Below are 72,089 nucleotides of genomic sequence, written 5' to 3'. Positions count from 1 at the left end.
CATGACATTTCAATGGTATAACTGCTATTAATTGTCTGTTTGTTCAACGATTAAAGTCTCACATGATCTGAGTTCAGACTGGAGTCATCCTGCTTGGTTTCTGTCTATTGCAGATTGCTTCCAGTATGAAAGGACAAGAGCAATACGGCTTACTTTACAAAATGTCTTCAAACTAAATGATGATATAATCTACATTCAATAAATTTATACATACCCTACTGTAGAGCAGGGTTTGTTACGGTGGCAGGGCCCGGTATTTATGTAAAACTGAAACCTTTATCTGCACTGGTTCAAGTCCTCTTCCTAAGAATATGTTTATAATCAACATTCTTTCTCAAATTACCCAATTTAATTCACCACAGCATTCCTCATATTAACTAAATGGAAAATCCTAGGCTATATACAAATCCAGAAAGGGCCAACAATCATCAGCCCCCATGGATGATTACAACCCATTGCTGAGGCATTCAAATTACTTATTAAAGAACCACTATGTCCATCAACATCATCAACTTATATATTATTGCCCCAATGCTAGCCTTCTTAACCCTGGCTCTCACAACATGAATTCCTCTTCCCATATCTTATCCACTAATTAATATAAATGTAGGCATATTATTTATATTAACCATATCACACCTAGCCATTTATTCCATCCTCAGATCTGGATGAGCTTTACATTCAAAATACTCACTCACTGGAGCTCTAGGGACAGTAGCACAGACAATCTCATATGAAGTAATGTAGCAGTTATTCTATTCTCATTCTTACTGATAAATGGATCATTTACATTTTCAACAGTAATTATTACACGAGAACACCCATGACTAATTTTCTCCTGAACCCTACCCAGAATTTGATTATGTCTGCAGTAGCAGAAATCCAATGAAGCCCCACTTGATTTAACAGAAGTAGAATCAAAACCTGTATATGTCTTCAATGTAGAAAATGTAGCAGGCCCATTCACCCTGTCCTTCCTAGAGAATATGTCAATTTCCTTATAATAAACATTTCCACAACAATCTATTTTTAGGAGCATTTGGCAATCCCTAGCTGCCAGAATTATAAACAACCCAAGTCATCATTAAAACACATCTAACAATCTTCTATGAATTTGAGCATCCTACCCACAATTTTGATATGATCAATGTATACATCTCTTATAAAAAGTTTTTTTTACTACTAACATTAACCCAATGTATATGAGAGTTTTCACTACCTGTCATCATACCAGGCAACCCACCACAAACTTAAGAAATATGTCTGACAAAAGAGTTACTTTGATGAGTAAATCATAGAGGTTTCAATGCTCTTATTCCTGGAATTTAATTCTTCCTAAGAATTTTATATTCTCCATGCTACCACATTACACCACATGCTATATAGTAAGGTTCTCTAAGTAAGCTTCAGACCCATACCGCCAAAATGTTGTTGCATATCCTTCCTGTACTAATAAACTCTCATTGTTTTTACTATCATTCCAACCATTTTACTATCTGATACTGACCATTATCTCAGGAAATATAATTGTATAACAAGCTCACACTGGTTAATGGTATCCCCATTCTAATAAAAAACACGAACCATAAGCTACAGAAGCATCCAACAAATATTTCCTAAAGCAATCCACCACATCAATACTACTTATACTGGCTATTATCATTAATCTAACATACTCTGGTCAAAGAACACAAAGAATAACAAAAATCTTTAGTCCAGCAGCATCCACCCTTATGACAATAGCCCTTGTCACAAAAATAGGACTTTCCCCACTTCACCTCTGAGTGCCTGAAGTCACACAAGGCATTCCATGAACAGCAGGTCTGATGCTATCAACATGACAAAATTGCACCCCTATCAGTTTTATACCACATGTCACCATCCATCAAGCTAAATATACTATTAATCATAGTGATACTATAAATCATGGCTGGAGGCTGAGGCAGACTTAGCCATACTCACCTGGAAAAAATTACACCCTCCTCATCAATTGCCCATATAGGATGAATAACAGCTATTATAATGTATATTCAGATTATAACAATCCTAAACATACTAATTTATAGCATAACAACACTATCTTCTTCTTACTTATGCCCAGATCATGTACTACAAGAGTATCATTATCACACACATGAGATAAAACACCTCCCATCACAATCCTTTTCCTCACCATTACAGTATCATTAGGACATCATCCATCACTATCAGGGTTTTTACACAAATGAATAATTATCCAAGAGATAACAAAAATGACAACATCATTCTACCAACACTAATAGCCATCATAGCAGTCCTCAACATATATTTCTACTTGCAGCTAACATACTCCACATCACTAACTATATTCTCTTCAAGAAACAACACAAAAACAAAACAAGTTGAACATACAAAGAAATAACCTTCTTATCATTACCAATCATAGTACCCACATGATTACTACACATAACACCCATTCTTTCAGTGCTGGACTAGGAATTTAGGTTAGTTCAGGCCAAGAGCTTTCAAAACCCTAAACAAGTAAAATTTACTTAATTCCTAAAAATAAGGATTGCAAGACTTTATCCTACATCAATTGAATGTAAAGCAAACATTGTAATTAAGCCAAATCTTTACGAGATTGATGAGTTTTAACCCCAGGAAACTTTAGTTAACAGGCAAATCCTCTAGTCAACTGGCTTCAGTCTACTTCTCCTTCATTTGAGAAAGAAAAAAAGGCAGGAAAATCACCAGCAGAATTGAAGCTGCTTCTCTGAAGTTACAATTCAATTTGTTGAGTCACCACAGGGTTTGCCAGAAAGAGGTCTCAATCTCTATCTTTAGATTTACAGTCTAATGCTAACTCAGTCATTTTACCTGTGTTCATACACTGCTGATTATTTTCAACAAATCACAAAGATATCGGCATTTTATATTTACTATTTGGTGCTTGAGCTGGAGTAGCATGCAGCACCTTAAGTATATTAATCCAGGCTGAGCTATGCTAACCTGGAGCGCTACTTGGAGATGCCCAAATCTGTAAGGTAGTCATAACAGTCCCTGCACTTGTAATAATTTTCTTTATAGTTGTACCCATTATGATTGCAGGGTTTGCAAACTGACTTGGGCCACTAATAACTCGGACACCTGAGGTAACATTTCCCCAAATAAATCATATACACTTTTGGTTACTTCCCCCATCATTCTTACTCCTACTCATATCACCAGTAGTAGAAGCTGGTTCTGGTACCAGTGGAACCGTGTATTCAGCTCTAGCCTGCAATCTGGCCCATGCAGGAGCCTCTGTCAACCTAACCATTTTCTTCTTACATTTAGCAGGTGTCTCTTCAATTCTTGGTATTATTACTTTTATTACTATAGTCTTTAATACAAAACCAGCAGTCATATCCCAATACCAAACACCACTATTTGTTTAACCTCCCCCAACTATAGCCATATTACTATAATTACCAATCTCAGTCTGAGCAGCCAGAATTGCCATACTGTTAAGAGATAGAAATCTCAACACTACTTTCTTTGACCCTGCAGGAGGAGACCGAATCCTATAACAACACCTATTTTGATTCTTTGGTCACCCTGAAGTCTGTATTCATGGCCTACCAGGGTTTGTTATAAACTCACATATCATTACATACTATTTAGGACAAAAAATGCCTTTCAACTATTTAGGAATAGTATGGAGTCATGTCTACTGGTTTTTTAGGACTTCTCTTGTGGGCCCATCATATGTTTACCATAGGGATAGCTGTCGACTCAGGAGCATACTTTGCATCAGCTATCGTAATTACTTCTATCCCTACAGGAGTAAAAGTATCTAGCTGATTAACAACTCTTTATTTAATTTTTCTTTTTCTTTTCTTTTTTTTTTTTGTCTGCGTTGGGTCTTGGTTGCTGCACGTGGGCTTTCTCTGCTTGCGATGAGCGGCAACTACTCTTCGTTGCAGTGTGCAGGCTTTGCATTGCAGTGGTTTCTCTTGTTGCAGAGCATGGCCTCTAGGCGCATGGGCTTTAGTAGTTGTGGCTTGTGGGCTCTAGAGGGCAGGCTCAGTAGTTGTGGCGCACGGGCTTTTTGCCCCGCAGCATGTGGAATCTTCCCAGATGAGGGCTCGAACCTGTGTCCCCTGCATTGGCTGGCAAATTCTTAACCACTGCGTCACCAGGGAAGTCCCTGGTTAGCAACTGTTCACGGAGGTAATATTATATGACCTCCCACTACATTATGAGTTTTAGGCTTTAGTTTTTCTTTTTACAGTAGGTGTTTTGACAGGAATCATCTTAGCCAACTCATCCCCAGACATTGTCCTCCAGGATACATACTATGTAGTAACACACTTCTATGACGTAGTGTCCATGGGAGCAGTCTTCACTATTACAGGAGCTTCCTACACTGATTCCCACTATTCTCAGGTTATACTGTTAACTCAGCATGAGCAAAAATTCACTTCACAAGTATATTTGTAGTAGTAAATATGATTTCCTGCAGCACTTTCTTGGCCTCTCAGGGATGTCACTACGTTAGTCTGAGTACCCTGAGGCACTCAGAACATGAAATATGTTGTCTTTAGTCTCATTCATCTCAGTAGCAGCAGTAATGCTAATAATCTTCATACTTTGAAAAGAATTTGTGTCTAAACAAGAAGTCTTAGCAGTGGGAACTGCTACTCCTAACCTAGAATGGTTACACGAATGCCCTCCACCATATCCTATGTTTCAAGATCCTACCTATGTAAATGTAAAATAAGGAAGGACTCAAGTCCTTTTCAACCAGTTTCAAGCCAACACCATGACAATTATGTCTTTCTCAATAAATGAGATAAAAGTAAAAAGTGATGTAGCTTTGTCAAAGTTAAATCATAGGCTAAAATCCTGTATATCACTAAGGCATATCAATTTCATCTAGGCTCTCAAGACACAACATCACCGATTGTGGAAGAACTTTTACATTTTCATCATCACACATTAACAGTGATTTTTAAAATAAGTTGTCTAGTCCTCTATATTATTTCACTAATATTGACATCTAAACTAAATCATATGCATACAATAGATGCACAGGTAGAGAAAATGTGAACAATTTACTAGCCATTATTGTAATCTTAATTGCCCTATCATCATTGTGAATCCTTTACATGATACATGAAATCAATAACCCTTCCCAAACCATAAAAAACTATGGGTCAGTAATGATACTGAAGCTACAAATACACAGATTATGAAGATTTAAATGTTGACTCCTCTGTAATCCCCACATCAGAGCTAAAACCAGGAGGATAATGACTAATAGAAGTCAACAACCGAGTAGTTAGAGATAGTCATTGAATATTAATTTCATCTGAAATTGTTGTACACTCCTGAGCTGTTCCTTCTCAGGCCTAAAAAGAACTGTTATCCCAGGATGCCTAACTTAAAGAATCCTAATACCAACAGAACCAGGCCTATGTTGTGGACAAGAGAGCTCGTTTTCCTGAGTTCAAAGACAGGACAGAGGCATATGGCTGAGATGTGGGGTGAATCTGGAGCCCATGGGGATGCACTCTCCAAGCTCCAGGATAGGAATGGGGCCTCTAGGGTCCCAGGCCACCCACCCCTCCCTCCAGAGCAGCATCTTGGCAACATTCCCTGTCAGTGATGAGGCAGCCCTAGCACTTGTCATGCCCCGATGTTGTGTCCTGTGTGGGCCGCATGCTCTTGGGACCACACCCACACTCTGCAGGTCCACGCTGCAGGGTCCTTCGTGCCTCAGGAGTAGAGACCACACAGCAAGCAGGTCCCTCCCCAAACAGCAGGAGGAGGGAAGGAGAGCAGGAGCACCAGGGGAATCTCACTCAGGCACCCAACAACACCCCAGGGGTACCAGCGGGGACAGTGATGATGCACATGAGGCACAGACCAAGAGATGGGACCAGAGGACCCAAAAGGCAGCTGGTCAGGTCCTGGCTCATGTGCACCCACCCCAGGCACCTTTGTCCCTCATACACCCCCTTCCTCATACACCCTCTGCTTAAATCCAGGTTCCTCAGATGCAAACAGGCAGAGCTTCAGACTGAAAGTCAGCTCTTCCAAAGTGACCCGTCAGCAAACACTGCAGGATTCCACTCCAGTGGGCGCCCTGGAGTCCACAACTCAGGGACTGAAGTGGATATCAGTGCCAGGGGCAGTGGGAGGGAATGGGGAGTGAGACGTTCATGGTTGTGGAATTTTGGTTTCGCAAGATGAAAAGTTCTAGGGATGGTGGTGATGGCTCCACGAGAAAGTGAATAGATCTGGGGCTTCCCTGGTGGTGCAGTGGTTGAGAGTCCGCCTGCCAATGCTGGGGACACGGGTTTGTGCCCCGGCCCGGGAGGATCCCACATGCCGTGGAGTGGCTGGGCCCGTGAGCCGTGGCCGCTGGGCCTGCGTGTCCGGAGCCTGTGCTCTGCAGCGGGAGAGGCCGCAACAGTGGGAGGTCCATGTACCACAAAAAAAAAAAAAAAGAAAAGAAAGTGAATAGATCTGATGCCTCAGAAAAGTGCACTTAAAATGGTGATGATGGTAAAGGGTATGTGACGTGTGTTTTATTTCACTTAAAATAAATTCTTAAAATAATTTCTTGTTAATTGAGATTCCATTTTGACTCCCCTTCATCACAAATGTCGGAGGCCCAGACACAGTCCCCTACTGTAGGGGCCATCACATTACCCTCACAGAGCACGTGGGAGACCATTCTTACGGGGAGGCTAGTCTGTGCTCACCTGACCTCTGTCCAGGGGGACCCAGGCAGTGGTGACCCCCATAGATTAGACATATGATATGATATGTTATTAATATGATACCACCAAGTGTTGTCACTCACCAGAACACAGAGCAGCAACCCACTCAAACATGCCTGACCTCATATGAATGTGACAAGATTAACAGAAGGAAAGGAACCACAGGTTAATCAGGGCAACATCCTTAATGCAGAGGTTGGAAATCTCAAAGAGGACAAGACACACTGCAGACAAAGAGCACATATGTGGTCTCCCCGTACATGTGATCCTGACCCATGCAGATTTGGTGAGACCCACACAGTCCCCGCACCCTATACCTGGGGTCACACATCCACACTCACCAGGGTGACCCACCTCCCCAGACCCTGCACCTAAAGTCACACGTTCTCTCTCACCAGGTGACCCCTCCTACACAGACACCTCCACCTGGGTCACATGTCCACAGTCCCAGGGTGACCTCACCTCCCCAGACTTTGCACCTGGCGTCACACGTCCCCTTGGTCAGGACACCATGGCTCTGCTGGTGGCTCTCCTAATGTGGAAACAAGCTGGGTCCCTTGGACCTCCTGGGATGGGAAAAAGTGTAACATGGGTCTCCTCTCCCCACACTTGTCCCAGAGGAGTCCTCCTCTTCTCACTTTGGTCCTGTGTGATTTTAACTGTTTTTAAAGCTTTCATGCTAGAGTTGAACACATGACCTTGGTGCTGGCAGGCTCTGTCCTTTCTCATCTCACTGACATGTTGAGAAAACTCACAGGACAGCAGGGCTGAAAGCCGAGGGGCAGCTCTGGATGCTTCTGAGTAGGGACGGTAGCCTGGAAGGAGAGCTCAGCAGCAGCCTCAGCTGTTACCCATTGGCCTTGTGCCCGATCTGCGTGCCCTACAATCAATTCACCAGCTAAACCTGCCTCCCTATGCACCATGCATGTGCTGGTAAATTGTAATTATTGGCAGGTAGCCGTCCTGCGGATTCTCCATGAGCCCCAGGGAAGGTGAACCTTGCAGGGATTAAGACTAAGGCCCCGACCATAGCACTGACCCTTCCGAGGACCAGGTAACCATGCTCAGAAGAGCAGCTGTTACCTAGACAAGCCCACCTCAGCTCCAGACCCCAGACATCTAAACACTGACCTTCAGATGCAGGCACGGAGCTTCCCAGTACTGAGGCCAGGCTGGGTTTCTACCCAGGTTCCCATAGTCCTAGCGTACACAGAACATGGTCAGGTCTAAATCTTCTTAGTATAGACAACACATTGTCAGCTCTAAACATAATCATTAGACAGGACATGCAGAGGTCTAAATCTACTGTGTAGACAGAACTTGATCATGTTTAAACTAGCTTAGGGCTGATCTCATAGGAGGTACAGGTCACACACATGGGTCTCTCATCTTTGGACACCCACATCAGGAAACTGAACAAAATCTTTGTCATTAAACATTTCAACAGGCAAAACAGAAATGTTACCAATTTCTCTGGCCACCTGATGGTCAGCATCCACGGGTGAGCCACGAACTTCTTAGAGTGCAGCCCAGTCTGCTGCCAGGACAGACAAGAAGTGGCCTGATTCCAGCCTCTCAGGCTTTCAGAAGGAGGCGGCCACACTGGAAGCCCAGGCAGGACAGTCCTGCATGGTCCGGGCCGGGAGATCCGGTCTGTCCATTCCACTGGCCGATTCCGGGCGGGGCGCTCAGGGCCGCTGAGAGCCCTGCACTCAGTTTCTGCTTCCCTGAAGCATGTGCGTGTGCGTGTGCATGTGCATGTGTGTGTAGAGGGGGCAATGGCTGATGGCTCCCATGGCTCCGGTCCCGGGCACCGCGCTGTCTTTGAGGGGAGGCACTGGGAGAGGTAAGGGCACAGAAGCCATTGGAGAGGAGAACCCACCGTGGAACTCCTTGCATACTGGCTCTCCCCCCCCGGGGGACCGCCTGCCCATCGTGGGCCACATGTCACCCCACAGCCCCCCAACCCCGAGGGCAGGGCGCCTGCTCTTTCAAAACCACAAGGTCTCACATGAAGGAGACCCACTGGGGACTGTCACGTGCCCACTCCTGATGCTGAGTTTGGGAGAATGAACCCCCTTGACTGGGTGATGGGACCCTGTGAGGAAAGAGGTGGCGGCCCCATCCAAGTCGGGGCCTGGCTGAGAGATGGGAACACAGGAGCCAAGTGCAGAGCCTGGAGGCCAGCCCAACAGGAGGGGCACCCCCAGCCTTGGCCAGGCTCTCCAACTGTGACATTGTAGCTTTAGGAGACCTGGGGCAGATGACTGAATGTAATGGGGGTCTAAACTGGACCCTGAATGGGGCTTAAAGAAGGTGTGGAGGATGTTACTGAGACAGTGACAGTCATTGGAAGACAGACTCTGTGTCAGGACATCCTGCTCCATCCATTTAAATCCCTGAGATCTGTGACCTTTACGTGGCTACGCAGGATTGTGAGAGCAGCTGCGTGTGGATATATCTGGGGCACAATTCAGTCTGCAACCAACTTGCAAGTGGTTCCAGAAAACACACAGTGTGCACACAGGCAAACACAGCACATACACAAACATATGCAGGAGCAGAGCACAAATATATTCACACACTAGCATATGAACACACATGCATGCATATGCCCATTCACACACTAACGTGTGCAAGTACACATACCTGTGCACATGCACAGCATATATATGCAAACAGACACATGCACATGCATAGCACACACACAGGGAATAAAGTGAATCCGTAAAATATTAATTCCTGAACACAAGTGAAGCTGACATGTATTTTTCCCTTTTCTTAGCTTTGATGTTTTTCACAATAAAAAGTTTAAGAAAAAAGTTAATGGCAAATGACTTTTGATTCATAGGACTTTCTGACGTTATTCCACAAATATTATGACAGGAGAAATGAATGTAGATATTACATGTGTCCACTAATGGATGAATGGAGAAGAAAAACAAGGTCCATCGATACAAGGGAATGTTATTCAGCCTAAAAGGGAAGGCAATTCTGACACAGGCTGCAGCAGGGATGAACATTGAGAGCATTATGCTCAGTGATGTAAGCTAGACACAAAAAACAAGCAGTGCTTGATCCACTCATACAAGGCCCCTAGAGAAATTGGAAACAGAGACAGAAAGTAGGTTGTTGAGTGCCAGGGGCTGAGGGAGGGACAATGGGGAGTGAGTGTTTAATGGGGACTGTTTCAATTTTGAAAGATGAAAAAGTTCTGGAGGACGATGGCGGTCAGGTTTGCACAACAGTGTGAATTACTTCTGGACCCTGAAATGTGCACTTAAAAATGGTTAAGATAGTAAATTTTATGTTATGTGTATTTGACCACAATTTTTAAAACTTTTTTAAAAACAACAGGAAATAGTCCATGAATACCACAAGATGAAAGAGGGATTAAAACCATAAGAAAAATACTGTGCATACACGTACCAGAATGGCAGACATGAAGACACAGTATCAAATATCAGCAGGACGTGGAGCAGTGGAAAGCCTGGCACGCAGTGGGGGGTGCAACCACTTCTGAAACAATCGGGCCTCAGAGGGCAAAGTCCGTGCACACAGACCCACAGTGCTCCTCCCAGCTGAACACAAACCCCCCAGCACTGCACCAGGACACACGGACATGGACTCTGCAGTCACAGGAGCCAAACCTGAAAGAAACTGAAGGCCATCACAAGCGGATGCAGAAATGAACCATGCACGCTCCTATGAAGGAATATTCCACAGCAATGGAGCACATTTTGTTTAAAGGTAGTAAAACTATAAAAATTATTTTTTTAAAAATTTATATTCACAAGATGAAAGAATCTATAATTCTGGCACCTAAGGATTGTCGAATGCTCCTAAAAATAGATTTCTGTGGAAATGTTTATTATAAAGAAATTGACATATTCTCTAGAAAGGACAGGGTGAATGGGCCTGCTACATTTTCTACATTGAAGACATATACAGGTTTTGATTCTACTTCTGTTAAATCAAGTGGGGCTTCATTGGATTTCTGCTACTGCAGACATAATCAAATTCTGGGTAGGGGTCAGGAAAAAATTAGTCACAGGTGTTTTTCTGTAATAATTACTGTTGAAAGTGTAAATGATCCACTTATCACTAAGACTGAGAATAGAATAACTGCTACATTACTTCATATGAGATTGTCTGTGCTACTGTCCCTAGAGCTCCAGTGAGTGAGTATTTTGAACGTAAAGCTCATCCAGATCTGAGGATGGAATAAATGGCTAGGTGTGATATGGTTAATATAAATAATATGCCTACATTTATATTAATTAGTGGATAAGATATGGGAAGAGGAATTCATGTTGTGAGAGCCAGGGTTAAGAAGGCTAGCATTGGGGCAATAATATATAAGTTGATGATGTTGATGGACATAGTGGTTCTTTAATAAGTAATTTGAATGCCTCAGCAATGGGTTGTAATCATCCATGGGGGCTGATGATTGTTGGCCCTTTCTGGATTTGTATATAGCCTAGGATTTTCCATTTAGTTAATATGAGGAATGCTGTGGTGAATTAAATTGGGTAATTTGAGAAAGAATGTTGATTATAAACATATTCTTAGGAAGAGGACTTGAACCAGTGCAGATAAAGGTTTCAGTTTTACATAAATACCGGGCCCTGCCACCGTAACAAACCCTGCTCTACAGTAGGGTATGTATAAATTTATTGAATGTAGATTATATCATCATTTAGTTTGAAGACATTTTGTAAAGTAAGCCGTATTGCTCTTGTCCTTTCATACTGGAAGCAATCTGCAATAGACAGAAACCAAGCAGGATGACTCCAGTCTGAACTCAGATCATGTGAGACTTTAATCGTTGAACAAACAGACAATTAATAGCAGTTATACCATTGAAATGTCATGATCTAGCATCAAGGTCATAAACCATATTGCCGATATGAACTCCAGAATACAATTACACTGTTATCCCTAGTAAAATGTGTTCCATTGATCAGTGTTTTAGAAGAACAGGTGATAAAGCATTTTGACTAGTTGATCTAAATTTTATTCACTCAGAGGTGGTTTGATTCTCCAAAAAATAAATGGCGCACGGGCTCAAGGCACACTGACTTCAGTAGTTGTGGCACACAGGCTCAGTAGTTGTAGCCGACTGGCTTAGTTGCTCCGTGGCAGGTGGGATCTTCCCGGACTGGGGATCGAACCCATGTCCCCTGCATTGGCAGGCAAATTCTTAACCACTGCATCACCGGGGAAGTCCCAGAACCGCAGCTCCCTTTTAGTATACCTTACGCCCAAAGAATCCATGGAAAATTGTTACAGAAAATAAGACAATAAAATATTGTAAGGACTATAACAGAAGCATATAGTACACAGTTCATATAGACACATCCCAAGCAGTTACAAAGTATATTAAGAGGGAGGCTGCAATTTTAAAAGAATAAGATAAATTATACCCACAAACTCCCAATCTTTCCTGAAACATGGCAATCTGAAACCCAATTGTAGGAAGCAGAAGATTCCAGGAGACATTGTACAAATGAAGGACTCTAAACCCTGTGGTTGGATAAGGAATTCTGGAAGGAAGGTATCCTCACCCAAGGAGAGCAGGTTCCTATACTTCTCTAACATCACATCCCTGTACAATTCCCACTGATATTGGTCCAGGCATTCTCACTCCTCTTGAGAGAAATCTATGGCCACATCCTGGAATGTCAGCAGTCCCTGAAATTAAAAGTACACATGCCATGTGGCCACGGGAAGAGTTCATAATGTGACCCAAGAAGAAAACAGTAAGTTAAGAGAACTGGTTTTAATTTAAAAGAGTGTCTTCAGTTATCCACTAATATATATATATATATATATATATATATATATGTGTGTGTATATATATATATTTATCTTCTTCTATATATATATGTGTGTATATATATATATATATATAATATCTTCTTTATCTATTCATCTGTTGATGTACATTTAGGTTGCTCCCAAGTCCTGGCTAATTTAAATAGTGCTGCTATGAATGTTGGGGTGCGTGTATCCTTTCAAATTAGAGTTTTCCTCTTTTCTGGATTTATGGCCAGGAGTGGGATTTCTGGATCATTTTTGGTAACTCTATTTTTAATTTTTTAAGGAACCTCCATTCTGTTCTTCATAGTGGCTGTATCAATTTACATTCCCACCAATGGTGTAGGAAGGTTCCCTTTTCTCCACACCCTCTCCACATTTATTATTTGTAGAGTTTTTGACAATGGCCATCCTGACCAGTGGGAGGTGATACCTCACTGTAGTTTTGATGTGCATTTCTCTAATAATTAGCTATGTTGAGCTTCTTTTCATGTGCCTATTGGTCATCTGTATGTCTTCTTTAGAGAAATGTCTATTTAGGCCCTCTACCCATTTTTTGATTGGGTTGTTTGCTTGAAATAACTTAGAATTTTTGAGTCATCACTAATCTGTGTAAAAGAGATTCAGTTGTGTTTTGGGAATAGAAACCAGGATAAACAGGAAATAGATATTAAGAAGTAGGAACAGAAAATCTAGTCTAGCTTTCCCCAACATCTGGCTAGGAATGGAACAGTATAGGCTTGTGATGATAGCTACAGAGTTATACCAGGTTGAGAATGGGATTCTTTAATAAATGAGATGTAAATTGATATTATAGACTGAGAGAATACAGCCAGGGATTAAAAAGAGGTTGAAGTGAAAAGTGAAAAGTGATAATTGAAAGAGAGAAGGCCCTGGAGAGGAAGAGAAGATAGGTACAGAATGCAGGTAAAGAGGTTGGTTATAAACAGGAAAAGAAAACAGCTGGATACAGGTCATTTTTATAGGTATGTGGGCAGGAAAGCAAACTTCTCCATGTGAAAGCCTCAGTTTTGTGAAATAGGAAGCAAGATCATCTTCTCTTGGGGGTGGGAGTGAAGAGGGGTAGAAAAGAGGTTTAGATGCTGAGAAGACAGCCTTTTTGGGAAAATGGGGGAGAATGGATTAGCATTGCTGGTGTGCCAGATGAGGGTGGACGCTATAAATCTCTAATATTTGGGAATTTGTGGCATTCTCTAGCAATGTTCACCACACTGGCAGTAGAAATAGAGAAGATAGTTTGTATAGAGTTGATCCAGAAGTTTGATGTTTCCTAGGGCAATATGGCAAAAAGACACAGAAGCAAGTAATTGAAAGTTACAAGAGAGTGATCAGTGTCTTGCATCTTCCTGAAACTTCTGTTTCAGACAAACTGGTCTTCTGACTGTCCCTAAACTAGGACTTCTATTTTCTGACCCTGTTCATTTGCTTACAACATTCTTTTAATTTGAATTTCTCTTCCTCATTTCAACCCTCTTATTTAAGCTTCACTTTAAATGTTATCTTTTCTACAAGGCAATCCTTAATTCTCTCTTTCACCAAAATTAAACTTTGCCTCAAAATTGTTATCACGGGCTTCCCTGGTGGCGCAGTGGTTGAGAGTCCGCTTGCCAAGGCAAGGAACACGGGTTCGTGCCCTGGTCCGGGAAGATCCCACATGCCGCGGAGCGGCTGGACCTGAGAGCCATGGCCGCTGAGCCTGAGCGTCCGGAGCCTGTGCTCCACAACGGGAGAGGCCACAACAGTGAGAGGCCCGCGTACCGCAAGAAAAAAAAAAGAGAAAAAAAATTGTTATCACATCAGAATTTTTTGCATTATTTATCATTTATTTCTTGACCTGCTATCAGATCCACAAGCCAGTATGCTTGGTATTCATAGAGTACAAAATAGCTCACATTAATATTCAGTCCTCACTATACTTCAACACATCTAAGCACTTTCCATAGATTATATATAATCATATCTACCACTGTATAGGACAGGAACTATTTCTAGAACCATTTTAGAAATGAAGAAGCAGAAGCAGAGACACTATAAGCACCTCAGCTAGCATGCAACAAAAGGAATATCTCTAGCAATCACACTCCAGTGTCTTTGTCTTAACCAACACACTATACAACTTCCCACATACTTTTTTTTTTTTTTTTTTTTTGCGGTACGCGGGCCTCTCACTCTTGTGGCCTCTCCCATTGTGGAGCACAGGCTCCGGACGCGCAGGCCCAGCTGCTCCGCAGCATGTGGGATCTTCCCGGACTGGGGCACAAACCTGTGTCCCCAGCATCGACAGGCGGACTCTCAGCCACTGCGCCACCAGGGAAGCCCCCCACATACTTTTTACTGTATTGTCTTGTGTTGTAGTTTGGAAGGTTATAGTTCCTACTAGATTTCAGACTCCTGTAAGGAATGGTTCAGGTCTTAAATTTGTTTGCTTTAGCCCCAAAAAATGTGTGTTGCCTATAAAAAGATCTCAATAAATAGTTACACAATTAATTAATGGCTCAGAGTCTGGAATCTCATTGATTCCTTGGAATGTGGAGTAATAAAGATTTTTCCAGGTAGTTCCACTGGAGTATTTCCCTACATTTGAAGCTATTTCCAAAGATAGTCTCTTTTATTAGGCAATCAAGGTGATCTGGCCTCCTCTGAAACCTGTAGGTCAGAGGGTAAAGTTTTTGTTTGTTTGTTTCTGTTTTGTTGTTTGCATTTATCGCTATTCTAGGTTTCCTCAAGTGCCCAGACTTCGAGAAGAGAAGAGAAATTCTCTATTCCTTCTTTTACCTAACTTATTTTCTCAGTGAAATATATGATTTTATGATTTTTTAAAGTACATATATTAACGTTTGAACTTTAAATGCTAAAATTTAGAAATCTTTTTGCTTTTTGTTTGGTTTTTAACTCCACAGCCCAGTGAGAGTCAAAGCGTTCCCAGGGGACCTTATCTACCCTGACAGCTACAACCATCTGTTGTACCTTACAAGCCAAGAAGATTTTTACCACCACTTCCTCCTACCAATGGCCCAGGACTTATTCCACCACCTCTTTATCTTGATTCACGAGGGTGCGTGCTACATCCTCCTCCTTTTGGTAGAAAACAGCAAGTTGCACCACCTCCTCCTCATAGGAAATGTCGCCTGCCTCCACATCCTCCTCCTGTCAGTAAAGGGAACCTTCCACCTCTTTCTCCTCCTGGCACAAAAGGGCACCTTCCACGTCCTTTTGTGGAAGGGCGCATTCTGCCCACTCCTTCTCCTGACACAAAAGGGCGCCATCCATCCCCTACTGCTCCTGGCACAAAAGGGCACCTTCTTCACCCTTTTCTTCCTGGAACAAAAGGGCGCCTTCCACCCCTTCCTCTTCCTGACATAAAAGGGTGCATTCCGCCCCCTCCACCTCCTGGCACAAAAGGGTGCTATCCGTCCCCTCCTGCTCCAAGCACAAAAGGGTGCCTTCCACCTTCTACTAAAACAACCACAACTACACCTACCATTACTAACATTACAAAACCCTCCACCATCACAGGAGAACCCACCACTTCCACAGAACCCACCACCACAATAGCCACCATCACTTCTACAGAGCCCACCACTATGGCAATCACCATCACTTCCACTGAACCCATAAGAACAGCAACTACCACCACTTCCACAGAACCTACCACCATAGCAACAATGATCACTTATACAGAATCTGCCAGCACAGCAACTATCACCACTTTTACTGAACCTACTACCACAACACCAACCATAACCACTGCCACAGAACCCTACAGCACCTCTACAGAATCCATGACAGAAGCTATCATTACATCCACAGAACCCATCACAATAGAAACCACCACTATTTCCACCAAGTCCAACACCACAGCAAGAACCACTACATCCACAGAATCCTCCACCACAACCATCACTCCTACAGAACCTACCACAAGAGCAACCAACACTGCTTCCACTGAATGCACCACCACAGCAACCACTACCACTTCAAATGAACCTACCACCACAACAGGAAACAACACAACTTCCATAGAATCCACCACAGCCGTGATAATTATTTCCACAGAACCTAACAAAATAGCAACCACCACTACTCCCACTGGCCCCACTACCACAGCAACCACCACCACTTCTACAGAACACACTATTACATCTACCACCACAACATCCACAGAATTCCACACCACAGCAACCATAACCACTACTACAGAACACACAAACACTACCACTACTACAGAACATACCACCACAACAACCACCAACACATCTACAGAAACTACCACCAAAACAGCCACCACAAGTTCAACTGAACTTACCACAACAATAGCAACCACAATTACTTCCTCAGAACAATATACCACTCTCACAGAGTCCTCTACAGCAAGCATCATTACTTCCACGGAGCCCACTACAATAGAAACTGCCACCACTTCCACAGAACCCACCACCACAACAGTAAACATCACTTCCACAGAGCCTACCACCACAGCAACTACCACCACTTCAACTGAAACTACTGCCACAACAGGAAACACCACAACTTCCAAGGAACCTGCCACCACAGCAATAATCATCACTTCTTCAGAACCCACCACCACAGCAACCACCGCTACTTCTGCAGAACTGAGCACCACAGCAACCACCACAGCTTCAACTAAACCTACACCAACAACAGCAACCATCACTTCCACAAAGCCCACCACCAAAGCAACCACCGCTGCTTCCACTGAACCTACCACCACAACAGCAACCATCACCACTTCCACTGAACCCTATACAACTTCCACAGAATCCACCATAGCCACCATTATTATTTCCACAGAACCCACCACAATAACAACCACCACTACTTTCACAGAGCCCACTGCCACAGTAACCACCACTACATTCACAAAATTGCCCACCACAGCAACCATCATCACTACTACTGAACCTAGCACATTATCAACAACCAGAACTTCCACAGGGCCCACAACCAAAGCAACAATCAACACCTCTGCAGAATCTACCACCAAAGCAACCACCACAACTTCTGTAGAACCCACAACCAAAGCAACAATCAACAACTCTGCAGAACCCACCACCACATCTTTTGTAGAACCCACAACCAAAACAACAATCAACACCTCTGCAGAACCCACCATCATAACAGCAATCATCACTTCCATAGAGCCCACAAGCAACCACTGCTACAGCATCAACCACTACTTCCTCAGAACCCCCAACACAGCCACCATCATCACAATTACAAAACCCACCACAAGAGCAACCATCACAGCTTCTACTGAAACCCTCAACACAGCAACCCCCACCACTTCCATAGAATCAACCCCCAGAACAGCAACCATTATCACTTCCACAGAACCCTATACCATTTCCACAGAATCTACCACAGCAACCACCATTACTTGCACAGAGCCCATCATTACAGGAACCACCACTACTTCTGAAGAATCCCACACCAGAGGAACAATCATCACTACTACAAAACCCACCACCAAAGCAATCACCACCACTTCAACTGAACCTACTACCACAACAGCAGCCACTACAACTTTGACAGAACCCACAATCACATCAGCACCCATCAGTTCCACAGCACCCACTGCTACAGCAACCATCACTATTTTACCAGAATTACCCACCATAGCAACCAGCATCACTATTAAAGAACCAACCACAGGAGCAATCACCACTCCTTTCACTGAACCCACTACCACAACAACCACCACCACCAGAATAGCAGCCATTACTCTTTCTGCAGAACCCTATACCACTTCCATAGAATCTATCACAGCAACCACCATTACTTCCACAGATTCCACAACTACAGCAACCATCACAACTTCTAATGAAGTCTCCACCACTATAGCAACCACCACCAATTCCACTGAACCCACCACCACAACAGCAACCATCACCACTTCCACAGAACCCACCACCACAACAGCAACCACCACTACTTCCACAGAGATCCCCATCACAGCAAAAATCATCACTTCTACTGAACCAGCCACAATCACAACTACCAGTATTTCCACAGAACCCATCACCACAGCAGCAACCATCACTTCCACAGAGTCCACCCCTACTTTAACCATCACCTCTTCCACAGTATTCCCCAACACAGCAACCATTATCACTACTACAGAACACACCACCACAGCAATGACCACTGTTTCCACTGAACACATCACCACAGCAACCATCACCACTTCAACTGAACCTCCCACAATAGGGACCACAACTTCCACAGAAACCACCACCAGAGCAACAGTCATCAATTCTAAAGAATCCACCACCACAGCAACTACAACCACTCTAACTGAACCCACCACCACAGCAACCACCACAACTTCTAATAAAGCCACCAACACCACAACAACCACCATCAATTTCAGTGATCCTACCACCACAACAGCAACCATCACCACTTCCAATGAACCCTATACTACTTCCACAGAATCGACCACAATAGCACCCACCACCACTTCCACATAAACCCTCACCACACCAACAATCATCACTCCTACAATTTCTACCATCACAGCAACCACCACTACTTCTACTGGAGCTACCACTACAGCAACCACCACTAATTCCACAGACCCCTATACCACTTCCACAGAATCCACCACCACAGCAACCACTATTACTTCAACTAAACCAGTCATGACAATAGTAACTATCACCACTTCCACAGAACACTATACTACTTCCACAGAATCCACCACAAAAATATCACTAATTACACAGAAACCAATACAATAGCAGCCGCTGCTACTTTCCCTAAACGTACCACCACAATAGCAACCATTACTTACAAAGTGCCCATCACTATAACAACCAATACTACTTACACAGAATTGCCCATGACAGCAATCATCATTACTATTACAGAACCCACCACAATAGCAAACACCACCACTACCACTGAACGCACCACCACAGCAACTACTTCCACTTCCATAGAACCTTATACCACTTCACAGAATCTACCACAGCAACTATCATTACTTCCAAACAGCCCATCACTACAGCAACCACCACTACTTCCACAGTACCCACCACCACAGCAACCACCAACAATTCCACTGAACCCACCACCACAATAGCAACCATCACCACTTCCACAGAACCTTATACCACTTCCACAGAATCCACCACCACAACAGCAACCATCACTTCCACAGAGCCTGCCACTACAGTAGCCATCACTACCTCCACAGAATTCCCCAACATGGCAACCATCATCATTACTACAGAACCCACCACAACAGCAACCACCCCTGCTTCCACTGAACACATAACCACAGCAACCATCGCCACTTCACCTGAACCTCCCACCACAACAGGAACCACCACAACTTCCACAGAACCAATCACAAGAGAAAGAATCACCACTTCTACAAAATCTACCACCACAGCAACCACCGTTACTTCAGCTGAACTTACCACCACAATAGCAACCACTACTGCTTTCACAAAACCCACCACTGCATCAGCACTCATCAGTTCCACAACACCCACTGCTACAGCAACCATCACTACTACAGAACCCACCAGAACAGCAATCACCACCCCTTCCACTGAATCCACCAACACAGCAACCACAACCACTTCTATAAAATCCACCAGCAGAACAGCAACCACCACCACTTCCACAGAACCTTATACCACCTCCACAGAACCCATACCACTTCCACAGAGCCCACCACTACAGCAACCACCACTGTTTCTTCAGAATCCCACACCACAGCAATAATCATCACTACTACTGAACTCACCACCAAAGTAATCATCACCACTTCAGTTGAACATACCACCACAACTGGAACTACCACAACTTCTACAGAACCCACCACTAGAGCAAAAATCATCAGTTCTACAGAATCCACCATTACACCAACCATGACCACTCTAACTGAACCCACCACCACAGCAACCACCACCAATTCCACTGAACTAACAACCACAACTTCCACAGAAATCACCACAGCAAGAATCATCACTTCTATGGAATCTACCACCACAGAACCCACCACTACTTCCTCAGAATCCTATACCTATACCACTTCCACAGAACCCCCCACAACAGCAACCATCATTTCCACAGAGCCCACCAACAAAGCAACCATTATCATTACTACAGAACCCTCCACCAAAGAAACCACCACCCCTTTGACTGTACCTACCAACTCAAAAGGAACCACTACAACTTATACTGAAACTACTGCCACAGCTACAATCACCACTTCTAAAGAACCCACCACAACACCAACCACCACCACTTCAACTGGACCTACCACCACAACAGCCACCATCACCACTTCCACTGAACCCTATACCACTTCCACAGAATCCACCACAATAGCAAACAAAATCACTTCTACAGAGCCCACCACTATGACAACTGCCACTACTTCCACAGAATCCCCCACCACATCAACCATCATCACTACTACAGAATCCACCACATTAGTAACCACCACCACTTCCACTGATATCACCACCACAGGAATCACTACCTCTTTAACTGAATCTACCACCACAACAGGAACCACCAGAATTTCCATAGAACCCAATGCCACAGCAACAATCAACACTTCTGCAGAATCCATCACCACAGGAACCACCACTTCCACTGAACCCATCACCAGAGCAACTATGACCACTTCCATAGAACCCACCACCAGGACAGCCACAATTACCACTTCCACAGAACCTTATACAACTTCTACAGAATCTACTACAGCAACCATCATTACTTAGACAGAGCCAACTATCACAGCAACCACCAAAACTTTTACCAAAGTCACCATCACCACAGCAACCACCACAAATTCAACTGAACCTACCATACAAACAGCAACCATCATCGCAGAAACCTATCCCACTTCCACAAAACCCACCACCACAACAGCAGTCATCACTTCCACAGAGCCAACCACTACAATATCCATCACTACTTCCACAGCATTCCCCACCACAGCAACCCTCATCACTACTACAGAAACTGCCACAACATCAACCACCACTACTTCCACTGAACGTATCACCACAGCAACCATCACCACTTCAACCGAAACTACCACAACAGGAACAACCACTACTTTCACAAATATCATCATCACAGGTAAACTTATCACTTCTATAGAATCCACCACCACAGCACCCACCACCATTTCCACTGAACCCTATATCACTTCCATAGCATCCACCACAGCAACCATATTTACTTTCACAGAACCCACCACAATAGCAACCACCACAACTTCCACATCACCCACCACTACAATGGCAACCATCACTGCCACAGAGCCCAACACTATGGCAACCAGCACCACTTCAACTGAACCTACACCCACAACAGCAACCATCATTTCCACAGATTCCACCACAACAGCAACCACCACTACTTTTACAGAGACCCTCCCAACAGAAAAAATCATCACTTCTACAGGATCCACCACCACACCAACCACCACCATTTTAACTGAACCTACTGCCAAAACAGCAACCATCATCACTTCCATAGAACCCTATACCACTTCCACAGAATTCACCCGATAACAACCACCACCAAAACAGCATCCATCACTACCATAGATTCCACCACCACAGCAACCACTACACTTCCACAGAGGCCCACCACAGTAACAATATTAACTTCTACAGAAACTGCCACAATAGCAACCACCATTATTTCCACAGAATCAATCACCACAACAACAATGATCACTTCTACAGAACCTACCACTATAGTAACCATCACTACTTCCACAGAATTCCCCAAATCAGCAACCATCATCACTACTACAGAACCCACAACAACAGCAACCACCCCTGCTCCCACTGAACACATCACCACAGCAACCATCACCACTTCAAATGAACTTCCTACCACAACAGCAACCATCACCACTTCCACAGAACCTTATACCACTTCCAGAGAGTTCACCACAAAAAACATCATTATTTCCACAGAACCCACCACAATAGCAACCAACATTTCCACAGAACCCACCACCACAGCATCAACCATCACTTCCACAGAGTCCACCATTATAGCAACCACTACTACTTCCACAGAATTCCACACTACAGCAAACATCATCACTTCCACAGAGCCCACCACCACAGCAGCAATCATCACTTCTACAGAATCCACCTCCACAGCAACCACCACTACTTCCACAGAATTCCCAACCACAGTAATTATCAACACTAGTACAGAACCCACCACAGCAGCAGTCACCACTGCTTCCACTGTACCAACCACCAGAGCAACCACCACCACTTCCACAGAACCCATCACCACAATGGTAACCATTAACACTTCCAGAGAACCCTATAGGACATCCACAGAATCCACCACAGTAACCATATTTACTTCCACAGAGCCCACCACTAGAGCAATTACCACCACTTCATCTGAACCTACCACCACAACAGGAACCATCAGCACTTCCACTGAACCTTATTCCACTTCCACAGGATCCACTACAATAGCAACCACCACCACTTCCACTGATCCCACCACCACAACAGTAACCATCACTCCACAGAGTCCACCACCATATAACCGCCAGTACATCCACAAAATCCCCCACCACATCAACCATCATTACTACTGTAGAACCCACTACAGCAGCAACCACCACAGATTTCACCAATCTCACCTCCACGGCAATCATCACTACTTCAGCTGAACCTCCCACCACAACAGGAACCACCAAAACTTCCACAGAACAAACCACAAGAGCAACAATCATCACTTCCAACACCACAGCAACCACCTTTATTTCAGATGAAATTACCACGACGACAGGAACCATTACTACTTTCACAGAACCCATGATCACATCTGCACCCATCAGTTCCACGGCACCCACTGCTACAGCAACCATCACTACTACAGAACCCACCAGAACAGCAATCACCACCCCTTCCACTGAATCCACCAACACAGCAACCACAACCACTTCTATAAAATCCACCACCAGAACAGCAACCACCACCACTTCCACAGAGCCCTATACCACCTCCACAGATTATATCACAGCAACCACCATTACTTCCACAGAGCCCACCACTACAGCAACTACCACCACTTCATCTGAACCTACCACAACAGGAACCATCAGCACTTCCACAGAACCCTATACCACTTCCCCAGAATCCACCACAACAGCAACCACCACTACTTCCACAGAAATTCCCACCACAGCTACAATCATCACTTCTACCGAACCAGCCTCAATCACAACCACCACTATTTCCACAGAACCCATCACCTCAACAGAAACCATCACAGAAACCACCCCTAAGCAACCACCACTACTTCCACAGAATTCCCCACCACAGCAATTATCATCACTTCCACAGAGCCCACCACCACAGCAGCAATCATCACTTCTACAGAATCCATCTCCACAGCAACTGCCACTGCTTCCACAGAATTCCCCACCACAGCAATTATCAACACTAGTACAGAACCCATCACAACAGCAATCACCACCAGTATTTTCACAGAATCCACTACCACAACAACCACTCCCAGCATTTTCACAGAACCCACTATCACAACAGAAGCCACCACCTCTTCAAGAGTACCTACCTTTTCAGCAAAAGAGCCCACCACAACAACAGCAGCAGCAGCTACATCCACAATTCCTACCACAGCTACTAGTCAAATTATAACCAACCCTCCCTCCACCATATTGCCCAGTACAACTATCCATGTTATGACTCGCAAACTACATCCACCTGTATAAATTTTAAGAGTTTTGGGGATAAATTCCTTTCCTTTTTTGTTTGAAGATGTGAGAAATGATTTTCCAAACAGCTCTGAGCTCTTCAGTGAAAGGAACTACAATTATTTCAATGGAACCAACTTTTCTAACCAGATCACCAAACAAATAAAGTATTTGAGCAATGATATGCACCTAATGCTGTCATGATGACTGTCACCTTTCTTATTTTTATCACCTACCAACAGCTGATAAAATCAGTTTCCCACAAGGAAACAGACACTCTTTATGAGAAAAAAGGCATTTAATAAAAGATCTACTTAAAGAGAACAGACAAGATTAAATGAACCAGCAAGGAGTGGTTGAGGCATACAAAGTTTAGCCACAGTGGAGCTTGTAGTGTGCCTCAGCTTGATGGGGAAAAGGAGCAAATAATAATACCAGAGCCTGAATGAGAGTTGGGACTGTGCATGAAAGGCCACCCAATGGAATCTGTTGCTGTGAAGGGATGTAACTACAACCCACAGAAGGAAGAGAGCAGTATAGTACCCCTAACTCTTTCCTTTTCCAATTTCTTTCATCAGTGGACTCCAACCAAAATCTGACAGACAAGGGATTTCAGGTGACAGAGTTTGTGTGGTTGTCATCCCAGCATAGAGAGCTAAGCAGAAAAGGGTGAACTGCTCATTAGGAACTATCAGCACATAGTAGCCTCGTTCAGCACCTTGAAGCCAAATAAGTAGGTAAGGTAAAATATGAGTTCCTGGCTTCCTGCATAGAATGGGGAAGAGATAGCAGTAAGATAAATTATAAAATTATGTCAACTTTTTATTGCCTTTCTCCTGGAAATGCACCTATCTATAGGGACAACTAGGTAGTAAAAATATAAGCAAGTTACAATATAAAATTTTAAAAATAAATATAAAATAATAAAATTTAAAAAGAAATAATACATACATAAATATATCAATATAAATACATTTTTAAAATTTTAATATGCTCTCTTGAGCACAGCAGCACAAGCAATGAATATAAAACATGAAATAATATTCTAATAAACTGATCATTTTACTTCCCCTCAAAATATCTCTCAAATTATGTAATCATTTTTTATAATGGTAGTATCATTGATTTTTGGTGTGAAAGTCCATTCTATCTATTCTAGCAAATCTAAATGTCTAAATGGAGACATGTGGCAGAATTTTATTTATTTTAATAAGATAAAACTAAAATGAAATTTGATTATAGCAGGAAATTACTTTCAGAGGTATATCAGGTATATTGCTGTCATTTAAAACTTGCATGTTTTTCTGAAAAATAAATTAAAAATTGTTCTAAACAAAAGATTACACCAACTCTTTATGGAATGTATAAAAAGTCTGGGAGTATATGTATTTGTATCTATGTGTATTTGGCCTTTTAAGAATAGCTCTGAACTCCTACTTTATGGCACTACTACTACCAGATTTCCCCAACCTCCTCATCAGTTGTCCTTACCATAATCTGGCTTCTAAACTTATATGCTGCTTAAGCATTACACGAATTTTCCAGCATGAGGGGTATCAGGGTCTCTGCAATGTCAGCTCTCTGCTGCCTCACCTGCTCCCACTATTAAGAACTGGACAGATTCATGCCAACTCCAGTTTAATCCTCAATTTGACCTTTGTTTGGTAAATAAATACTATTAGGCACTTTACTGTGCAAGCATAGTCAAAAACGTTTGCTCGGAGGTTCCTTAAAAAACTAAAAATAGAATTACCATATGACCCAGCAATCCCACTACTGGGCATATAGCCAGAGAAAACCATAATTCAAAAACACACATGCTTCCCAATGTTCATTGCCGCACTATTTACAAGAGTCATGTCATGGAAACAACCTAAATGTCTATTGACAGATGAATGGATAAAGAAGATGTGGTACATATATACAAAGGAATATTACTCAGCCATAAAAAGGAAAGAAATTGGGTCATTTGTAGAGACATGGATGGACCTAGAGACTTTCATACAGAGTGAAGTAAGTCAGAAAGAGAGAAACACATCATGTATTAATGCATATATGTGGAATCTAGAAAAATGGCACAGATGAACCGGTTTGCAAGGCAGAAATAGAGACAGAGATGTAGAGAACATATGTATGGACACCAAGGGGGGAACGTGGGGGGGATGAATTTGGAAAATTGGGATTGACATATATAAACTGATATGTATAAAATAGATAACTAATAAGAACCTGCTGTATTAAAAATAAATAAATAAAATAAAATTCAAAAAACATAAAATGTTTCCTACCATCAAGGAGCTTTTTATCCATTTGCATTTCACCATCCATTATCTCATCTCTCCACAAAGTTTTTAATGGGGGCAATCTGTAATCTCTGCCATGAGCCCTATTTCAGTTGCCAGGCTAGGCTGGCCACCTGGAGGCTAAGTTTTAATAAGGAAGAATACTCTCCTCTCTCCCATGAGCCCTTGGTAAAATAAATTTGCTGGTCACATAACACTGAGACTCCAATGGAATATAAGGGCTCATTGGTTTTGAAAGTCTGCCATTAACTTCATTTCACATTCAGCATACTCTTTCTCCCAATCTTCTGTTTTCCATATCCCTGTTAGGAACAACTTCCAGCCAAGACTTAGAGCCCTCCCCACACTTGTTCCCTGTCACTCATGCTTCCTGAGCTACCCCTCATATTCTGCAAGTTGCACACTATACAGTTTTAGGAGAAGGGCTGTTGCCCACCAGCTGCACCATAGCCAGTAGGCCTGCCCACTTCCCCACAGACAGTTGATCTTCTATTTAGTATACCAGACACTTTCACCACGCCATCTGAAATACCTGTTCTATTAGAAGAAAATTTCCCTAGATCCTGGGATTTCCCTTATAATACTGAAATGAATGAACCAGGTTTCTCCCTATAGACCGAACTCCCTTCTCAAACCATGACTATTTATGCCTTCTAAAAATGACTAAATTATAAGCCTCCCAGAAGTCTTGAAATGTTGCATACATCTTTATCTCTATTTAAAAGAAAAGAAAAAGTCATTCTTACTTTCCAAATTTCACTTTAAGCACAAGGGAGAATACATATCCATCAGACACCACTGCCATTATAACTGAGCCCACAGCTTCTGGGGAAAAGGCCATACCATAATCATGAAAGGTGACTGAGAAAGGCTTATCAATTTTTTCAGAATTTCCAACCACTTCAGGGCATCATCAGATGTCATATGTGTGCGTGTGTCATGCATCATATGCACTTGGCTGGATAAGGGAGAGGGTGAGATAGGGATAGCCTTGGTTCCTGGGACAGAAATATCTGTCAAATGAAATAGCTGAGCTGCACTGGCTGTGCTACAGTGGCCTGACACAGTGGGTTTGATACACACAACTCAACAGTCACCATGATACAAAGTTGTGGTTGGAAAGCAAAAAATACTTCACATAAGATGCTTCATGCAATTCAATGTCCTTCACCTCAGCAAATGTCTACCATGTGCCAGGCACTGTGCTTGGTGTTTGAGTTTCAGCAAAGTACAGGGTTGCCGTTTTCACAGAACTTGCTATTTGGCTGAGAAAACAAACATTAAACAAATTATTGCAAATGTTTTATGAAAGCAGAGAGTTGAGTGATCAAATACGAAGGGAACAACCCCTTTTAGGTGAAATTCCCTAAGCTACCGATGGCCCAGAACAGGTAATAACAAATTACTTAAGCAATTTTTAATATCAAGTTCCAAAGTACAAAACATTACAGGCCACCCAGAAAACTCTGTTCAAAAATCCAAAATAGGGCTCCCTGGGCTAAAATCAAGGTGTCAGAGGGCTGTGTTCTTCTTGGAAGTTCTAGGGGAGCATCCATTCCTTGCCTTTTCCAGCTTCAAAGGGCAGCCTCAGTTCTAAGGTTTGTGGTCTCTTCCTCCATCTTCAAAGTGCATCAGTCCAACCTCTGTTTCCACTTCACATCTCCTTCTCTGTCTCTGCCTCGCTCTGCCACACTTAATACTTGTGATTACATTGGGTCCATCTGAATAATTCAAGCTAATCTGCTTATAATAAGGTCAGAGGATTAGCAAGCTTAATTTCATCTTCCATCTTAATTCCCCCTCACCACATAACACAGATGTTCACAGGTTTCAGGCATTAGGATGTGGACAATTGGGGGTGTATTATTCTGCTTCAACAAATGGTTAGATGACAGGGATGATGCTAAACATGTACAGTGCACAAGATAGTTCCCACAAACATCAGTAGTGCTGGAGTTGAAAAACCCTGATCTGATAAGAAGCAAGAAGAACTACAATCCTGCAGCCTGTGGAACAAAAACCACATTCACAGGAACATAGACAAGATGAAAAGGCAGAGGGCTATGTACCAGATGAAGGAACAAGATAAAACCCCAGAAAACCAACTAAATGAAATGGAGATAGGCAATCTTCCACAAAAAGAATTCAGAATAACGATAGTGAAGATGATCCAGGACCTCGGAAAAAGAATGGAGGCAAAGATCGAAAAGATGCAAGAAATGTTTAACAAAGACCTAGAAGAATTAAAGAACAAACAAACAGGGATGAACAATACAATAACTGAAATGAAAAATACACTAGAAGGAATCAATAGCAGAATAACTGAGGCAGAAGAACAGATAAGTCACCTGGAAGACAGAATGGTGGAATTCACTGCTGCAGAACAGAAAAAAAGAATGAAAAGAAATGAAGACAGCTTAAGAGACCTCTGGGACAACATTAAATGCAACAACATTTGCATTATAGGGGTCCCAGAAGGAGAAGAGAGACAGAAAGGACCAGAGAAAATATTTGAAGAGATTATAATCAAAAACTTCCCTAACATGGGAAAGGAAATAGCCAGCCAAGTCCAGGAAACACAGAGAGTCCCATACAGGATGAACCCAAGGAGAAACACACCGAGACACATAGTAATCAAATTCGCAAAAATTAAAGACAAAGAACAATTATTGAAAGCGGCAAGGGAAAAATGACAAATAACATACAAGGGAACTCCCATAAGGTTAACAGCTGATTTCTCAGCAGAAACTCTGCAAGCCAGAAGGGAGTGACATGATACACTTAGTGATGAAATGGAAGAACCTACAACCAAGATTATTCTACCCAGCAAGGATCTCATTCAGACACGATGGAGAAATCAAAACTTTACAGACATCAAAAGCTAAGAGAATTCAGCACCAACAAACCAGCTCTACAACAAATGCTAAAGGAACTTCTCTACGTGGGAAACACAAGAGGAGAAAAGGACCTACAAAAACAATTAAGACAATGGTAATAGGAACATGCATATCGATAATTACCTTAAAAGTGAATGGATTAAATGCTCCAAACAAAAGACACAGGCTCACTGAATGGATACAAAAACAAGACCCATATATATGCTGTCTACAAGACACCCACTTCAGACCTAGGGATACATACAGACTGAAAGTGAGGGGATGGAAAAAGATATTCCATGCAAATGGAAATCAAAAGAAAGCTGGAGTAGCAATACTCATATCAGATAAAATAGACTTTAAAATAAAAAATGTTACAAGAGACAAGGAAGGACACTACATAATGATTAAGGGATCAATCCAAGAAGAAGATATAACAATTATAAATATATATGCACCCAACATAGGAGCACCTCAATACATAAGGCAACTGCTAACAGCTCTAAAAGAGGAAATCGACAGTAACACAATAATAGTGGGGGACTTTACACCAATGGACAGATCATCCAAACAGAAAATTAATAAGGAAACAAAAGCTTTACATGACACAATAGAGCAGATAGACTTAATTGATATTTATAGGATATTCCATCCAAAAACAGCAGATTACACTTTATTCTCAAGTGCACACAGAACATCCTCCAGGTTAGATCACATCTTGGGTCACAAATCAAGCCTCAGTAAATTTAATAAAATTGAAATCATATCAAGCATCTTTTCTGACCACAATGCTATGAGATTAGAAATCAATTACAGGGGAAAAAAATGTAAAAGACACAAACACATGGAGATAACCAAGAGATCACTGAAGAAATCAAAGAGGAAATCAAAAAATACTTAGAGACAAATGACAATGAAAACACCACAATCCAAAACCTATGGGATGTAGCAAAAGCAGTTCTAAGAGGGAAGTTTACAGCTATACAAGTCTACCTCAAGAAACAAGAAAAATATCAAATAAACAATCTAATGTTACACCTAAAGGAACTAGAGAAAGAAGAACAAACAAAACCCAAAGTTAGCAGAAGGAAAGAAATCATAAAGATCAGAGCAGAAACAACTGAAATAGAAACAAAGAAAACAATTGCAAAGATCAATAAAATTAAAAGCTGGTTCTTTGAGAAGATAAACAAAATTAATAAGCCATTAGCCAGACTCATCAAGAAAAAGAGGGAGAGGACTCAAATCAATAAAAATAAAAATGAAAAAGGAGAAGTTACAACAGACACTGCAGAAATACAAAGCATCCTAAGAGACTACTACAAGCAACTCTATGCCAATAAAATGGACAACCTGGAAGAAATGGAAAAATTCTTAGAAAGATATAACCTTCCAAGATTGAACCAGGAAGAAATAGAAAATATTAACAGTCCAATCACAAGTAACGAAATTGAAACTGTGATTAAAAATCTTCCAACAAACAAAAGTCCAGGACCAGATGGATTTACAGGTGAATTGTATCAAACATTTAGAGAAGAGTTAACACCCATCCTTCTCAAACTCTTCCAAAAACTTGCAGAGGAAGAAAAACTCCCAAACTCATTCTACAAGGCCACCATCACCCTGATACCAAAACCAGACAAAGATACCACAGAAAAAGAAAATTAGAGACCAATATCTCTGATGAATATAGATGCAAAAATCCTCAGGAAAATACTAGCAAACAGAATCCAACAACACATTAAAAGGATCATACACCATTATCAAGTGGGGTTTATCCCAGGAATGCAAGAATTCTTCAATATATGCAAATCAATCAATGTGATAAACCATATTAACAAATTGAAGAATAAAAACCATATGATCATCTCAATATATGCCGAAAAAGCTTTCCACAAAATTCAACACCAATTTATGATAAAAACTCTCCAGAAAGTGGGCATAGAGGGAACCTACTTCAAAATAATAAAGGCCACATATGACAAACCCACAGGAAACATCATTCTCAATGGTGAAAAACTGCAAGCATTTCCTCTAAGATCAGAAACAAGACAAGGATGGCCACTCTCACCACTATTATTCAACATAGATTTCAAAGTCCTAGCCATGGCAATCAGAGAAGAAAAAGAAATAAAGGGAATACAAATTGGAAAACAAGAAGTAAAACTGTCACTGTTTGCAGATGACATAATACTACACATAGAGAATCCTAAAGAGGCCACCAGAAAACTATTAGAGCTAATCATTGAATTTGGTAAAGTTGCAGGATACAAAATTAATGCACAGCAATCTTTTTCATTCCTATACACTAATGATGAAAAATCTGAAAGAGAAATTAAGGAAACACTCCACTGCAACAAGAAGAATAAAATACCTAGGAATAAACCTCCTAGGGAGACAAAAGACCTGTATTCACAAAACTACAAGACACTGATGAAGGAAATTAAAGATGATACCAACAGATGGAGAGATATACCATGTTCTTGGATTGGAAGAATCAATATTGTGAAAATGACTATATTACCCAAAGCAATCTACAGATTCATTGCAATCCTTATCAAATTACCAATGGTATTTTTTACAGGACTAGAACAAAAAGTCTTAAAATTTGTATGGAGACACAAAAGACCCCAAATAGCCAAAGCAGTCTTGAGGGGAAAAAATGAAGCTGGAGGAATCAGGCTCCCTGACTTCAGACTATACTACAAAGCTACAGTAGTCAAGACAATATGGTACTGGCACAGAAACAGAAATATAGATCAATGGAACAGGATAGAAAGCCCAGAGATAAACCCATGCACCTATGGTCAACTAATCTATGACAAAGGAGGCAAGGATATACAATGGAGAAAAGACAGTCTCTTCAACAAGTGGTGCTGGGAAAATTGGACGGCTACATGTAAAAGAATGAAATTAGAACACTCCCTAACACCATACACAAAAATAAACTCAAAATGGATTAGAGACCCAAATGTAAGACCAGGCACTATAAAACTCTTAGGGGAAACACAGGAAGAACACTCTTTGACATAAATCACAGCAAGATCTTTTTTGATCCACCTCCTAGAGCAATGGAAATAAAAACAAAAATAAACAAATGGGAACTAATGAAACTTAAAAGCTTTTGCACAGCAAAGGAAACCATAAACAAGATGAAAAGACAACCCTCAGAATGGGAGAAAATATTTGCAAATCAATCATGGGACAATGGATTAATCTCCAAAATATATAAACAGCTCATGCAGCTCAATATTAAAAAAACAAACAACCCAATCCAGAAATGGGCAGAAGACCTAAATAGACATTTCTCCAAAGAAGACATACAGATGGCCAAGAAGCACATGAAAAGCTGTTCAACATCACTAATTATTAGAGAAATGCAAATCAAAACTACAGTGAGGTATCACCTCACACCAGTTAGAATGGGCATCATCAGAAAATCTACAAACAACAAATGCTGGAGAGGGTGTGGAGAAAAGGGAACCCTCTTACACTGTTGGTGGGAATGTAAATTGATAAAGCCACTATGGAGAACAGTATGGAGGTTCCTTAAAGAACTAAAAATAGAATTACCATATGAACCAGCAATCCCACTACTGGGCATATACCCAGAGAAAACCATAATTCAAAAAGACACATTCATCCCAATGTTCATTTAAGCACTTTTTACAATAGGCTGGAGGTGGAAACAACCTAAGTGTCCATCATCAGATGAATGGATAAAGAAGATGTGGCACATATATACAATGGAATATTACTCAGCCATAAAAAACACAATTGAGCTATTTGTAATGAGGTGGATAGACCTAGAGTCTGTCATACAGAGTGAAGTAGGTCAGAAAGAGAAAGACAAATACCGTATGCTAACACATATATATTGAATTTAAGAAAAAAAATGTCATGAAGAACCTAGGGGTAAGACAGGAATAAAGACACAGACCTACTAGAGAATGGACTTGAGGATATGGGGAGGGGGAATGCTAAGCTGTGACAAGCGAGAGAGAGGCATGGACATATATACACTACAAAACATAAGGTAGATGGCTAGTGGGAAGCAGCCGCATAGCACAGGGAGATCAGCTCAGTGCTTTGTGACCGCCTGGAAGGGTGGGATAAGGAGGGTGGGAGGGAGGGAGACGCAGGAGGGAAGAGGTATGGGAACATATGTATATGTATAACTGATTCACTTTGTTATAAAGCAGAAACTAACACACCATTGTAAAGCAATTATACTCCAATAAAGATGTTAAAAAAAAAAGAGACACATGCACCCTAATGTTCACTGCAGCACTATTTACAATAGCCAGGACATGGAAGCAACCTAAATGCCCATCGACAGACCAATGGATAAAGAAGATGTGGTACATATATACAATGGCATATTACTCAGCCATAAAAAGGAACAAAATTGGGTCATTTGTAGAGACGTGGATGCATCTAGAGTCTGTTATACAGAGTGAAGTAAGTCAGAAAGACAAAAACAAATATAGTATATTAACACATGTATGTGTAACCTAGAAAAATGGTACAGTTGAACCCGTTTGCAGGGCAGAAATTGAGATACAGACGTAGAGAACAAACGTATGGACACCAAGCGGGGAAAGCGGTGGGGGGGGGGGGGGTGGTGTGATGAATTGTGAGACTGGGATTGACATGTATACACTGATGTGTATAAAATGGATGACTAATAAGAAATAAATAAATAAATAAACATTTTAAAAAAAGAAGAAGAAAGAAAAACCCTAATCTAAGTTGACAGATGAGTTATGCTGGGAAGGTTAAAGCTACAAGGGAGCAAAGGGAACCCCACTGCTGGGGAGCTAGCAATCTTTTCTATGTTGATCTGGGCTCTGGTCACACAAGTGTATGCATAGGTAAAATGTGTAAACATTCAAGACGTAACATGTGTAAAGGTTAAGATGTGCATACTTTACTGAAAGTATGTTATACCTCCTTAAAAAGGCCAACAATTTTTAAAGTAGATGTTAATCTTACAGTTTTAAGATACTAGAAGAAACAACCAAAGCAGTTGGAAGCCCTTGCCTCTGGAGAGCAGGACTGGAATGTGAAAGGGTGGAACAAGGAGAGTTTTTTTTTCCTTACAGTCTCAGTTGACCTATAAAAATTAATAATTAAAAATGACAAAATGGGAGAAAAAAGCTCTGTCTGCATCATTTAGCCTTGGAAATCTGAGAGCCTCACTTAACAGAGACCACTTCGTGTCACTGAACTGAACTAGGATGAACATATGAGACAGAGAAAATCTACATAAGCCACCACCGGCACAATTTGTCTTATTTAACATGTGCATGGTACTGCCAAACAGTAAGAACTTTATAAATATTAACTCATTTAATCCTTAAAACTATTATTATCCCCTATTATACAGCCTAAAAGTATCAGAGCCAGGATTTGAACCCAGGCAGTCACATGTTTTATCTAAACTTTTGGTAGACCATAAACTTATGGATATTAAAACTATGAAATGCCCACTCTCTATATTATTGATCCTGGACAAAATAATTAATAAAGTCGAATGTCTCACATTTACTCATACTTAAACAATCTCTCCCTCTCTGAATCTCTCAAAGCTCCCAGAAATAGCCATGAGATAAATAAGACCAGTTTATCTTTATTTGTTTTTTTCATTGTTAAAGATAATGACAGTAGTAGTCACACTTATAATCTTTAGTGCTTGGTTACATACAATGTAGTCTACCCCTAATGATAGATACATGGTGAATGACCTCAGATTCCAATACTGTTACTAAGGACACATCCAGTTTTTTCGTGGGACTGCAATCTTATACTATTTGGGTGGTCCTCTTAAGGAAAATAATACAAAATTATAAATTCTAAATCATGCACAAGATTAAATATTTATTTTGAAAAATATAAGAAATCTCAACAAATTAAAATTTTTTTTAAACTGACAAAGTCCCCCCAAAACATTTTAATAATCAACCACCGGAGACGAGAGGAAGATGGCGGAAGAGTAAGACGCGGAGATCACCTTCCTCCCCACAGATACACCAGAAATACATCTACACGTGGAACAACTCCTACAGAACACCTACTGAACGCTGGCAGAAGACCTCAGACCCCCCAAAAGGCAAGAAAGTCCCCACGTACCTGGATAGGGCAAAAGAAAAAAGAATAAACAGAGACAAAAGGATAGGGGCGGGACCTGCACCAGTGGGAGGGAGCCGTGAAGGAGGAAATGTTTCCACACACTAGAAGCCCCTTCGCGGGTGGAGACTGGGGGTGGCGGAGGGGGGAAGCTTCGGAGCCGCGGAGGAGAGCGCAGCAACAGGGGTGCGGAGGGCAAAGCGGAGAGATTCCCGCACAGAGGATCGGTGCCGACCAGCACTCACCAGCCCGAGAGGCTTGTCTGCTCACCCGCTGGGGCGGGCGGGCCTGGGAGCTGAGGGTCGGGCTTCGGAGGTCGGATTGCAGGGAGAGGGCTAGGGTTGGCGGTGTGAACACAGCCTGCAGGGGGTAGGTGCACCACGGCTGGCCGGGATAAAGTCTGGACCTGCCGAAGAGGCAAGAGACTTTTTCTTATGTCTTTGTTTCCTGGTGCACGAGGAGAGGGGATTAAGAGCGCTGCTTAAAGGAGCTCCAGAGACGAGCGCGAGCCGCGGCTACAAGCGCGGACCCCAGAGATGGGCATAAGAGTGTACTTTTAACGGTGAGTTGAAATTTTCCCACATAAACAGAGTACAATGTTACCACAACGTGTTGAGCTCAACCCTGATGAATGTGGAAATTTGATATAATGTTTCCAGTATTTCTAATGACATTACATCCTGAACTTTATCACCTATGACCAATGGCCAACCCACTCTCCCAAGAAGTCTGGACATATTTTCCCGATACCCAATCTGAAAAAAACTTCAAGAGATTAGTAATAAACCTATATAGTTTTTTCTATTTAGTAGAATTTTAGATATACTTAATTCAGTGGCTGTCCTTCTGACATTCATCAAACCACTCCATAGAAAAGTGGCTCTACAGAAGGTTTTCAAGCATATACCCTAATTTCCTCTGGGTAGTATGAACTGGTCAACAATTTTAAAGAGTTTTGTAAATTTACAAAGTCAAACAAGTGATAACTCAATTCAACTCATATTTATTGCCCTACCACATGCAAGATACTTTGCTGGGCTGTACAAAGAATACAAAATGAACAAGACACAAGATCTTCCTTTAAATCTAATATCTCAAAATAAGAACACAAATAACAATAGCATCAGCCAAAGTAGAATAAAATAAATAAGAAATTCATTAGTTAAAATAGAGTTTCAGGGAAGGAAAAGAAAGCCTGACTCCAAATTAGGGGAAGAAAGACAATGACAATTGTGGCATAAAGAAGGATCTTTAAGGATGAGTAGAACATTGACAGCCAGAGATGAAATGGGAGACTCAGGCAGAGGGAATATCATGAACAAACTTAGAGAAACAAGATGAAAATCCACTAAGGCTGTTTTCTGACATCCAGTACATACTTCCATTTCACCTGCACATTATACAGTGATTGATACTGGCTGTATTCCCATAAGAATGTAAGCAGGTATTCTGTCTTATTCACTTTTGTACCCTAGCATCTAGTACAATGCCTGCGCTAGCACAATTTAGGTTTATGTTTAATAGGTGTTGTTGGAATTATTATGCACTAGGGAATGCTGACTGCAGTTTCCAACTATTAATTTACTTAATTATTCAATTACATTATCACAATATCACAATAATAAATAGCAATCATGTGTCTCAAATCCTTTTAATACTGTGATTGAATGATCAAGTGGTAGAAGGAGAAAAAGAGGTTTCCAGTCTACTTTATCTTTTCATTGCCAAACGGGTCCTCTTAGACTGGGATTCACAAAGAGTGCCTTGGGTCTGGGTAATTCCTATCTTCCCATATCCATTGGGAGTAATGGAGTTGGGAAGAGGGTACATTACTTGGCTTGAGAGATCCCAGAAAGTTCAGGGATCACACAAAAGAGGTTTCACCAGGATTCTTCTAAACCAGAGACTCTTAACCTGGGTCTTCACAGTTAGGCTCTCAGGACATCCATGAAACACATGTGTTGTCTGATACACATTGTGTTCATGGGCATATGTGCATTTTTTCTGAGGAGATGGTGTATAGATTCAATCAGATTCTCAAAAGATTCCATAAACCAAAGAAACTTAAAGCTAAAACCAATAAGAAACATCAAGAAATGTCTAGACCTACAGGGCTAGATGTCACCTGTAGTTCACAAAACACTTTAATGAATCCTGATATCATAAGTCATTTAAGAAAAATAAATTACCTCACTGTTTTTGCTGATGTCTCTCCATTTTGGAATGATTGAGGAATTTTCCCCTTTTATAGTACATATTTCTTGACATATACCTCCATAATTATATTACCGCAAGTTATCAGCTTTCAAACTTAAAAGTCCTTGTCTAAGAAATTACTCACCTTTCTTAATTTCCCTTGTTTATTTTGGCCAAAGTCTACTGACTGCTCATTTTCCAAGCTAGGGCATGTCCCATTCTAGCTTGGGGCTGGAGACATGTCTGCAACAGGCATTTGATGCACTGTCAGTTCCCTGAATCACCTGATGTCCAGACAGTCACACAGTGATTCAATTCAAATGAGCTATTCATTAGCACCATACTCTAGATTGGGAATAGAACTCATCTCCTCACCCAAGCCAAGCAAAAACAGTGGCATAAAATTCAACTCTGCCTCTTCCAAAAAAGAAAAATATATATATTTAAGGAAGTCTCTCCCCCTACACATTCACTGAAAATAATGCCCAGGGGAGAGGGGATTCCCCACTGTGGTGGGCTCCCCCCTACTCAATGAGGCTTGACTATTTAAGGTTCCCCCACGAAATGTAAGCTCTTTAAGGGCAAGGATTTTTGCCCCTTCCATTAACTGTTTTATTCCCAGGAACTGAAACAATGCTAGCAGAACATAGAGTGAATATATGCTAAATGATGGGTTGGAAGAATGAATTGACTGAGTAAAAGAATGAATGAAGGGCTTCCCTGGTGGCACAGTGGTTGAGAGTCCGCCTGCCGATGCAGGGGACATGGGTTCATGCCCTGGTACCGCTGAGAGGCCCACGTACCGCAAAAAAAAAAAAAAAAAACAATGAATGAATGAATATGTCTATGAAAGCCTGTGAGAACATAAAGTTGCTTCCCTTCCACATACTGCAGCTCTTATGTTTCATTGTTCCTCTTAATTTCACCCTCTTTACCATGCTATTCTCTGTCCCATCAGTCATATATATCCTTCAAATCCACTTAAAGTCCCATCTCTTCTCTGAACTCTACCTTGCTCCAACTCCCTAGAGTATATACCTCTACCATTTATCCATCAACATGCAGTGACCATCTGCTGCTCTACAAAGTTATTAACATAGAAGACACTAAAGAAATATAAGACAAGGCCCCAGGAACTCTCCATCTAGTTCAAGAGAAACATACAATCAGGAAATAATGAAGGAGTTGTGTGAGATAATGTCTGATCAAGAGACAAAATAAATAATAGAAGCAAACAATCAAAACTACTACAGGTGATTAAAATTAGGTATCTCTCCAACCCTATCTTTCACTGCTAGCCTCACCTCATTTTGTTCCAGTGATAAGCAACAATAACATCTCTCCTTCATATGTAAACACTTGTTCTGCTCTCCTTGCATTTTTTTTTTTTTTTTTTTTTTTTTTGCGGTACGCGGGCCTCTCACTGTTGTGGCCTCTCCCGTTGTGGAACACAGGCTCCAGACGCGCAGGCTCAGCGGCCATGGCTCACAGGCCCAGCCACTCCGCGGCATGTGGGATCTCCCCAGACCGGGGCACAAACCCGTGTCCCCTGCATCGGCAAGCAAACTCTCAACCACTGTACCACCAGGGAAGCCCCTCTCCTTGCATTCTTAATGAATGGATTCTTTTTATTCTTCAAAACCTAGTTCAAAGGTCACCTCCTCTACTGGGTTTCTCTGCTGTCTGTCCCCAACAAAATTAACCACACTCCCCTTCGTACCTGTGAATACTCCTAGGATTACATTTACCAAGCATATACAGGTTAACCTTTGTGTTTCCCCCATTCTTACCAGACAGTAACAAAAGTTGATTGTGTAATGAATAGTTATAGAAAAGGTTTTGGGAACAACTCATCATCTCAGACAGACATTCTGTCCCCTAAAACTAGCCAAATCTAAGATGGCCTTCCATGGGACTTCCCTGGTGGTGCAATGGTTAAGACTCCACCCTTCCACTGCAGGGGGCACAGGTTCGATCCCTGTTCAGCACAGCATGGCCAACAAAAAATAGGAACTAAGATGGCCTTCCATGTGAAATCCTGGCATGACACAGATTTATCTTTGATTGGACTCAAAATTTGTTGAACAGACCCCACCTCCCTCCATATATAAATTGTTAAAGATGAGGCATATCTCAAAAACTCCATGGGAAGCCTGGGGCCCTGAAAACCTATGGTGAGCACCTCATTGTTCTTTCTGTGAAAGAAACCTCAGTAGATCCCTGCATTTTGCTTAAAGTAGATTTTTCCCCATTTAAAATAAAGTACACCATTCAACTTTTCTGGGAGGAAATTTGGCCATACTTATTGAAATTTAAAACATACATATCCTTTACTACAGTACTTCTAGGAATAATACCTACAGAAATACTCCCACGTGTGTGAAAAATTTTTATAAGGATGTTCATTGTACCACTTTTATAATTACAAACTAAAATGGGAATGGATTAAATTTCCATCAAAAGGAAAGGTAATATAAGGTAGTCATTAAATACATGAAATAAATCTGTACTGACATATATGGTCATACATTATTTGTTAAGTAAAAAAGTAAATTGCAGAGCAATAAACATAATAGGTCTTATTTTTTAACATACACAGTTCTATTTTGATGTTTGATTTATCATGTATACATGATAAAATAGGGACATCTGGGAAGTCATTTGGGAAGGAGATGGAGGTGAATAAGGATTGTAATTTTTCATTGTCTGCACTTTTAAAAAATTACACAAGGTATATCTTCCTGAAATACCCTCTATTCAAATGGTAGACTTTGGGTAATATGATGTCTGCAGCTAATAATTCACCTAATTAAGTGTTGGGAAATGAAAGAAACCAAATGATTTCACAGACAGCTAAGTCCTCATTGGTCCCTCAGTTGCCAGCCTCCTGGAGTCAAGTTTAAATTCCTCCTACAAACTCACAGCTCATCAAAGAGTAAAATTTTTCATCATAGAAACTAGAGAAATCAACTGGACTTTGCATATTGTCTCACCTGTACATTTTGCCTAGTGAAGAGAAAGGTAACAGAAATGACCATGTTTCAAATAGAGCATTCTTTTTTTTCAAGTACCACCTTGTCTCAAAAAGAAAAAATAGAGTGAAAGAATAACACTATTTTGTTGTTTCAGGTAGTAATTTGAACACGAAGACTATGATTCTACTGTTTTGTCTTCTAGGATCAACTCTGTCATTACCAGTAAGTGCAAACTGTATATTTTATGAACCAACCAGCCTTAGCTGCACCTCTCTCTCTCCTTGCCCTCTGCTAAAACTGGCCCATGACCCATTCCTCTAGTTTCCTGTTTTTATTTTCAAAGTTGAAAGATGATAAACTAATGAAGTATTACTGCATATTTCAATGTACTTACATTGTTAAAATACATCCAATCTATCGTGGATTGAGTGGATTAATTTTATAATAAATTAATTTTTATTATTATTTTGATTTATTTTTGAATAATAAATTATTGATTATTTGATTTATTTTGAATAATAAATTAATTTTCATTATTTTTGGTAGAGAAATAGGGTAGAAATTAGGAGAAAAAGGAATGCTTTAGATTATGTCTGCTCAAAATGGATAATGATTCTACTTCCAAAAAGAAGTTAAGATTTTCTTGCCAACTAATTACTTTCTCATGACCAAAGATGTAAACTAAAACAGTCTGATTTTTCTAATTGGAAACACTAAATATCTAGATTGTATAAACTCTAAAAGGTCTACCAAATCATGCAATATTAAGGGAATATTAGAAAGCAGTCAATATTTTTTACTTAGAACATTTCATCACAAAACATGTTCATATATAACAGTTTTTTGAACAAAAAAAGAGCACTAGTATTCAAACATGTATTCCATCTGTCCTTCAATATTTTATAGACATAATATGGGTGGTTTGGGTCTCTAAGTGAATTTCCCTTTGAGATGCTTCAGTGTGGACAATAAGAAAATTTTTTTAAATATTTACTATGAATTAGCAGAACAAAAAGAAACCATTCTCAGTTAGGCCTCAAACTCACTTAACGCTTCCCTACTCATCCATACAATCAGCAAATATTTATTGAAAACTCTCTGTATACCATATATTGTGCTAGTTGCTGAAGATACAATGGTAAGAAAAAAAAGCATGCTCCTTCATGGTGTTTACAAAGGCTATAGATACTAAAAAATATTTTTAATGTTAAATTATAAGTTGTAGGGCTTCCCTGGTGGCGCAGTGGTTGAGAGACCGCCTGCCAATGCAGGGGACACGGGTTCGTGCCCCGGTCCGGGAAGATCCCACATGCCGTGGAGTGGCTAGGCCCGTGAGCCATGGCCGCTGAGTTTGTGCGTCCGGAGCCTGTACTCCACAATGGGAGAGGCCACAACAGTGAGAGGCCCGCATACCACAAAAAAAAATTATAAATTATAACCATGATTAGTTCTATGAAGGACCTGAACAGGGTGATCTTGGGGGGAGGGGATGGAACAAAACATGAATAACCAACCTCCTTCTTATTTCATTGCAAATATACATTTGTCCTTTAAAGAAGTTGTCTACAAAAATGTGATGTTTAAACAAGGTAAATTAGGAAGTTAAATTCTTTGTAAAACATGGATTTTGCGCTTCACCGAACAAGTTTGCCAAAAGGTTCTTCTAAATAAGGTGTCTCTAGTGAATTTAAATTACCATAAAATTTGTAAAGACTCAAGACAAATAAAACTTTCCTGGAGCACAGCTATCATTCAAAGCGGACTGAGGAGTACTGTGCAGGTTAATGTAGATTGGGAGCGCAGTTAGAAACAGTGGTGCAGGGAATGTGGTAAGTAACATTAAAATGTCTATTAGATATAGTATTGGTATTTATCAAATAAAACTCAGGACACATAGACAAGGTTTTTAAAAATTATTTGTACATGAATTTATTGAATTATCATAAAGGTATATAAAATGAATCGAACACTTAAAGCAGCCTAGCAATTGTTTTCAGTAAATCAAAAGTCTGGGAATAGGGTACACACTGGAGATGGGACAGGTTGCATACGCAGAAGAGTAGTCAGGCTAGGTCTCAAAAAGAAGGTGAACTCGAGCAACAACGTGAAGCGGGTGAGGAAGTGAGCCAATGACGGGGGAAAAAGCATTCCAGATAGAGAGAACAGGTGGAGATGAGGCTCTGAGGCAAGAATCGGCCTTGAGTGTCCCAGAGACAGCCAGCAGCCTAATTAGCAGTAGGAGAGTGAACAAGAGAAAATGAGGTAGGATGGAAGGTCAGAGAGGCACTGGGGGCCCAGGGCCTGAGGGCATTTTAGGCCATTGTATTGTCTCTGGCTGAAAACAGAAGTCAAGGCACAGATTGAACAAAGACGTAAACAAACCAGACTGTTGTTTTCAAAGGATCCCTCTGACTGCCATGCTGACAGTGGGTCATAGTGGATGAAAACACATTTGCAGAACTTATACTTACATAATCTTAAGGCTTATAGGGACCCCTAAGGACAGATAGTGCCAATCTTACCTCTTACACCTGAGATAAAAGACCAAAGTGAAATCAAGAGTCATTGGTAGCTCCAGGATATATCCAAGTGACCCAAGGGTTAATGCAGTGTTGGGGGGCCCACAGCACACTGCCCTTGGGGATGCAGCCAGGAGCAAATGCCAACCAGAGTCAACCTGGCCAGAGAGCTTCCACCTGAATGCAGATGGAGTACAAAGAAAAACAAATAGAAGGATTCATTTCTTCAAGGACTGAAAGCACTTTCAGGGATCCTAGTACAGGCTCTGCAACTCAAAATATCACCTTGGCAGGTGATACTGCTTCTCACTTCCCTCATCTATAAAACAATACAACTAGATCATATGGATTCAAGGAGATTTTTACCTCTAAAATTCAGTTATTCTTAATACACTAGGAAAATACCCTGGCCAGGAAGGGGACAGAATTTCCATTACAGGAAGTGACTTGTCAGGCACGAGGTAAAATTAGGAAGCTTTGTGAAAATGCAGTAGAAATCATAGCAGCTTACCTTCAAGCTTTGGAAAAAAGCAAATGTGTATAGAGCTAAGGTGTGGACTATATATTTCATGTCCTGGAAAAGGAGGAAAGCACTTTCAGAAAAGAAATGGGAACCTAGGAACTACCACCAGAAATCCATGTGCCCTACCTCACCCTCTGTCCCTCCCCACAGCACCCCTCCTGGTCTGGCACTTTTCTGCTCCACAATTCCATCTCCTGTCATGCACAAAATGTTCCATGGAGTTAAAACTGCTCCAAAACACACAGAGGCTAAAGACAGATGTTTTTGCATTTGGGTCAACTTGTTACCTCCTGGAAATAAATGGATGCAAAACCTCAAACACATCCCTGCTTCTGCAAAAATTTGTTATCACAGATGCAGCTCAACCCTGCTTTGGTACTTCCTTCAACAAAGCTGGTTCCAGATCAGGCGACACTGCTAAACCAACAACAGCCAAATCAGGTAAGAGTCCTACAATGGGGAACATTTAGAGACCAGCAAAGGAAACATGTTAAGACTAGTGGATTTAAAATCAAGATTCATCCAAAGTCTCATGACTGAGCAACAGAGAGAAAAGCTTTATTTGGGGGAAAATAAAAACAAGAAACATACTTTTTTTCAAAACTTTAAGCAGGAAAAGCAACACATCTTCATTTGTTTTCCTTTTGTCCGAATAATAATTTGGTTTAGCAACCAAATCTAGTAAACTCTGAAAAGCAATAGCTACACCTATTGAAAAAGCTTGGTCATCTATGCCCTTGAAGTACTGTGGCTTAATCATGTATGGTATTTGCCAGAACTAGCAGGGATTAAGCAGTAATCTATAAAAATAATTGCAGATTTCCTCATGGTTTTCTTAAATTTCATTGTTGCTGATGAGCTGATGTGTTACTGTAAAATCTGTCTTTGAAACATATTTAAGTACATATGAAAACTGCATGGTCTCCTGGCTACCCACCCCTTTCTTCCCACCCTTTCTCTGTTCAAAAGGACCTCTCCTTACCTACGTCTAGACTTTGTGAAATAGTACAATAATACCAGTCTAAAGTTCTCTTTTTTGGTCTATGGACATTATATAATACTCATGTCAGTAGCCAACCTCCCTCCTTAAGGAACTAGAAGCTTTGGGGACCTTCTTTGAAAAATAATACAAAGTTAGACATGTAAAATAGTTACTAAGGTGAATAATTTATAATGAGATAAGAAATAAGAGTAAATTACACCTTTTTAAGCTGATAAATACCTTAAACTTGACACATTGCTAGGGTGCCTCCTAGGGCCACGGACCTTAAACTTGACACATTGCTAGGGTGCCTCCTAGGGCCACAGAAGGGGGCAATGCTAGTGAGAGGCCCTGAAGCTTTACCTTTGTGGTAAATCCACCTGTGACTGGAGTATAGGTTACTTGAGGATATCCTCCACTGACAGCATTGTAAAACCAGACAACCTCTTGTCTCACACATCAATTTCAATGCCCTGCAGGTCTTCCCTTCTTTAAGTCTAATTCCATTGACACAGATGCTCACACTGGAGTCAGACCTGCAACTGGTAAGTACTATTTTTTATCATTTTAATATCCATTGTTAAATAAAAATAATACCTAATGTGGAGGGTATGTGTGTGTGTGTATCCATAGATGTACACATGCACACATATTCATTGTAGTGACAGAGGAATGTCAAAAAGAGTTGAATGCTATTCAATACATCATTAGAAAATTTTCTTAGCAGGAGAATTTCTAAAGGAATTAATCTAATTCTTAAGTCTTTACTTCTTTAGTTCTTCTCACCTCCTCTCCGAGCTCCTCTCCCCGTTCCTCTGACACATCTTCCTCACGGCCCATACAATATCCACATACCCACACAAACACTATGACTGCTATCATCTCCCAGAAAACAAGAGCAAACAAGAAGGGATAGAAAGATGTACATTCTTTTCATAGAATATCTGTATAGTTTAATCTGTTTGGGGGATAAAATAATGTTTCTTTCCTGCTTAAAATGGATTTTTTCCACTGGTCAGATTTAAATATAGTACTAGACCATATTCAGACTAGATACTTTATTCTGACCCTCACAATTTTCATGGGGATACCTATGAAGGAACTCAGTCCTTCATAAGAAAGTCATTAGAAAAATTCCAGGAACGCTTGCTGTTACAGCCAAAAAGGGAAGGCAAATATAGAATCACTTAAGTAATCCTCAGGAGAATGGGTTAAATGTCAGAGAAAAACTTAATATGATAAAATTAGTCCTGGACTTGATGGTTGTACTAGTAGACTAAACAAGTATTTGAACTTCAATTCTATATCTAATTCCAAATGCAATGTAGTGTACTATATATTTGCATAGCAAATCCTCCCTTTTACATTTAGTAAATATGAATTCGGGTCCTGGATGTTCGAACTGAAACAACACAATGAAAATCTTCCTCGTTGCCCTACAGCTAAATCCTGCTGCAGGGATGGCACCTGGTACCCAGACCCTCCCACTGACCCTGGGGGGATTGAAGGTACAGCAGCAGCTGCAACCACAAGTGAGTTCAAATACCTTCTTTGTTTAACAATGGGGAGCATTTTCCCTCAGGTGAAAGCCTAAAGGGGAGGAAAGAATATTTTCAAGGTTCTTTAAAGTTCTACCCTGATAATTTGCAGAGGGGTGTCCTACTAAACTTAAAGCAGTCTTTGGCAATTTGGTTCTTGCTGAAATCCCAAGAGAACACACCCAGAAAACAGCATGCTTCCATAACCTCTCTAGAATACATTTGTAATAGGTAACAGGAAATGTGAAGAGTTGGGGAAGATCGAGAAGTAAAGAATAACCGGGGGGATTGAGAAGTATCAGGATTCTTCTCCAGCGTGCTCTGTTTCTATTGAAGATATTCTGGGTGACCAAAATCATTCCAAAGAAAAAATAAGAGATGGATAAAGTTTATTTCCAGCAAATCTAATCTCATCCTTTTTGTGTGCTTTTTTCATGCCTCTTCTCAAGTCCCCAAGGATTCTCTAGTTCCTTCTCTCCTGCCATCATTATTTGCTTTCAGAAAAACCCCCTCACATGAAGATATAAATGACATACTTAGGACATCACCTCTTTCAGAAGTGTTTGCATTTTAACTGCAAAGCCCAAATTTTGTCTTCTTGGAACTTCTCTAAATAGTTTAATGACTCTGGAGAAAAATAACAGTGATCCCTTTATGACTAAATTGATTATTGTTAACTAATTCTCCCTAACACATGACCTCAGCCCCTATCATTCCCACGTAATGGTCTAATTTTTTGTACAAGCTTTCTTGATTATTACATACATAGTATATGTTAACTATAGAGAATTTAGAAAACACAGATAAGCAAAAAGAAAAAATAAAATTTACCCATAAGTCTACCAGCCAGAATTACACATTGTCAGCCTTCCACAAGGTTATAGCCTTCCACTCTTTTCTATGCATATAAGTATACTTTTTAAAGACGATATGTTCTTACTATATCTGATGTTCTATGATCTAATTTTTTCACTTAATACATTTTGAATAGTCTTTCCTATATTTTGAATATTCACTTATAACATTGTGAATCACTTATAACATTGTTTTCAATGATTGCTAGTATTCCATCATATTGCAAAAATTGGGGGTTTTTCCAAAATTTCTGCTTCTATGAACAATTCTACAGTGAACATCCTTTGACTAAGTCTTTGACCATTTCAGTGATTATTTCTTTAAGACCAGTTCTTAGGTATAGAATTTGTGGGTCCAAAGATATTCAAAACTGTAAGACTTTTAATACACATTCCCAAATAATGAAGCATGACTATACCTTAACCATCTTCCTACCACTATGGACACATCCAACTTATAGTAGCAAGCTTATATTAATTAGTAATTATAATCAAAGCTGAGTTTAATTGACAAAATTATTTTAAGCTGCTCAATTTAAATTCTATATCATATGAAACTAATACTTTTTTCTGTGCCTTTTGTCAAAATAACAACACAAGAAACTCTATACTGCTTCATTTATTCATATTTGTAAAAATCTGTAACATAACTAATTTTTACATTTTTTTAATATTGATGTGTACACTTGTCTATCAGACATTACTTATTTCTTACAGATATATTAGAGCCTTCACTCAAAGTATTTGCTGCTTATTTATATCTTAATAATAAAAGTGATCCTCAGAAAAAGACTAGAGAGAGTAGCAAATAAAATGAGAATCTCTTTACTACATGACCCTGGTGTAATCCATCTGCTAATTGCCCAGGTTCAGTTTCAATTGCTGGCCTGCTCTAACCTGGAAGTCAGGCTTAGTACATCTTCATATTCACCAAAGAATATATCCACCAGAGTCAAAGGCATATGTGGGCACTGTAGATGTTACTAAAGATTCAGTAGAGACGGTTCAACATTGCACGCTCCCCAACATGCAATAATATAAATCAATCCTCGTTCTCTGTGGAGATTCTTCGATGTCTCTAGGCTATGCCACCACCAAGGGTCCCCACACATGCCTTCTCCTGAGCAGCCCCAGTCCCTCCGACCCTGTCTCTCCTTATGCAGAGGAACTTACATCCCTGCCAGAAACCTGGGCAGCTGCCCACAGCGTTCATTTATCTAAGGCAGACCAGAGTGGCTAAGGGTGAACTCTAGAACCCCAAAACTTCTGGTCAAATCCCAGCTCTCCACTTACTACCTATGTGGCCAAGTTACCTAACCCTCTGTGACTCACTTTCTTCATCATATAGAATAGAGATTAATTAGAATCTACCACTAGAGCTGTCAGGATTAAATGAGTAAATCTACGTAAAACTGTTAGAACAGTGCCTATACATGGTACTCATTCAAAACGTGTTAGCTATTATTATTTCAAACAATTTTCTATCAAAAACTAATACTTTATCTCCTTGCTACATTGGTGCTACATTACTTAATTCTTACATTTTTTACTTAGACATCTGTGGTTTCCTTTTGTATCTTTCTGTTCCTTCCAATTTGCCTTTAAAGAAGAAATTTCAAGTTTGTTTTCTCCCAAATCCTGTGTCCCTTCCCTTCAATCCACTTTTCCATTGCCACCCTGAAGACAAGTTGCTTTTGGTCAGTAGCCAGGGATCTGACAGAGAGTAAGGCTTTTTCTTAAATGTGTGTACTTTTTACCTTTTGGCATTATGGGTGTTACTGTACAAACTTCTTGAGAAATAATAAAGTTAAGAGTCTTTTTATAAGACTTTCAAACCTTTTAGGTCTGGCATATTAAAAGTCCCATTTTGATAACTTTTGTGACACTCTATGAGTTTCTATAGAAATAAAAATAAACCTTAAAACCCTAGTTCTTTCTGACAAACCCCATGGTTAGTTCTTAGAGTGCTAGAGCACACCAACACCTCACCCAGATCTTTCCAACTACAATTCCATAACATGTACGTAGTTATTAGTGACCAGTGTGGTATTTCTCACTTAGCTCTAAGAACTCTGTTAGGATGAGCATTGTTGAACAATATCAACCAAAATTTCCTTCGAGTGTTCTATTTTAATAGCAAAATATCCAGGCAACCATTATGAGACTAAGTACACATGCTTCAAGAAATCTTGATATTTTAAAATATCCATTACATGTTTTCATGTATCTTCTGAGATGCCATATAAAAGAAACACATGGATTTTATCAACATGACTGCTTGGAATAATTTTAAGTTTGGGGATAGCTTGAGATCAAAGTTATTTTTTGTTCATCCAATTTACTAACTTCTACCTTTTAAATGTGCTGCTTTGGACTGGTTTCTAAATCTCTGGGTCTAATCTTTTTACAAACTGGATGAGTTCCAATTCCCATCCTGCTCTGTGAGTCCATATATATGATCATAGATGATACATTAAACAAATATCTATTCAGTAAATATTGTATACTTTTTAAAAGTCTCAATATTTATATCATCTACCAGAACTTACCTTTTAGTATATTTTTTCTTACATCTTTCACTCTTTTTTCAGGTGTTACCAGTTATTGTAGCACACCTTGGAGCCCAGGTAGGATTATTTTGTAATATGATTTTTATTTTAAATCATCTTAGTGTGAAATATTTCATCCTATCTCAATTCACCAGATAGTTGCCAAGTTTCCTATTTACTTTGCACTGTATGGACACTGATAATAACAAGAATAATTATTGAGCACTTACTATGTGCCAGGCACTGTTCTAGTACTTTTTATTTATTATGTACTATCTCATCTAATCTTCAAAACAATCTTTTATAGACAATATTTTTATTTCTAATGTGAAGATGAGTAACTAGCAATACTTACAGTTAGTTATTTATTTACAATCACACAGTTAGTAAATGTCACAGATGAAGCAACCAGTCAGTCCTTTAAACCACACTGTTAAGAAAATATTAAATTAATGGGCTGATCTAATAATTAATGATATGGGGGATTTTTATCTCAAATTTATTTATTAACTATATATCTTTTCCCTAAAAATGACACACTTTCCTCTCTCTCTATTTTCCTTTGTGAAAGGTAATTCTTGAGATCACTGATAAAATTAACAAGACCCAAGATCAAATATGAACATCAGATGGCAGCTTTTACTTCTAAAAGCAGAATCAAGTATAAAATTCATATTAACTCTTAATTCCACATATGGGAACACATTCCAAGGAAATAATCTGAAATACAGCAAAGGTTTATTTACAAATAAATTCATCAAAATAATTTTATAGTAGAGAAGAATATTAGGTGCAACCTACATTTAAACAAAAGGAAAATTATTACATAAACTGTACAACATAAAAGCAAATACTTTGTGACCATTCAAAATTATATTTATTAAAATTTGTTGGTAATGTGGTTAAATGATTGTTGCATAGTATTAAAAGAAAAGGTAAGGCACTAATTGTAAAAATTACATGACTTCTAGTATGTAAAAAAGAAATGTTTGAAAAACATCTGCAAGAAAAAATATCACATTCTGCATGATGGGATTATTTTTATTTTATTGCTTTCTGCATCTTCCAAGTCTCCATTACCTAATTATAGAAAATATGTAAATTCTGAAATGCAGAAGACCTCCCATCACTCAAATAATAAACGTTAGTAGTTCAATGTCATGTGCTGACTTGAGTTTTGTGATACAAATCACAAAGGCAGTTTAAATTATTTTTGAAAATAAACGCATATCTCTTTATAATATTTATAACTATTTTAAGTTTTTAAGTTATTTTATATATATATATATATATATATATATATATATATATATAAACCTTGCCTCAAATATATTAAAAATCTGTCTAATAACTTCTGTTATTTTCTTTTTAGGGTGCTATCCTAAGCTCAGAGGAATTGGTAAAAATAAAATTAATTACTAGTATTTCAAATTCCTTTCACTGCTACCACAATGCTGTTTTCTATCCTCATATAGTCACTTTTGACCACAACCCCTAAATCTGGTGCATTCTATCGTAAACTGAACACTTTTATAGGTCCTCGAATTAGGCTATCTTTTGTCTAGCTGGGAATTTCATCATCCTTCTCCAGCTACTTCTCCCCGTTAATTTGACTTAGCTTTTGTTTTCCACATATTGATGTCAGATTCAGTTCTATCCAGAAAGCCAATGCATAGTTTTAAACTTTGTATTGATTAAAATGTAGGATTGTAAGTTACTGAAATGCATGCAGATTTAGAATAATATACATATTGATATTTAGTGTAAGAAGGATTAATTTTTTGACTTAGATGTTTAATGTTTATAGAAAAAGTTATTATTTTTCTAGCATCTTATGGCAATGAATGAACTCTTCTCTATACATATGAATAACTAGAGGGCTGAACCTAAATAAAACTCATAGTACCATTACTAGGCATTTCTATGCATTTCCCCATAAGTCATTTTCAGAGAAAAATTATTTGAATTAATATGGTATCTAAACATGACACTGAAGTAAAGAGTTGAGGAAATATCTGGGAAGACAGTTTTTTAAACCTTTCTATTATGAAAAAGGTAGAGATTTGCTAGACTGTCCATAAATAAAATCAAGTAACGGGGCTGTTTTGCCAACACTGATACATGAACACCCATATCAACCAGTTATTGACCCGATTCTATAAAACAGGCACCTTAGTAGATTTTTTTTACATGTGTTGCCTTTAATCCTCACCAGATTAAAAAGTAGAGATTTTTAACCCAACTTTATATAAAAAGAAACTGAGGCTCGGAAAGCTTAAGCAAATTAGGTCCGAAGGTCAAAAAAAAAAAAGTAAATCCAGATTGAAAACCATTTTTCTATCCACTATACCAGTGGATAGAAAAATGGTTTTCTTTTACTTTTTTTTTCTTTTTTTGGTGAAACTCACAGTAACAGCTATATTTTTTATGTAACTAAAACACACACATGTTTTATGAACCAATATTTACCCTTACTATATAGAGTGCACTGGTAATTTATAGTCTATTATTTTCCCCTTATTTTTTAGTGATGGGTACAACTCACCTTCTTTATTTTATTTATTTATTTAGCTGCATTGGGTCTTCGTCGCTGCACGGGCTTTCTCTAGTTATGGCGAGTGGGGGCTACTCTTTGTTGCGGTGCACGGGCTTCTCATTGTGGTGGCTTCTCGTTGCAGAGCATGGGCTCTAGGCACACGGGCTTCAGTAGTTGTGGCATGTGGGCTCAGTAGTTGTGGCTTGTGGGCTCTAGAGCACAAGCTCAGTAGTTGTGGTGCACGGGCTTAGTTTCTCCGCAGCATGTGGGATCTTCCTGGACCAGAGCTTGAACCTGTGTCCCCTGCATTGGCAGGCAGGTTCTTAACCACTGCGCCACCAGGGAAGCCACCTTCTTTATTTCAAATGTATGAAAGTCCCAACTCCCAATCTGAAAATTTCTGTACTCTACTCCTATCTCTCATTCAGCATAAGTCTAATTCTGGTTTCAATACCTCATAAATCTAAGACAGTGTTTTCCAAACATCAGTCCTGGACCATCAAACCAGGACAACTTGGAGTGCTGGTTAAAAATGCATATTTCTGCCTTCCAGATGGTGCTTATGCAAACTAACAATTGAGATCCACGCTCAAAGAAACGGACCTCTATCTTAATTTTGAGTTCTCAACGCTTTTTATACTGTGAGAATGCAGTCAGAACTGAGAGGTCCCAGAGAACTGGTTATTGCCTGAACTCCCTCCAAAACCAGCTGATTTCAAATTATTACTTCTTAGGAAGAACTTTTCACAGTAATTTATTCCCAGGGGAAAAACAACAACAACAAGTGTAAGTAGCAACAACATTCATTACCAGTGTGCAAATCACTGACTGTCCAAAAGAGAGAAGATCCACTGAGTAACCTCAAGGAATACACCAGTGGCTGAATTGCCAAAAGAAACGTTTCTGACTGAATATTCCAATGCCTTTGAAAAATACATCAAAAGAAACTTGAAGGGGTGAAAACCATGAGATAAGAATTGATTAATCTACTTGAACTAATTTTTCCATTAATTTTTAGTCTCTTAAATTACTCTAAAAGAAAATATGGGCAAAGGAGAGACTATGGTTTAAGTCAATAACAGAAATGCAGCCCCCTGTAATTGTATGGATTTTCTGCCTTAGTTCTACCTCCAGATACACCTGATATGAACAAATGATGCATTATTCCTCTTCCTGTGACTGACTTGATTCTGGCTTTCCCTTTCTGAGGAAAATGGAGCACAGCAAGGAATCCCAGTAATGAAACCAGCATCAGGCTTGGCTTGGGAGAGGGAGGCATTTCCTCTGAGGAATGCTCGATCTTTGCTGTTTTTCCTGACTCTACCCTCTCCATCTGTAAATCCTACCCAAACTTGCTGCCCTCAAGGAAGAAAAAGTTGGTTGACCACCTTTTAAATGTGTTCCTTTGACTTTGTTTTCTATTTCCTTCTCTCATTCCAGCCAGCGACCCCCCAAATCTTAACAGGATTTATCTTCCATCCCTTGTTTCCCGGAGTCATCCTGCCCACCAGTCAGGCTACTCCAGATGTCCGGAATGGAATCCTTCCTGCAGGACAAGCAGGAGCAAATCCTGCCATCCAGGGAACCCCAGAGGGCCCCTTCCCAACTACCACTGGCACAGATGATGACTTTGCAGGACCATCCCTGCAGGCATCCAAAGGGGCACACACACCACTGAGGAAACCACCACAGGGTCACCAAAAGGTAAGTTCTCCAAGCCAGAAAAGTGCCCCAGGGCCGTGAAAGTCATCTTCAGAGTGAGAGAGGAGTTCTTTGTCTTGCCTTGACAAATACAGATCTCAAAAATATCAGGGGGCCCCCTTACTCACATTTGATTCCAGCAATGTGAGGGAGTATTTTTACTGGGCTACCAAACTTATTGGATCTATCCAGAAAGAAGACATTTAATTTCTGGCATAATTTACTTTCCATGTTAGGTCGGAGCTGGAAATATTTAGAAACATACAGTGTTCTCCATTTCCCATCCCCCCCGCACCCTTCAAACACACACAGGACACAGTTAATCAATCAAGATACTCTTTTCCACTCACTAAGCATGGATGAGCCTCAGAACCTTCCTAACATAAGGAAGGTTCTGAGGCTTCAGAAGGTTGCAAGCTGCCACTAGACTTAGTGCAGTGCATGAACCCATGTGCCACTCCCCTCAGATGGGACTTAAGAAATGTTGCAAAAATCAGCTCTTCTAGCACCAACAGACAGAGATAATCATTTAACCTGTGAGGATGTCCAGACCCACATGTTCCAAATATCCAAATGGACAAAAGAATGATTTGCTATTGATACTCTTGCTCCAAAAAAAGAAATTTTGATCTCAAGTAAGAAATGTTTGAATTCAATATGCCTTTACAAACATTTAAAAAGTGTCTTTTTTTTCTTTCAGGAATTTAGTAAGCTGTCTCAAATTTTTTCAACTAAGCCACCTCAAATGTGGTGATAAATAAGAATCATTTCCATTGATCATATTATGGAATAGACTGAGACATACCGGAGAGTATCAGAAGAACTTAATTCGTAGTTTACCCAAAAAATTTTTCTTGAAATTTCAGAAGATATACACTTCCTGGGGAATACTGACTTCTGAAAAAGAATACTAATTAAATGGATAAATTTATCTTTAAAATATAACATTATGCCACCTTAGACCCAGAAGATATGTATATTAAAATGTATTTTGAAACTGACTCTTTTTCTTCTTTGGGGGTGAAAGAAAGTTGGACAATTTCAGAAACTCCATTACCTCAGGATACTTAGATGATACTCTTGGTCTAGACTTTCTTTGGAAGCAGACAATGCTGCAGTCATGGGAGTGGACATCCAGCTGTGTAAGAACAGTTCTAATTTCCTCACAACCACCTTATGACCAACTCTGTCCCATAAGAGCCACAAATTTAATTTTCAATATGCAAATTAAAAGCAAATTACATGTGCATCTAAAATATGCAGTGGAAGTCAAGAATTATAATTCATATTCTCTGTCCTCAAGTTGCTTTTACACAGAGCTAGTGATTATGGCATTTAATCTTTAATTTGGTATGTCCGAGTAAGAAATGAAATTGATAGAATACCTGCTAAAGAGCTCGAGGAATCACATTCCCTGACTTCAGACTATACTACAAAGCTACAGTAATCAAAACAGCATGGTACTGGCACAAAAACAGACACACAGATCAATGGAACAGGATAGAAAGCCCAGGAATCAACCCATGAACCTATGGTCAATTAATCTATGACAAAAGAGGCAAGAATATACAATGGAGAAAGACAAGTCCTTCAATATGTGGTGCTGGGAAAACTGGACAGCTACATGTAAAAGAATGAAATTAGAACATTCTCTAACACCTTATACAAAAATAAACACAAAATGGATGAATTAAAGACCTAAATGTAAGACTGGATACTATAAAATTCTTAGAGGAAAACATAGGCAGAACACTCTTTGACATAAATTGCAGCAATATCTTTTTGGATCCACCTCCTAGAATAATGAAAATAAAAACAAAAATAAACAAATGAGACCTAATTAAACTTAAAAGCTTTTGTACAAAGGAAACCATAAACAAAATGAAAAGAAAACCCACAGAATGAGAGAAAATATATGTAAATGAAGCAATCCACAAGGGGTTAATCTCCAAAATATTCAAACAGCTCATGCAGCTCTATATCAAAAAACAAACAACCCAATCAAAAAAATGGGCAAAAGATCTAAATAGACATTTGTCCAAAGAAGACATGCAGGTGGCCAAAAAGCACATGAAAAGATGCTCAACATTGCTAATTATTAGAGAAATTCAAATCAAAACTATAATGAGGTGTCACCTCACACCAGTCAGAATGGGCATCATCAAAAAGTCTACAAACAGTGAACGCTGGAGAGGGTGTGAAGAAAAGGGAACCCTCCTACACTGTTGGTGGGAGGTGAATTGGTATAACCACTATAGAGAACAGTATGAAGGTTCCTTAAAAATCTAAAAATAGAACTACCATATGACCCAGCAATCCCACTCCTGGGCATATATCCAGAGAAAACCATAATCTGAAAAGATACATGTATCCCAACATTCATTGCAGCAATATTTACAATAGCCAAGACATGGAAACAACCCAAATGTACATCGACAGATGAATGGATAAAGAAGATGTGGTATATATATACAATGGAATACTACTCAGCCATAAAAAAGAATGAAATCATGCTATTTGCAGCAACATGGATGGACCTAGAGATTATCATATGAAGTGAAGTAAGTCAGAGAAAGACAAATATCATATGATATCACCTATATGTGGAATCTTAAAAATGATACAAATGAACTTATTTACAAAACAGAAATAGACTCACAGACATAGAATACAAACTTATGGTTAACAAAGGGGATAATGTGGGGGTACATAAATTAGGAGTGTGGAATTAATATATACACACTATTGTATATAAAATAAACAACAAGGACCTACAATATAGCACAGGGAACTATAGTCAATATCTTGTAATAACCTATAATGGAAAAGAATCTGAAAAAGAATGTATATATACACACACATATATATATATATATATAACTGAATCACTTTTATACACATGAAACTAACACAACATTGTAAATTAAGTACACTTCAATTTAAAAAAATAAATAAAATAAAAATTTTAAAAGTATCCACTAAAGGTGAGACTCTTGCTCTGCACACCTAAAAGGTAGAATTTAATCTGATTTAAATTTATAACCGAGACCACTGCAGTTCATTCAGAGTGGGAGGGAGTTGGAGGGATTACTATAAACTACAGTAGAGGTCCCACATAGGAAAGATATGAATAGGTTTAATAACATTCCTCATTATATTTGAGTCAGCCCCATCAGTATGGAAAAAACCTAAAAATATACCCACACAATATATTCCATGTTGTTTTTCAGGTGCTTAAAATTTTACTAGTGGTTAAAGATTTATTAGCCACAGTGTTTCAGATTTTCAGAGCTGAATAACATATTATGAATTGTTAAGGTTTTTATAGCCAAATAAGAGTAAATTAGGATTTAATTTTCCAAAAATACTTTGCCATTAATATCATGTGATACTAATTAAAAGTGCTAATCAAAAGATTTCCTAGGTAACTCTCTATCAAAAAACATTTTCTCTGAGCCTCATTTTTCTTATCTGTAAAATGGAGGCAAAAACCTGTTATAGATACCCCACAAGTTTAACAAGATGATCAAAACAGGTGATACATGAAAGTGCTCTGTAAACTCCAAACCACTGTAGAAATTCATTTTGTTTACTTTCAATATCCTTCAAACCAATTAAAATTACCTGTCCTTCCAGCCCCACATCTTCTCCCTGGTCTTCCTCAATATACTTTAATTATTAGTGTAGGTATATAATTGCCAGCTAAACAATCGAGATCAGGTGTCTTCCTGGGTATGCTACACTTGGGGGATCCTGAAAACTTCTCAAGGTTAAAGGCAAACAGATGGATTTAAGGGCTCAGTTTCCACACTTACATCCCACATATGGACTTTCCTAAGATAGATCTGCCTGAGAACATGTACTACTTTTCTTCCTCTCCTTTCATAGTCACTCTTTTCTCACATTACAGAAGAAAGACCTATGTCTCATCTATCACTGATCTCACTGTGGAAAACTGTTATGTCATAGAAAACCTCCAGGACACAAAACAAACAAACAACTTCAAACACTGGAGCTGGTGTTGAGAATGACAATGGTCTTTTAGAACTCAGGTAGTTTCTTGTTCTTAGCTTTCAATGAAATTAAATGAGGACTTACTGGAACAGGAATTTGATCATTGAAAACATTTTTGATGGTAGAAATTAAAACTACAAAACATTAAATGTTTAGTTGTTAATACATTTTAAAATATCAATAACACATAAATTACATGTCAATACAAATAGCATCCTTTTTAAATTAAAAATAACTTTTAATTTGATGAGAACGCTCAATTTAATTAACAAAATTTAGTGAGAAGAATGGTTTTATCTTTGAACTCTCATGTCTGACTTAATAGAAGATGTTAGGATTCTCTTATCTTCTTCTGCATTCAATCTTCATCTGTCACAATATCACATATGTAGCTGCTGGGAAATTCTACTGTATATTCTTCATAGAATGAGAATGACAAAGGAAAATGAAATCTTTATATTATTATTAAAACAGTTTTATCTCACTGATCTATCAAAAGAATCTCAGGGACCCCGAAGAATCCTCACCAAATTTTGAGAATAACTTTGAATGATGTTGCATTCACATTTTTTAATCCTCTCCCTGGTTATATATTGAAAATTAGCATAGTGATCTACCACGTGTGTGACTTTACACACAGACATTCTCGTTGCTTATTGTACTGCTAGTCTGTGCCCTACACACACAGTAACTCTGATAAAATCAAATTTATTCAATTCCCACCAAAAAAGAAAAAAGCTATAGTAAATGTATAATGGTATGTGCTGCAATATCAAATATACTCCTGGCAGAAAAGATCTTCCCTTTAAAGGAGGCATCAGTGAAAACTGAAACCTCTGCTTCCAATTTTATGGTCTGATTGGTAGAATTTTACACAGACTAGCTTCTGGCTTCAAACATTACAGACCTTTTTTCTCTTTCATTACTCATACTTCTGCTGCCAAGCACCACAAGACAAGTTCATGTGGCAATGCCAATTTTCGCCTTTCACTTTGGTGCCCCAACACTTGGTACATTGAGACAGTAGGGGGTAGGAATATTCCTGAAGCCATTTCTAAAGTGGCAACTTATTCACAAGCCACATGCATATAGCCCACTAAACCCAAATTCAATATCTCCCCAATTCAACCTTTCTGAGGCAGATCTCGAAAATGCCTGTGATAACGCTAATGCCATTGACACAAAGTACGATGAAAGAAAAGTCAACATGGAGAGAAACAGATGTCTTCACTGGTTGTGATTAAAATATCTTACATTTTCAAGAGCTACAAACATAAGACCCCACAAACACATACTCTCAGGGCCCTGGAAGGAGCCTGTGTGAGTGAAAGTCCCTTCAGCTTAAACTTAAACTTTATTGGCTTTATAATTAATCTGTTTCCACCTCACCACTTTTACCCAGTTGTATTTGCCCTTTCTTCGTCTGTATTTTGTGTTATTTTTGCAATAATCCTATTTATGTCCTTATTAGAAAGCAAAAAGTTCATAATAACACCTCCCATGTTCTAGGTGACAAGTTCTGCTTGGAGTACAAAGCAAAGGGAAATAATATATACTGAGAGCATTCTATGTAAGAAGTGCAAAATATTTTTGGAAAATCGAACTCTAATTTACTCTTAGTAAGGTAATGGATAACAAAGTCTAGAGAGAAATGCCGTCCAATAGAAATACAACATGAATCACATATGTAATTTAAAATTTTCAAGTAGCCACATGAAAAGGTAAAAAGAAGTAGGTGACGTTAATTTTAATAACACATTTTTTTTAACACTATATATATATATATAATATTATACCTGACATACATATAATACAAAAAATTAATGATCTTGGGGCTTCCCTGGTGGTGCTGAGGTCAAGAATCCGCCTGCCAATGCAAGAGACATGGGTTCAAGCCTTGGTCCGGGAAGATCCCACATGCCACGGAGCAACTAAGCCCATGTGCCACAACTACTGAGCCTGCATGCTACAACTACTGGAGCCTGCATGCCTAGAGCCTGTGGTCTGCAACAAGAGAAACCACAGCAATGAGAAGCCCACACACTGCAACGAAGAGTAGCCCCCACTCGCCACAACTAGAGAAAGCCCATGTACAGTAACAAAGACCTAATGCAGCCAAAAATAAATAAATAAATAAATAAATAAATAATTTATTATTTTTTCTTTTTTGGTTACTAAATCTTTGGAATTAGATGTGTGTTTCAATTTGCATCTCAATTTAAACTACTAGCCACATTTCAAGTGCTTAATAGCCACATTTGGCTAGTGGTTACCATACTGGACAGTGCATGTCTAAATATAATGGAAGAGCCGCAGGGTTAAAAGTAACACCCCTATTTTAACAACAGGAAAATCTAAAGCTTGGTATAAGTAACATTTCCAAGGTCACTCAGGAGCTAGCATTTGGTGGAGATGGGGTTTGAACGTGGGTTTGCATAACAAGTTATAAAGTTGAAAGAAACTTTTCTAAATTACCAAAAATAAAAATCAAATTTAATCAATAGTGTTAGAGAAAAGACCAGATCATAAAATGATAATATAAAATCATTGTCAGATGAAGAGAAAGAAAAGAATCTAGACATTGACCTTTCACCTTTCACAAATATTAACTCAAAACGGCTCATAGACCTAAATGTAAAATGCAAAAATAAAGATCCCTAGAATATACAGAAAGAATATCTACATGACCTTAGATTTGGAGATGACTCTTTAGATACAATATCAAAAGTACTCTCCATGAAAGAAAAAATGGTAAGTTAGACTTTCATTAAAGTTAAATTTTTCTGCTCTGCCAAAGATAGGAGTAAGAGAATAAAAAGAAGGCCACAGACTGGGAGAAAATCTTAGCAAAACATATATCTGATAAAGGACTGGTATCCAAAATATACAAAGAACTCATAAAATTCAACAATAAGAAAACAAGCAACCCAGTTTTTTTGAATGGGCAAGAAATCTGAACAGACACAAAAAAACCCCATACAGATGGCAATTATTTGGAATATGGGAAAAAATGCTCAACATCATATGTCAGCATGAAATTGTAAATTCAGAAACAATGAGATACAACTCAATACCTATTAGAAAGGTTAAAATTCACACACCGGTAAAACCAAATGCAGGTAAGGATGTGGAGCAATGGGAGCTCTCATCCATTGCTGGTAGAAATGCAAAATGGTACAGCTACTTTGGAAGACAGTTTGGCAGTTTCTTACGAAACTTAAAATACTCTTAGCCACGTAATCCAGGATTGCACTCCTTAGTATTTACCCAAATTAGTTGAAAACTTACGTTCACACAAGAATCTGCATAAGAATGTTTATAGCAACTTTACTCATAATTGCCAAACTTGGAAGCAAACAAGATGTCTTTCAATAGCTCAATGGATAAACAAACTGTGGTACGACATACAGTGGAATATTATTCTGCTATCAAGCCACAGAAAGTCATGAAGTAATCTTAAATGCACATTACTAAGCAAAAGAAGCCAATCTGCTGCATACACACTGTATGATTCCAGCTGGATCACATTTTGGAAAAGGCAAAACTGTGGAGACAGTAAAATGACCAGTGGCTGCCAGAGTTTTGGGAGAAGGGAGGGATGGACAGGTGAAGCACAGAGGATTTTTAGGGCAATGAAACTATTGTGTATGATACTGAGATGGTAAGTACACATCATTACACATTTGTAAAACCCACATAATATACAACATAAAGAGTGAACCCTAATGTAAACTATGGGATTTAGTTAATAAAAATGTGCCATTATTGGATCATCAATTGTGACAAACGTACCACACTAATGCAAGCTGTTATCAATAAGATTAACTGTGCGGGAGACAAAAAGGAGATAAAAGGGAACTCTCTGTACTTTCTGCTCAATTTTTCTGTAAACCTAAAACTGATTTTTTAAGTCTATTAATTTTTTAAAATATACCCAAAAAATTACTGGTTAGTATTTTAAAATATTAGCCCACAATGTTTGCAAATTGATATGGTTTGCTAGAAATGATGACTAAGAGATAGAAAATATCACCCCCTAGTGGCCCTGAGAAAGAAAAACTACAAGTGTAATGAACAGGCTAGAGTCAAAGAAAAAGCAGCAAGAGCCCCTTTTGTGGGACAAGGTACTTCTAAAAACAAATTAAGACTCAAATATGATAGCTATACATAAATCCAAGTAAGAACTCAAGTATTCAGGAGGAAGGGTGATTAAGGACAACATTTAAGGAAAATCAGAGAGTGTATGGGCAAAGTATCAATACATAAGTGACTGATGCCTTATAATACCATGGGAGTGATGTGGAAAGAAGGAAACCAAATTCTATAACTCCTTCAACTGTCTAAGTATCCCTTGGGTAAGAAGGCCTCTGCAGGCCAGGAAAGGAAGTCACACTAAAGGGCCATAAAAATGCAGGTCCATCCTTCCAGTAATATATTGGCAGACCTGACTGGCAGATGTAAGATATAAGATCTAAGATGTAAGAAGCCACATTCAAGAAACTCAAGGGGGCTAAGCAAACACAAGTTGAACTTTTAATTATTAATATAGTTAAAACTTTAAATTTGTTAAACTAAAACAGGTTACCATATACCCAATACGAAATGGGTCATGACAGATCTTAGACCAACACGTAGGACAAATAATTGCAACAATTATTCACTTCAGAATAAAATTTAAAAGAACAGCTAATTTGAATTAAACTTTCTTTAAACTTCAAGAAGACATTACATATAAGAACATCTCAATAAGTACTGTACTTATGTCCCTTACAGAATCTATCAAATATTTTTAGTACCCAAAGATTCTGCCACTTTATTTCAGTGTCCCTGTGTAACTGAGAATATAATTGAGAAGTCATAGACTAGAAATCATAGAGGGAAGATAGCACATATGAGATCACTTTCTGTGCAGATAAACACCCTGCCCTCCCACTACCATTCCAGGTGGATTCCACTGGTGTTGTGGACAGATTCATTTTGCAGATTGCATCCTCAATATTTTGAATTCAACCTCCTGGATGTCAATATATATTGCTAAGGATGTTTACCTTCACCCTACATTCTAACTTTTGGACCTATGAATTCATGAGTTCTTTTTCCAACTGTGTCTAACATGCTGTTAAACCCATCCATTGGTTCTCTTAATTTTTTTATTGACATTTTCAGTTCCAGAATTTATATTTGGCTCTTTTTGAAATTGGCTACACTGTATTATATAGTTTCCTGTTGCCTGTCAAAGTTTTCAAGGCTTGCTTTTATCTCTTTGAATATAGTCTTAGTTTTTTCAAAGCAAGGTATAATTCTAATTATCTTGATTCCCCATCCATTGCTTCCTATTTTCTTCTCATTCTTCCCATAGGATCTTGCCTCCTATTGAATCAGGTTAGCTTTGATAATATGTCGAACTATGTTGCTAAAAATTTTTGTAGAAACAATTAGTGCCAGAGGATATTTTTGTTTGTTTCTGCCAGGAGCCCAGGGAAATAACAACCTGGATCATCCTAATCCAGTTTCAGAGTTTGAGATTTTTCTGGGCCCTCCAAATAACAGAAAGGCAAGCAGCAGTCCCTCGAGGGCAGCTGACTTATTTCTGTTTCACCCCTACTGGTCCCTAATCAACCGCCGGTGTAACTTTCCAGGGCTCCCACCTTTGATGGGCCCTGGACTCTGACTGCTGTCCCTTCAGGCTGGCCAGACTATTAAACAAACTCTTCTAGATCGGCAACTAGAATCAGTGCAAAAATGGCCCTAAATGCTGGACTCTCCTCTCTAGATTTCCATCCCCTCCTGGATCCTAGCCTAGTAATTCTATACTATCTGATTAACTCTTTGATGGTTTTAAAATTTTTGTGTATCATTCCATTTTTACTTGTCTTGAGCAGGAAGAATCAGTCCAAATGACTTTATCATTACTGAAACCAGGATTCCATTCCTGATCTTTACTCCTAACCCATTCCACAGTATCTCTGGCAGGGGGAAGATTTATGAACAATCAAAAGGTGTATGATGCTCAACGAAGTGGCCAGTCCCAATACCTGATGTAGATACTCACCCCCGAAACTAAGAATGTGGATTCTCACCCCCAAAACTAAGAGTGTGGATACTCACCCCCAAAACTAGGAGTGTGGATACTCATCCCTGTTCTCAACTGGGGCTTGGTTGCCGATTCTGTTAATTTAGGAACAACCCCACATGATGCCTCATGTCACCATATATCAAATAATAAGTGATTATTCGTTAAAAATACGATACATCTGGAATTCTCAAAAATTAAATGTTAATGGTCCCCTTTTGTCATGAATAAAGAAAAACTGAACAAGACTCTGATATGGAGGGTGTGTGAGTATATTTGTATATGTGTATGCTAGACTCCAAAATATTACACAAGTTATTCTGCTTACTTTGAATATGTATACATGTTTCCATTTAAAAAGTAAAACACATTATTATACCAGGACTATAAAAATATCCACTATTTTTGGAGCTGGTGCAGTTTATCAAATAATGAGACTTTCAGCCAGTCACCAGCTGATTATTATGACTTTGCTTTTTAAAGTAGAAGCAGATAGAAAAAAATTTTAATGCAGAAAATTATAAAAAAGAAAATTAGTCACTCAAATCCCACCATTCATATGTTACTAACCTTCACCCTTCAATAAATACTTCCTAGTCATGTTTTTCTGTGCATATTTTATGTATTTTTTTCAGAGTTGAGCTTATTCTGCAGTAATATATACTGTTATGTAACATGCTTTTTCCACTTAACTCTATACCATAAGTATTTTCTCCTGTCATTATTTTGCTTAAACAATTTTAATGTTTAAATTGTGTTCTACTTCATCGATTAACCATAATTTATACAACCTAATTCCCTAAATTTTTAAAGGAATTTTTGTACAGTAAGAAATCTTTAATGATCTCTGTTGACCTGTCTGTGTGAGAAGTGACGTTGGAACTTCCTATCACTGGAAGTCTCTTTTCCTCCTTTTCCCTACCTGAAAATTTGTATCAATGAGATGATTTAGTATGTTATCCTTCATCCTTCCCCATCACTGTGACATGCCTACCAAGGGTAACAGGGGAGGGGGAGGCATTTGGTAGAGAAGAAAGGTAAGTAAAGGAAGAGAAGAGAGTGGTTTTAGGGATTATATGAAATGCAAGACCGGCTAAGAGGTGGTCCATCTTAGCAGTGTGGAAGGTCTGACCGGCTGGTAGATGCTCCACCCATGGGACGAGACACTCTCATGAGCCCCATCCAGTGTGGAATCAACTTGCTCTGGAAACCTGGGACAAGAAAGAGTGGGGCCCTAGATTAAACGAATCCAGAGGCCATGGAAAAGATATAAGTTCAAGGGAAGATTTGTTTTTTCCCCTACAAAGTATAAAGCAACATACAAGCATAAACTATGCTTCTATATTTCTATGAGAGATGAAGGGTCTCTTGTCTGTGAGTAAGTGGTGAGGATGACTGAATCCTTGGGTCTCGTGGAGTTGTGTGGGTTGAAGGAATTGTCTCTGACCTGAAAGACTGTTTTGTACATTCCTGTGGGTGTTGTGTGTGTTTGATCAGCTGATGTAAGACTGCTTAATAAGGCAGTGTCTCTCCTCACTCCAAGGGATGTAGTTGTGGGGTTACAGAGAGGGAAAACCCACGTATGATAATACCTGTAGACGTATTTTTTTTAAAATCTCTGTTCAAATCAGACTTTGTGTCAGCAAGCTTCTCATAGTTAATTGTCAAACATTTAACCCTCCACGCCCCGTCTGCCCCACACACTGTAATTGTAGTCTGATGGGCTTTTCAAAGGAATGTCTCCCCAGAAATTGCATTGCTGTACCAGTGTAATTTCCAGAAACTTGCTTAGGGAAGCTTGCACACCATGCCAAGCAAGTGGCTACTGGAAGAGTCTGCTGAAAGTTATGAGCTTACATTCTCATATCTGATCAAATCTCAGTCTCTGAACCACTATAATAAAATGCACATTTAAATTTTTTTTTAGCCTTCACAAATTATTCTAAGTGCTTTAAAGAAGCCAAATAGGAGTCATACTGCAGGGTCGATGGTACACACAACATACTCAAAAATGAAATCATCTTCCCTTATGTTCCTCTTTTTGCACCCTCTATTTTTGTTAGTAGTCCCACCACATGCCACATCACCAAAGTTTAAATCATCATAACCCTTCATGCTTCCCTCTTCTGTCCATCACATCCAATCAGATGCCAATCCTCTCCATGTCTGCTTCAACCCCCTTGTAAAATTGTAAAAAAGATTAAATGAGATTATATGTTTAGAAAATACTTGGCAAATTCTTTAGCATATTTTAAGAATGCAATAAAGGCTGGGTTTATTATTATTATTATTATTATTAATTACATTATAAGTATTAACCTTTTTTCTGACCTGTAAGGACAAGAGAATTTGACTTTCCACTTTCACTTTCAGAGAGTGTAGGAAAGTTTCAGGGAGGTAGAAAAGAGTACCAACCAATAACTGTGTCCTTAGAACATAATGAATATCTCAGAACATACATTTTGATATCACCAAACAAGGCTGATAAGAATAACTATCCTGTCTCATAGGGTTGGTGAAGATAAAGTGAAACATAAATTTAAAACTCCTTTGCAAAATATAAAGTAACATATAAACATATACTGTTATTTCCATCTTCTTTTTTAATTACAAAGTGAAAATAAGCAGGCTGGGATACATGATGACCAAGATGAAACTTTATTGTTTGTGAAGAGAAGTTTCAGAAGTGCCTATGATTCTGTATAATATGTAATTTTCATCTCACAGGAGCAATGCTTTTCAGACCCTCTGACAGTGAAGAAGTGGCTCTATACAGCCAATACTTCTGGATTCTGGAATGAAATGGTCACTCTTTACAAAAGGAAAACCTAATTACATTTATATTTTTTTATTTCTTCTTTTTCTTGAAGATGGTTAAGATCGCAGTCCTATGTTGAGGGCTGAATCAAGACGAAGAGGCACAGACTTTTTCCTTGATAGTATAAAAAGTTTTTTATGTTTTAACTTCTTATTTGGAAATAATTTAAAACTTAAAAAGCATTGCAAAGATAGTACAGTGAACTTCCATATACTCTTCAACCAACTTCCCATAATGTTAACGTCTCACATAATTATGGTATAATTATCAAAACTAAGAAATTTACATTAGCACAATATTATTAACTAACCTACAGACTTTAAGTGGGTTTCACCAGTTTTTCCTCTACTATTCTTTTTGTGTTCCAGGATGTAATTCATGATCCCACACTTCATTTCGTTGCCATATTTCCTTAGCCACTTCCAATTGGTGACAACCCCTCAGTCTCTCCTTGTCTTTAATGACCTTGACATTTTTGAAGAGTACTGATCAGGTGTTTTGTAGACTATCCCAATCTGAATTTTTCCAATGTTTTCATAATTAGACTGAGGTTATAAATTTTGAGGAAGCATTCCACAGAGGTGATGTGCCCTTCCTCAGGGGATAAATGGTATCATTTCTGTCTTATGTGATGTTGAAGTGATATCTGCTAGGTTTTTCCACTATAAATTTACTATGTTTCTCTTTGGACTAAATAAATATTTGGGAGAGATAATTTTTGGCTATGCAAATATTCTGTTTATCCTTAAATTTTTGACCATTAATTTTAGCATTCATCTGTGGATCTTGCCTGCAGCAGTGATTACTGTGGCATTCTGATGGTAATTTACTATTTCCCTCATTCTTTCTACATTTACTAGTTCTTCTGTAAGGAAAAGTTGTCCCCCTCCTCCCCCAAATAAATTTTATTTGATTTGTAACTAATAACAATCACTCTTCACATGATTTATGATCCAAATGTCCTGACTACCTTACAGAGTTATCATGGGAATTGAATAAGATGGAACACATACAGGGTAAGCATTCAATGGATATGAGTTCCATTCCTTCCACTACCCATTTTCTAATGTCTAGATGAGCCCAATATCTAAGCCATACAGTTAGTACTCAATCAACCATAATCAACAAAATTTTTATCATTAGATAACCTTGCACACATGTGACCACACCAAATTGATTGTAAGGCCCAAAGATGAGCAAACAGGCTTCTTTATGGCCACAGAGATCCATAGCACTAGTACACGGTATTATATAGGGACAGTCAGAAAATGTACTGAATGAATGAATGAATGGGCATTTCATAAATGCCAAGAAAGGAGATATAAATGCTAAGAGCCCTAAATAAGGATCAGTTTAAATATTATTCCTTTGTTCAAAACATTCTCCCCTATCTCTCTTTTGTGTCATTTGCTTCTAGACAGATTTAAACTTCAGTATCAATAGATCTCTATTTCATAGTTCATTCATATTCCTTTTTAAACCCATCAGGTTTTTCAAATCTTCAAAACATCTCAGAAAATAGCCCTAATTTTAAAACAGGCAAAGGATGGAAATGGACAATTCTAAAACAAGAACCAAAAATGGCAGTTTAACTTCAAAAGTTGAACCACTGCAAGTTCAAAAAAATATATATTGTTTTTGCCTTATCAAATTAAGGTATTTTACATCAGCTGTTCTCAAACTTTAATGTGCGTTCAAATCACCAGAGGATCTTGTTAAAACTTAGATCCTGATTCAATGGGGCAAAGAAAGGACCAGAGGGATACTGCATTTCTCATAATCTCTGAGCAATGTCAATGTTGCTGAGCCTGAGGACCACACTTTGACCACTCAAACTGTAAACATAATGATCAGTGCTGGTGAAAACAGCTGTGTGCTGTATATAACATTCTGATATAAATCAGTACAACCTTTTGGAAAGTACTTTGGCTATGTAACTTAGAGCAGTGCATCCAAGTCCTGGCTGTACATTAAAATTTCCTGGCAAACTTTACAAAATATCTATGCCCAGATTCCATTCCAGAACAATTAAATCAAAATCTCTGGGAGTGGGGACTAATAGTGAGTATTTTCAATCAAAGGAAAATGAAAATTTTATTTAATAGATAAAATCGTGATTATATAGATAATTAATGAAATATTATGTGTTAAAAATATAATGTAGGAAAATGTTTACAATATAATGTCAATTTTTTCAGCTTTATTAAGGTGCAGTTGACAAATAAAATTATAAGATATTTAAAGTGTATGTTGTGATGATCTTGTAGACATAAACATTGTGAAATAATTCCCCCATCCAGGCAAGCCTGCCATAGGAGCTTCTTTCTCCATGCATTCACAGGTGGCAGTGCACTGCCTACATGAGCTCCAGGGATGGGAGCAAGCTGCAGCTGCCATCTTGAACCCCAGAGGTGGACGCAGACCACTACTGCTGTCGCTGCTGCCACCAAGGATACTGTGAGCAAGTGCAGGTCACTGCTCCCACCTTCCCGGGAGCCTGTACAGCCTGCCACTGCAGAAGGTCCTGTGATCCAGGGCCAACTGCCAGTCTCTGCCACCACAGACAATTTGCACATGTCCCAGTTGTGGCCGCCTTATCCCTCCCTGGCCTGAGCAAGTAAGTGTGCCCCAATCAGCCACTGCTTTTGCCCCTTCTCGCCTGGGTGGGGAACAGACGCCTGAGGGTGGCCCACATTCAGAGATGGGGCCAAAACCAAAGCTGAGCTACAGGGGCTACAGGTGAGCTACAGGTGCAACTAAGGAAGAGGAGTGGAAGTCTCTCCATGCAGCTGCACAGGCTGCAGATTAAATCCCAGCAATTGGCTTGGTAAACCCTGCGTCTGTGGAATGCATGAATCCCACAACTGAGACTGGTCTAGCTTCAGCAGCTGTAGACTTTGGGGGCAAGTACACAAGGGACTTGGGCCAGGTCAGCATCGGAGCTGCCCCACAGGGCCCAGAGCGGGTCCAGAGGCCTACCTAGAGTCATTGGAGGGCCTCCTGGGGAGGCAGGGGTTGGCTGTGGCTCACAACATGGGCCAAGATACTGACAGCTAAGGCCCTGGGAAAATATTATTATTACTATTTTTTTGTTTTATTTTGTACCATTGTTTTTTATTTTCTTCTCTTTTTTAAATTGTTTAATATATTTTTTCTATTTTTACTTTACTTTTTTTGTTTTTTTGTTTTTTTCTTTTTTGTTTTGTTTTTATCTTTTTAAATCATTTTTGTGTGTTTGTTTTATGGTTTTTTTGCTTATTTTAGTTTGCTTTCTGCTTTTGTTTTGTTTTTGTTAGTTTTGTTTTTATGGTTTGTTTTCATTTGGGGTTCTTTTGTTTGGTTGGTTGTTCTCTTGTTTTTTTCCTTTGTTTTTTTTTCCTTTGGGTCTGTTTCTTTGTCTTTGTTTGGTTTTGCTTTTACCACTTGTCTTGGGTTTGTCTGTTTTCTTTTTGTTGTTGTTGTTGCTGTTTGTTTGTTTTTGTTTTTGCTATTTGTCTTGGTTTTGTTTGTTTGTTTTCTTTTCCTTTTTGTTTTTTTTCACCATGCCATGAGGCTTGCAGGGTCTTGGTTCCCCAGCCAGGGGTGAGGCCTGAGCCTACAGGGTAAGAGTGCTGAGTCCAAGATGATGGATCACCAGAGAACTACTGGCCCCCAGGGACTATTAATCAGCATGAGCTCTCCCGGATGTCTCCAACTCAACAGCAAGACCAGTCTCCACCCAACTGCCTGCAGGTTCCAGTGCTGAATGCCTCATGCTAAACAACTAGTAAGACAGGAACACAGCCCCACCCATCAGCAGACAGCCTGCCTAAGGTCATACTAAGCTAACAGACACCCCAAAACACACCACCTGACATGGCCCTACCCATCAGAGGGACAAGACTCAGCTCCACCCACCAGAGTACAGGTACCAGTCCCTCCCACCAGGAAGTCTACACAAGCCCCTGGACCAACCTCACCAACCAGGGCACCAGGAGCAGACACCAGAAGCAAGAGGAACTACGAGCCTGCAGCCTGCATAAAGGAGACCTCAAACACAGTAAGTTAGACAAAATGAGATGACAGAGAAATATGTGCAGACAAAGAAGCAAGCTAAAAACCCACAAGACCAAATAAATGAAGAGGAAATAGGCAATCTATCTGAAAAAGAATTCAGAGTAATGATAGTAAAGATGATCCAAAATCTCAGAAATAGAATGGAGGCACAGATTGAGAAAATACAAGAAATGTTTAACAAGGACCTAGAAGAACGAAAGAACAAACAAACAGTGATGAACAACACAATAACTGAAATGAAAAATACACTAGAAAGAATCAGTAGCACAATAACTGAGGCAAAAGACTGAATAAGTGAGCTGGAAGATAGAAAGGTGAAAATAACTGCCAAGGGGCAGAATAAAGAAAAAGAATGAAAAGAATTGAGGACAGTCTCAGAGACCTCTGGGACAACATTAAATGCACCAACATTCAAATTATAGGGATCTCAGAGAAAAAGGGAAAAGGAAAGAGTCTGAAAAAATACTTGAAGAGTTTATAGTCAAAAACTTCCATAACAGGGGAAAGGAAATAGTCAATCAAATCCAGGAAGCACAGAGAGCTACACCCAATGAGAAACACGCTGACACACATATTAATCAAACCAACAAAAATTAAATACAAAGAAAAAATATTAAAAGCAGCAAGGGAAAAACAACAAATAAAATACCAAGGAATCCCCATAAGGTTATCAGCTGATCTTTCAGCAGAAACTCTGCAGGCCAGAAGGGAGTGCCAGAATATATTTAAAGTGATGAAAGGGAAAAACTTACAACCAACATTACCCTACCCAGCAAGGATCTCTTTCTGATTTGACAGAGAAATTAAAAGCTTTACAGGCAAGTGAAAGCTAAGAGAATTCAGCACCACCAGACCAGCTTTGCAGCAAATGCTAAAAGAACTTCTCTAGGCAGGAAGTATAAGAGAAGAAAAGACCTACAAGAACAAACCCAAAACAGTTCAGAAAATGGTAATAGGAACATACATATCAATAATTACCTTAAATGTAAATGGATTAAATGCTCTAACCAAAAGACACAGACTGGCTGAATGGATACAAAAAGAAGACCCGTACATATGCTGTCTACAAGAGACCCACTTCAGACCTAGGGACACATACAGACTGAAA

The 72,089-nt window shown here is 39.4% G+C and overlaps 1 protein-coding gene across 1 annotated transcript; it reads left to right on the top strand.

Moving 5' to 3' along the window:
- Window positions 1-37,659: 37,659 nt before the first annotated feature.
- Window positions 37,660-69,386, top strand: AMTN (amelotin; the record flags this gene model as incomplete). Its single annotated transcript, XM_079710680.1, is given in 10 exon segments — window positions 37,660-37,774; window positions 40,973-41,040; window positions 44,215-44,301; window positions 45,322-45,387; window positions 46,285-46,374; window positions 49,826-49,861; window positions 51,156-51,182; window positions 53,760-53,952; window positions 53,955-54,023; window positions 69,226-69,386. Coding segments are annotated over 10 exon segments (912 nt in total).
- Between the last annotated feature and the right edge of the window lie 2,703 nt (window positions 69,387-72,089).

The sequence above is a fragment of the Hyperoodon ampullatus genome, assembly GCF_949752795.1.
Source record: "Hyperoodon ampullatus genome assembly, chromosome: 1".
Classification (NCBI taxonomy): Eukaryota; Metazoa; Chordata; class Mammalia; order Artiodactyla; family Ziphiidae; genus Hyperoodon; species Hyperoodon ampullatus.
The sequence above is the reverse complement of the archived record's forward strand: the minus strand, read 5'-3'. Positions and strand labels throughout refer to the sequence as shown.